Source organism: Homo sapiens, chromosome 2 (assembly GCF_000001405.40).
Source record: "Homo sapiens chromosome 2, GRCh38.p14 Primary Assembly".
Classification (NCBI taxonomy): Eukaryota; Metazoa; Chordata; class Mammalia; order Primates; family Hominidae; genus Homo; species Homo sapiens.
Window position 1 is genome coordinate 113,093,992 of NC_000002.12, and position 68,623 is coordinate 113,162,614.

General features: G+C 44.3%; 1 protein-coding gene across 10 annotated transcripts, besides 5 other annotated features; it reads left to right on the plus strand.

Annotated features, from left to right (window-relative positions):
- Positions 4,104-4,243: an enhancer, noted in NCBI's record as "active region_16410". NCBI's record gives its function as "activates an Ori minimal core promoter by ATAC-STARR-seq in GM12878 lymphoblastoid cells {active_cell/tissue: GM12878}" and the evidence as "EXISTENCE:reporter gene assay evidence [ECO:0000049][PMID:35858748]".
- Positions 4,324-4,373: an enhancer, noted in NCBI's record as "active region_16411". NCBI's record gives its function as "activates an Ori minimal core promoter by ATAC-STARR-seq in GM12878 lymphoblastoid cells {active_cell/tissue: GM12878}" and the evidence as "EXISTENCE:reporter gene assay evidence [ECO:0000049][PMID:35858748]".
- Positions 5,369-40,023, plus strand: IL1RN (interleukin 1 receptor antagonist). 10 transcript variants are annotated; one of them, XM_047444184.1, is made up of 10 exons: positions 5,369-5,598; positions 13,223-13,394; positions 17,125-17,208; positions 19,009-19,123; positions 26,075-26,137; positions 27,457-27,627; positions 33,698-33,749; positions 35,585-35,673; positions 37,054-37,166; positions 38,665-40,023. In XM_047444184.1, exons 7-10 carry the CDS (start codon positions 33,736-33,738, stop codon positions 38,878-38,880), a joined length of 432 nt encoding a protein of 143 aa, XP_047300140.1. In that variant the 5' UTR covers positions 5,369-5,598; positions 13,223-13,394; positions 17,125-17,208; positions 19,009-19,123; positions 26,075-26,137; positions 27,457-27,627; positions 33,698-33,735; the 3' UTR covers positions 38,881-40,023. The 10 variants fall into 10 exon arrangements, with proteins under 10 accessions (XP_047300140.1, XP_047300141.1, XP_011509423.1 ...); XM_047444185.1 differs by lacking the exon at positions 13,223-13,394 and adding an exon at positions 23,546-23,674; XM_011511121.2 differs by lacking the exon at positions 13,223-13,394.
- Positions 30,443-30,512: an enhancer, noted in NCBI's record as "active region_16412". NCBI's record gives its function as "activates an Ori minimal core promoter by ATAC-STARR-seq in GM12878 lymphoblastoid cells {active_cell/tissue: GM12878}" and the evidence as "EXISTENCE:reporter gene assay evidence [ECO:0000049][PMID:35858748]".
- Positions 41,476-41,625: a silencer, noted in NCBI's record as "silent region_11878". NCBI's record gives its function as "represses an Ori minimal core promoter by ATAC-STARR-seq in GM12878 lymphoblastoid cells {active_cell/tissue: GM12878}" and the evidence as "EXISTENCE:reporter gene assay evidence [ECO:0000049][PMID:35858748]".
- Positions 63,071-63,600: a silencer, noted in NCBI's record as "silent region_11879". NCBI's record gives its function as "represses an Ori minimal core promoter by ATAC-STARR-seq in GM12878 lymphoblastoid cells {active_cell/tissue: GM12878}" and the evidence as "EXISTENCE:reporter gene assay evidence [ECO:0000049][PMID:35858748]".

Here is a 68,623-nt window from a genome sequence, read left to right on the forward strand (position 1 = left end):
TTCCTCCTGGGCATGACACTGATATCCATGAAATCATAAGTTTAATGGACTGTGTATTTCTATTACATCTTGAAATAAACACATAATAATACTATTAAAACACAGAAATACATCCTGAGATCTGAAATTAATCCTGTGTACCACCAGTGATATACATCACATACTTTAGGAACCCAAATGCAAAGTGTTGACAACAATTAGTGTGGCAAATTAATCTTTATGGGTAGATCCATGTGCATCAGTCAGGTCTCTGTGGAACAAGCAGTGGAAATAGACTTCAGACTAATTTAAACAGAAATTTATTTATTTTTAGAAAAAAGTATTCAAAAAAAATCAGGTTAGTTCCCAGAATTAATAGGAAAGCTGGATAACTGGCTTAGAAAATGGACAGAGATCAAGGGAGATTTTTGTAGGGGGTGGGGAATGTGCCAATGAAAGATAGAGAGGGGCTATTCACAGAGGAAGGATCATTCTGCTGTAACATTCTCTTCTTCCTTTAAAACAAATATTTTTTGGGTGGTGCTGGGAATGAAAATCATTTTATTTTCAGCATTACTTCGTTTCTGCGTGTGATTACATTTTTTTCAATAGGTTGCTGGGAAACAGGCATGTTTGGTTACATGAATAAGTTCTTCAGTGGGGAGTTTTGAGATTTTAGTGCACCCATCACACAAGCAGTGTACACTGTACCCGCTGTGTAGTCTTTTATCCCTCATTCCTCCTCCCACCCTTTCCCCCTGAGTCCCCAAAGTCCATTGTATCATTCTTATGCCTTTGAGTCCTTACAGCTTAGCTCCCACTTATGAGTGATATATATATATATGTATATCACATTTTCTTTATCCCCTCATTGATTGATGGGCTTTTGGGCTGGCTTCATATTTTTGCAATTGTGAATTGTGCTGCTATAAACATGCGTGTGCAAGTATCTTTTTCATATAATGACTTCTTTTCCTCTGGATAGATACCCAAAAGTGGGATTGCTGGATCAAAGAGTAGATATATTTTTAGTTCTTTAAGAAATCTTCACACTGTTTTCCATAGTGGTTACACCAGTTTACGTTCCCACCAACAGTGTAAAAGTGTTCCCTTTTTACCACACCCATGCCAACATCTATTTTTTTTTATTATGGCCATTCTTGTGGGAATAACTTGTTATTGCATTGCGGTTTTGATTTGCGTTTCCCTGATAGTGATATTGAACATTTTTCCATAAGTTTGTTGGCCATTCCTATATCTTCTTTTGAGAATTGTCTATTCATGTCCTTAGCCCACTTTTTGATGGGTTTGTTTTTTTTTCTTGCTGATTTGTTTGAGTTTCTTGTAGATTCTGGATATTAGTCCTTTTTTGGATGTATAGATTGTGAAGATTTGCTCTCACTCTATGGGTTGTCGGTTTACTCTGTTGATTATTTCTTTTGTTGTGCAGAAGCTTTTTATTTTAATTAAGTGCCGTTTATTTGTCTTTATTTTTGTTGTGTTTGCTTTTGCGTTCTTGGTAATGAAGACTTTGCCTAAGCCAATGTCTAGAAGGGTTTCCCAATGTCTAGAAGGGTTTTCTAGAATTTTTATGGTTTTTGGTCTTAGATTTAAGTTCTTGATCCATCTTGAGTTGATTTTTGTATAAGATGAGAGATGAGGATCCAGTTTCATTTTTCTACATGTGGCTTCCCAATTATCTCAGCACCATTTGTTGAATAGGGTGTCCTTTTCCCACTTTACGTTTTTGTTTGCTTTGTCAAAGATCAGTTGACTGTAAGTATTTGGCTTTATTTCTGGGTCCTCTATTCTGTTCCATTGGTCTATATGCTGATTTTTATACCAGTACTATGCTGTTTTGGTGACTATGGCCTTTTTTTTTTTAATTAATTAATTAATTTATTTATTGATTGATCATTCTTGGGTGTTTCTCGCAGAGGGGGATTTGGCAGGGTCATAGGACAATAGTGGAGGGAAGGTCAGCAGATAAACAAGTGAACAAAGGTCTCTGGTTTTCCTAGGCAGAGGACCCTGCGGCCTTCCGCAGTGTTTGTGTCCCTGGGTACTTAAGATTAGGGAGTGGTGATGACTCTTAACGAGCTTGCTGCCTTCAAGCATCTGTTTAACAAAGCACATCTTGCACCGCCCTTAATCCATTTAACCCTGAGTGGACACAGCACATGTTTCAGAGAGCACAGGGTTGGGGGTAAGGTCACAGATCAACAGGATCCCAAGGCAGAATAATTTTTCTTAGTACAGAACAAAACGAAAAGTCTCCCATGTCTACCTCCCTCTACACAGACACGGCAACCATCCGACTTCTTAATCTTTTCTCCACCCTTCCCCGCTCTCTATTCCACAAAACCGCCATTGTCATCATGGCCCGTTCTCAATGAACTGTTGGGTACACCTCCCAGACGGGGTGGTGGCCGGGCAGAGGGGCTCCTCACTTCCCAGTAGGGGCGGCCGGGCAGAGGTGCCCCTCACCTCCCGGACGGGGTGGCTGGCTGGGTGGGGGGCTGACCCCCCCACCTCCCTCCCAGACGGGGCGGCTGGCCGGGCGGGGGGACTATGGCCTTATAGTATAGTTTGAAGTCGAGTAATGTAATGCTTCTAGATTTGCTCTTTTTGCTTAGTCACACTTTGACTATGTGGGCTCTTTTTTGGTTCCTTATGAATTTTAGGATTGTTTTTTCTAGCTCTGTGAAAATGATGGTGGCATTTTGTTGGGAATTGCATTGAATTTAGATTGCTTTTGGCAGCACGGTCATTTTCACAATACTGATTCTACCATCCATGAGCATGGGATGTGTTTCCATTTGTTTGTGTCATCTATGATTTCTTTCAGCAGTGTTTTGTAGTTTTCCTTGTAGAGGTCTTTCATCTCCTTGGGTTAAGTATATTCCTAAGTATTTATTTTTATTTTTATTTTTTTGCAGCTGTTGTAAAAGGGATTGAGTTCTTGATTTGATTCTCAGCTTGGTTGCTGTTGGTGTATAGCAGGGCTGTTGATTAGTGTACACTAATTTTGTATCCTGAAAGTTTGCCAAATTCATTTACCAGTTCTAGGAACTTTCTGGATGAGTCTTTAGGGTTTTCTAAGTATACAGTCATGTCATCAGCAAACAGCAACAGTTTGACTTCCTCTTTACTTGTTTGGATGTCCTTTATTGCTTTCTCTTGTCTGATTTTTCTGGCTAGGACTTCCAGTACTATGTTAAATAGAAGTGGTGAAAGTGGGCATTCTTGTCTTGTTCCAGTTCTCAAGGGGAATGCTTTCAACTTTTTCCTGTTCAGTATAATGTTGGCTGTGGGTTTGTGATAGATAACTTTTATTACCTTAAGGTATGTCCCTTCGATGCCAATTTTGCTGAGGGTTTTAGATCATAAAAGGATGCTGGATTTTGTCACATGCTTTTTCTGCATCTATTGAGATGATCATGTGATTTTTGTTTTTAATTCTTTTTATGTAATGTGTCACATTTATTGAGTTGTGAATGTTAAACTATCCCTGCATTCCTGGTATGAAACCCATTTGATCATGGTGGATTACCTTTTTGATATACTGCTGGATTCGATTAGCTAGTATTTTGGTGAGGATTTTTGTGTCATGTTCATCAGGGATATTGGTCTATAGTTTTCTTTTTTGTTATGTCCTTTCCTAGTTTGGCATTAGGGTGATACTGGCTTCATAGAATGATTTAGTGAGGATTCCCTCTTTCTCTATTTTTTGGAATAGTGTCAATAGTATTGATACCAATTCTTCTTTGAATGTCTGATAGAATTCAGCTGTGAATCCATCTGGCCCTGGACTTTTCTTGTTGTTACCATTTCCATTACAATTACTTCTAACTACCACTTCAATCTCACTGCTTGTTATTGGTCTGTTCAGAGTTTCTATTTCTTCCTGGTTTAATCTAGGAGGGCTGTATATTTCCAGGAAATTATCCATCTCCTATAGGTATTCTAGTTTATGCACATGAAGGTGTTCATAGTAGGCTTGAATGACCTTTTGTATTTCTGTAGTATTGGAATGTTTCCCATTTCATTTCTAATTGAGCTTATTTGGATCTTCTCTCTTTTTCTTGGTTAATCTCGCTAATGGTCTATCACTTTTGTTTATCTTTTCAAAGAACCAGTTTTTGTTTCATTTTTCTTTTGTATTTTTTTTGGTTTCAATTTCATTTAGTTCTGCTCTGATCTTGTCATATTACCAGAATAGCTTTACTGGTTCCTTCTCATTTGGGTAGACTACGTCAGAGTGAATATCTGGGACTCAAGGGCTGCTGTTCAGTTTCTTTTGTGCCTCGGGGTGCTCCCTTGATGTGCTGCTCTCCTTTCCCCTAAGGATGGGGCTTCCTTAGAGCTGAACTGCAGTGATTGTTATTTATCTTCTGGACCTGGCCACCCAGTGGAGCTACTGGGCTCTGGGCTAGTACTGGGGAGTATCTGCAGAATCCCGTGATATGATCCGTCTTCAGGTCTGTCAGCCATGGATTCCAGCACTTGCTTTGGTGGAGGCAGCAGGGGAGTGAAGTAGACTCTGTGAGGGTTCTTGTATTTTTGTTAACTGCACTGATTTTGTGTTGGTTGGCCTCCAGCTAGGAGTTGGTGCTCTCAAGAATGCATCAGTATACGGAGGATCAGGCAGTGGGTGAGACCTACTCCTGGCCTTAAAGCTCCCAAGAGATTATGTATTTTGTATTTGGCTGTCAGGGCGGGTAGAGAAAGATCATCAGGTAGGGGCAGGATTGGGTGTGTCTGAGCTCATACTCTCCTTGGGCCAGGCTTGCTAAGGCGGCTATGGGGTCTGGGGGTGTGGTTCCCAGGCCAATCGAGTTCTGTTCCCAGGTGGATTATGGCTGCCTCCGCTGTGTCACACAGGTTGCTGGGGTGTGGTTCCCAGGCCAATCAAGTTCTGTTCCCAGGTGGATTATGGCTGCCTCCGCTGTGTCACACAGGTTGCTGGGGTGTGGTTCCCAGGCCAATCGAGTTCTGTTCCCAGGTGGATTATGGCTGCCTCCGCTGTCACACAGGCTGCTGGGGTGTGGTTCCCAGGCCAATTGAGTTCTGTTCCCAGGTGGATTATGGCTGCCTCCTCTGTGTCACACAGGTTGCTGGGGTGTGGTTCCCAGGCCAATCGAGTTCTGTTCCCAGGTGGATTATGGCTGCCTCCGCTGTGTCACACAGGTTGCTGGGGGTGTGGTTCCCAGGCCAATCGAGTTCTGTTCCCAGGTGGATTATGGCTGCCTCCACTGTGTCACACAGGTTGCTGGGGTGTGGTTCCCAGGCCAATCGAGTTCTGTTCCCAGGTGGATTATGGCTGCCTCCGCTGTGTCACACAGGTTGCTGGGAAGTAGGAGAAAGCTGGCAGCCACAGGCCTCACCCAGCTCCCATGCAGCCCACAGCCCTAAAGGCCGGTTTCACTCCCACCATGCCCCACCAACAGCAATGAGTTTACTTCCAGGAAGCTGGTGAGCAGGGCTGAGAACTTGCTCCAGGCTACAAGCCTCCCAGCTGAGAAAACGAGCGAACTCACAGTTCCTCGACTGTCCCATGGAGCCTGCAGTGGCAATCCGCCTCCTTCAAAGGGTCTGTGGACTTTCTCGGCTTTCCTGGTATGTTCCTGTGGAAGTTCTTGGAGCAAAAGTTCACGATGTGGGTCTCCATACACTGCTCTGTTCATCTGAGTGGGAGCTGCAAATTAGTCCTGCCTCCTATCCGCCATTTTTCCTCAGCATCCTCTTCTTTCTTTTCTTTTTTTTTTTTTTTTTTTTTTTTGAGACGGAGTCTCGCTCTGTCGCCCAGGCTGGAGTGCAGTGGCGGGATCTCGGCTCACTGCAAGCTCCGCCTCCCGGGTTCACGCCCTTCTCCTGCCTCAGCCTCCCGAGTAGCTGGGACTACAGGCACCTGCCACCACGCCCGGCTAATTTTTTGTATTTTTAGTAGAGACGGGGTTTCACCGTGTTAGCCAGGATGGTCTCGATCTCCTGACCTCGTGATCCGCCCGCCTCGGCCTCCCAAAGTGCTGGGATTACAGGCGTGAGCCACCGCGACTGGCCCCTCTTCCTTCTTAAAAGCTGGACCACGCCTGTAATCCCAGCACTTTGGGAGGCCGAGGCGGGCAGATCACAAGGTCAGGAGATCAAGACCATCCTGGCTAACATGGTGAAACCCCGTCTCTACTAAAAAAGTACAAAAACAATTAGCCGGGCGTGGTGGCGGGCGCCTGTAGTGCCAGCTACTTGGGAGGCTGAGACAGGAGAATGGCATGAACCTGGGAGGTGGAGCTTGCAGTGAGCCGAGATCGCACCACTGCACTCCAGCCCGGGCGACAGAGCGAGACTCCGTCTCAAAAAAAAAAAAAAAAGGCTGGAAAACTGGAGATTATTTTGAGGCCAGGCGTATTCATGTTCAGGCCAACAGGTACTAGCTGAGCCTTGTGCTAGTCACAAGAGAAGCAGCAAATGACAAGGGGAGGACAGGAGTCTGTCAGGCCAAGCACTGGTCCCTTATGGAGACAAAGAAGAATGAGCCGGACCACAGCTATGAGGTTGACCTAATGGTTTCTCTTGCAGGCACAGTGCCATTGCATTTCCTACAGGGCCCCACTTAGGAGGCACTTCTATCACTCTATCGCACAGATGCAGAAACTGAGGCTCGGAGAGGTTAAGGAACTTATCCCAGTTAGTAAGTGGTGCCGACAAGAATCAAATTTAGACAGTTCTGACAGAAAGCCATGTTTGTAATCACCACATATTCATGCTCCTTCTTAGCACAGGGTGGCTAAAAAGCTCAAACAAGCCAAGATTTAAATACCACAAAGAAGATCCAAGTGACCTGTGAGGAGGAGACTGCCAGTGGATGGGCGATCAGGAAGACTTTGTAGGAGAGGAAAAATATTTTTTTCTCAGTTCTCATAAGTTCTTAGTTGGAATGGGCAGATGAATAAGAGAAAAACAAGCAGATGTTAATTAACATGTATATTTCTTATATACATGGGAGACACCCAGGGAATAAGTAGCTTTCAAAGAGGTGGCTTTGAATTCCAGCTTATATAGTGTCTTCAACAAAGAACAGTAAAGTTTTAGAGACATGACAAGGGAATTAAAAAGGACTTTGAGTCTCTAAGAGTAGTGACTTGTGGAAAGGCGAAATGTCAGATAAAGGCTAGTTTGTAAAGCTTGTTAATGTAGATTCCCCTGGTGCCATCTCCAGACTGATAAGAGTCTTAAAGTTGTCTTCGCTGGTTGACCTTTGTCCTCTCTGGTAGACGCAGTGGGGGTGAGGAGTAGGGGTTAGGGTAGCGAGGGGGTTTCCTTCCACCTGTGGGAAGAGGCATTCACATTTTAAGATTGGGAGCAGGAGGCCTGATGTGATTACAGCTGTGATGTAAAACCGACATTCAATGATATTTTAATATCTCATACCTGTAATCTTTTTAAAAACTTGGGAAAACAACTTATAATTTTTACAAGAACATTAATAAAAATAACAAGTTGCACCTACTATAGCCACTATTTCATAAAAGAAAGGCCATTTTTACATTTCCTCTCCACTCAGTGAGCATGATCTCAGAAGAAAGGACTGCCTTTCTCAAGAATGAAGAGTTAACAATAGCATCCCAACATATTTAAATATCAAGCCCTGGGCTCTCGATTTTCTAATTTAATTTAGCTCATCATTAAAACTGGCACTGGTCTAAGGACCAACATGTAGAAACCACCGCTCTGAAAGATCTGGCAGTAGCATAGAAGGCAGATTGGAGCTGGGGAAGAGAGACTTTTTTATTCTTTTTTTATTTTTATTTTTTGAGATGGAGTTTCTCTCTTGTTACCCAGGCTGGAGTGCAATGGCGTGATCTTGGCTCACTGCAACCTCCACCTCCCCAGTTCAAGTGATTCTCCTGCCTCAGCCTCCCAAGTAGCTGGGATTACAGGTGTGCGTTATCACACCCGGCTAATTTTGTATTTTTAGTAGAGACAGGGTTTCTCCATGTTGGTCAGGCTGGTCTCGAACTCCCGAACTCAGGTGATCTGCCCACCTCGGTCTCCCAAAGTGCTGGGATTACAGGTGTGAGCCACCGTGCCCCGCCCGAGACTTTTTTTCTTAAGGAGATTGTCTTAGTCACCTCAGACTGCCATAACAAAATACCACAGGCTGGGTGGCTTAACCAACAGGAAGAATGTATTTGCTCCCAGTTCTGGAGGCTGTGATCAAGTCTCAGATCATCCACTTGCTGGCTGGCAGACAGCTACCTTCTCACTGTGGCCTTTCCTTGGTGTCTGTGCAGGCACGGGGACAGTGAGAGCTCTCTGGTGTCTCTACCTCTTCTTATAAGGACACCAATTCTATTGTGTTAGGGCCCCACCCTTATTTAACCTCAATTACTTTCTTATAGGCTCTATCTTCAAATACAGCCACACTGGGAGTTAGGACTTTGATATGTGGATTGTGGAGGGATTCAGTTCACACAGAGCTATTGCAATGGTTTGGACAAGCAGCTCTAATTGGGGAAGGGGGAAGCCTGTAGGCATGGGAAGGAGAGGTCAGGCGTGTCACGTGCGTCTGTGTGAAAAGACCACCAAACAGGCTTTGTGTGAGCAACAAGGCTGTTTATTTCACCTGGGTGCAGGTGGGCTGAGTCTGAAAGAGAGTCAGCGAAGGGAGATGGGGTGGGGAGGTTTTATAGGATTTGGGTAGGTAGTGGAAAATTACAGTCAAAGGGGGTTTCTCTCTTTGGGCAGGCGTGGGGGTCACAAGGTGCTCAGTGGGGGAGGTTCTGAGCCAGGAAAAGGAATTTCACAAGGTTAATCGCTCAGTTAAGGTGGGGCAGGAATAAATCACAATGGTGGAATGTCATCAGTTAAGGCAGGAACTGGCCATTTTCACTTCTTTTGTGATTCTTCACTTGCTTCAGGCCATCTGGATGTATATGTGCAGGTCACAGGGCATACATTGGCTTAGCTTGGGCTCAGAGGCCTGACAAGGCACAGAAGGAGCTGGGATAGAGGTGCAAAGTACTCATGCTGACCTGACATCCCATGCCCACGGCAGACATGACTACTTGATCGGACAATACTTTCTTGGAATCAAAGACACAACTTCACAGTCCTCAGCATCATAGTTCAGGCAGCCTGTATCAGTAGATCAGAGTGGGCACATGGCCTGGTGCTATCACTCCATCCTGTGAGGGGAGATGGGATTGGAATGGAGGTGGAGGAGTCACAGGTGGTCCTGATATCACAGGCCTGGGAGTCTGAAAGAAGTGCAGTAGGTAGTATTATGGCCCTCAAAGACATCTGTGTCCTACTGTCTAGAGTCAATTAAAGTGTTACCTAACATAGAAAAAAGGATTTTGCAGGTGGGATTAAACTAAGGATCTCAAGATAGAAAGACTCTCCTGGAGTATCCAGTTGTGTCCAATGTAAGAACAAGCGTTCTCAAAATAGGGACACAGGAGATTGAATTGCAAAGGAGATGTGCTGATAAACGGAGAGGTTGGAGTGATGCCGCCATGAGGCAAGGAATGTGGGTGGCCTCTAGCAGCTAGCAATGATTCGGAAATGGATTCTCCCCCAGAGTCCAGAAAGATCACAGCAGTGCTGACACCTTGATTTGAGCCCAGTGTCACCTCTGTCAGACTTCTGCCCTATAGAACTGTAAGAGGATAAATTTGTGTTTTAAGGCACAAAGTTTATGGTAATTTGTTATAGCAGCAATGGGAAACTAATACAAGAAGGGTTGTGTTATCAACAGAAATACAGCAATCAGAAGAAAGATGGTTGGGGAGAGCAGAGGGTGGGGTGGGAAGGTGATGGATTCTGTTTGGGACATTCTGGGTGTCATATGAATATTATTGGGGAACTGTCCATCAAAAGCTCAGACTTCAAAGAAAGAAAGGAAGGAGCAACAATATTTTGAAAGGGAGAAAGTAGGTAATATTCAATATGTGTTGAGTACCTACAAGGTTTTTAGTTCTTTCACCAAGTTATTTTATTTAATTTTTATGGCATCAAGGGGTGTTTTTTTTTTTTCTTAAACCAAATTTTCTCAGTTAAGCATCCCATGTAAGTGGCCAGGGGTTAAGAGATGTGACTAAGACTAGACAGAGTGATTTTCATCATTACATGGTACTATGGTTCTACTGAAGCACTGAGGAAGGAAGTCAAGAGAGTTCCTGAGAAATGTCTGGAGTCTTAGTAACATGCAAAGTGAGGCAGAGGTATTGTCAGTGTTAGCTGGTCACTTTGAAAGGTTAGAGGTAAATAAAGTTCAGGGCAATGGTACTTGGAGAGGAGTGAATCTTTGGTAACCTGGAGGAGATGCTTCTCAGAGGAAAATTTCTTCACAGCATGAAGTCACCAGCTCTAAGACTAGTGGGTGTTCTGGGGGATGTTAGCAGTGACTCACTGACTGTTGGCCCAGTGAGGGGAGGGATGAAAGGCTGGGTAGTGGGTAGAGAATCTGACTCCTCCTGCCCCCACATGTCTATTCCTGGGCCTTCTCATGGTGGGGGCAAAAGGTATGCAAAGGGATTTCCGCAGTGTCTGAGTGCTCCCAGGAGACGGAAAAGTAACTGATGACTTGGAGTTGGAGTCTTGTTGGCTCAGGCAGCTGGGGCGTTTTGGGATTTCAACACCTCCCTTTAGTTTCTATGTATGGTGCTGAGCAAGTAGTCAAAGACTTTGGTCTTGCTTTACCCCAGTAGCCCACAAGCCTGAGTACATGGCTAACATTTATTGGGCACTTAGTGTGTGCCAAAGAGCTTTATGAGACAGGTTCTTTTTGAGTCCCATTATACTGATAATGGGACTGATAAGAAACAGAAGGTCAGAAAGGCCCAGTAACTTGGGCAAGGTCATGTAGCTAGTAAGTGGTCCAGCTGAAATTTAAAACCAGGTTTATCCAACTCCAAATCCCACATCTGATTTATTTTGCCATGAATTAAAACATAGTTCTGATTTTGAGAAACTCCCAGTCCCAGTGGGAAAACAGATGGAATCACAAATTACCATAACACAGTGTAGTGATGTAGATATAAAAACAAAGACATGGGAACCCTGAAAGGAAGTTGTAACACCAATAGAGGAATGCACGGAGGAGATCTTTCAGAGGAGGTAGCCTCGTAGCTGGGCTCAGGGGTGGATGAGTTTCTGGCTAGAAGCGCATTGTGGGTAGAGGGAGAACATATATAGAAAGGCATGAAGATGGTGGACATGTTTGGAAAGAGTGAGTACTAGACTGATGAACACGATGAGTCAGGAGCTTATGACGTCAGGGGCTACTGCTAGCCTAGCTAATGACTGAAGATTCTGTGAAAAGAAAACCCTAACATTTCCAGCTGAGTACTAGGGCCATGGTGATTATATATCATCTCTCATGACAACACAAATGTTTGGGCTTACTTATCATCCTGCTCAGTAATCATTATGTCACTCATTAAAGATGTATCAGGGTAAATTTTAGGTGAGAATTGATTAGAAATGTAAACTCTATATATGTAGTTACAGGCTTCACAGTTTGCCACTCAAACAATATGGTCATCCAATCATGAGGCACAACCTTCTGCTCAGAACTTTTTTATAATTGGGAGAAAGTGACATCCGAGTTCCATCTCTTCTGAGAACTGTGCAGCTCAGAAATCTTCTTCCCTTTTTTGATCCCCCAGTTGGGTGAGATGACATTAACAGTGTGTTATAAGCACTTTTCATGTTTACTACCCCATATTCAAAATTAAGCATTTCAAACAACTGTATAATTGTCTATAAATGTAGCATTATTAGTTAATTTTCCTTTTAACACATTGAGGTTACCTCTAATGTTTTGCTATTTTTAACTATGTTGAAATAATCATGTGGTTTTTATTCTTTGAATTATTTTATATTGTAATGTTCCCTGAAATGAAATTAGTTGATCAAAAGATGAGTAATCTTTTCATGACTTTTGATACATGTCACTCAATCACCTTCTGGAAGAGTTGGAACAAGAGCCTATTGCTGGCATCCCATTTCATAGCCATCTCACCAATGTTGGAAAATGGGCTTTTCCTATTTTCTGCTAATTCATTAGTTGTTAATGGCTTATTTTAACTATTAATCCCTTGTTATTGATGAAAGTTAAGCATTTTCTGTATTTTTATTTTCTGTCTAAATTCTACTTTTTGCACAATTTCCTTTGCTCACTTCTTCACTGGAATTTAGTATTTTTCTTTCCAATTTGTATGACTCCAAAATCAGTGATAAAATAAGCAAAGGGTCTTTCTTAGAGGCTAAACAAGGGAATGAATAAGGAACAAGAACAGCAAAGGGATAGTGAATAAAGATACAAAATAATAACTTATTTTTATTTTTGAAGCTTTCCCCAGGCAGTAATTCTTGACCTTTTTAAGATTATAAATTATTTTGAGATATGCATTCTTATCCTCAAAATGAATTAGTACATAAAATTTAAATGGGTTGATAGATCCCCTGAAGTGTATCCACAAAATGCTCTCAGGTTAAGCAACATTGTTCTATAATAACTGCTTTAACCAAAATGTTTAATTATTGCTTGTGTTTACCTGTCCTAGCAAAGAGCTAATTGTTAAATTTTGTGTTAGAGGGTCAATATTATAAATAACTTAATGTGGCCTCTCTTTCCTTTCCTTTTTTTGAGAGTTTTGAGGCTATCACTAAGTGGGCTTTAGAGTACCAGGTGGGAATCTGACCTCACTGCTCAAACTTTCAACTTCAGGCATGAAGTGGTCCCAGTGATGTGGGAACCTCAGAGTCTAAAACAAAAATAGTAGACTGAGGCCCTCAGAAACCAGACTTATCAGATTCAGAATTTAATATAACTATGTTTGAAAGATTTAAAGAAAATAAATCAAATTAAAAAGTGAGCAAGAAGCAAGAATAACAAATGAACTGGCATATTTGAGAAAGAATTTTGAGCTTTTAGAAATAATACATACAGTTATTGAAGTAAAAACTCAAGTCAATAGGTTTAAACAGCAAAATGAATATAGTTAAAGAAAACTATTGTGCTGAAAGATTTAAAAAACTATTACACAGAATGCAAAATGATGAAATAGGGTAATTTAATATATGGCAGATATGTTAAGACACTATGAGGATAGTATGAGAAGACCTGATAGACATCTAATCACAGCACCTTAAGGTGAAAATAGAGAGAGTGCACCAATATTGAGGAGTTAATGTCTGAGACTATTCCAGAACTGATAAATAGATGAATCTACAGATCTCAGAAACACAGCTTTTACAAAGGATAAATGAAGAGAAATTCACCAGAGATACATTGTAATGAATCTGTAAATCACCAAAGCTAAAGATATTATTTCACAAGTGGAATGACAGCTGACTTCTCAACAACAACGAAAGCAAGGAGACAGTTGAAAGACATCTTGAAAATGGTGAGAGAAAAACTAACTGTTAATATAAAATTGTGTACCTATCAAAAATATCTTTTGGCCAGGCGTGGTGGCTCACGCCTATAATCCTAGCACTTTGGGAAGCCAAGGAACGTGGATCACTTGAGGTCAGGAGTTTGAGACCGTCCTGGCCAACATGGTGAAACCCCATCTCTACTAAAAATACAAAAAAAAAAAAAAATAGCCATGTGTGGTGGTGTGCACCTGTAATCCCAGCTACTTGGGAGGCTGAGGCAGGAGAATCGCTTGAACCCAGGAGGTAGAGGTTGCAGTGAGCTGAGATCATGCTGCTGCACTCCAGTCTGGGTGACAGAGTGAGACTGCCTCAAAACCAAACCAAACCAAACCAAACCAATCTTTCAAGAAGTACACCATAAAGACATTTCTGGATAAACAGTGAATGAGATTACTTCCTAAACGAATATGTAAGGATGTTTCTTTTTAAAATTTTTTTTGGGTGTATTCATCACCTCAAGCATTTATTCTTTTGTGTTGTTACAACTGATAAGAATATCTAAGGATGTTTCAAAAGGAAGAAAAATGATCCCTAAAGTCTGGTATATTAGTTTCTTATTAGTTGCTCTAAGAAATTACTGCAAACTTAGTGGCTTTAAAAAACACGAAATTATCTTTCAGTTCTGTAGGTCAGAAATTTAACCTCCTGATTTCTGGTCAGAAGTCTTACTGGGCTAAAATCAGGGTATCAGCAGGGCTGCTGGAGGCTCTGGAGATGATGTTTCTCTAATTTCTAGAGGCATTTGCATTCCTTAGCTAGTGGCTTCTTCCCACATCTTCAAAGCTAACAGTGGCAGTCGAGTCCTTCTCTTATCTTTTTTTTTTGGGGGGGGTTATAAATTTTTTTTATTATTATTATACTTTAAGTTTTAGGGTACATGTGCACAACGTGCAGGTTTGTTACATATGTATACATGTGCCACATTGGTGTGCTGCACCCATTAACTCATCATTTAGCATTAGGTATATCTCCTAATGCTATCCGTCCCCCCTCCCCCACCCCACAACAGTCCCCAGTGTGCGATGTTCCCCTTCCCTTCTCTTATCTTATCACTCTGACCTCTTCTGCCTCCTTTCTCTACTTTTAAGGACCCTTGTGATTAGATTGGGTCCACCTAAATAATCCAGGATAATCTCTTTATTTTAAGGTTAGCTGATTAGCAACCTCAATTCCATCTGTAACCTTAATTTCTTTTTTGCCATGTAACCTAACATAGTCACAGGCCCAAGGGAATAATAGGATGTGGGAATTGCGGGTGGTGGAGTAGGGGCATTATTCTGCTTACCACAGGGGACCTTGGATGTCAGTAAAAAATGGTGAGGAAGAAAACAGGAAACGTAGAATAATCTAAACAAATCTTTGAAAAATAAGTCGAAATGTGGGGTTAGAAAAAGGGCAGAACTAAAATGTTAAGACAAATTAAAATGTTAAGCCTATAAGTTGAGAGGGAGATGATCAAGGTTAAAAATACTCATAAATCATATTTTTTTGGGTAGGGGGTTAGATATTTATTAATTTTAGACCCTGAGAAGTAAAATAGTCATGACAAAAATTTAATAGTAACCACTAAAACAAGAGAAACAGAGTATATAACTTCTAAATCAATATGGGAAGGGGAATGGAATAAGAAAACAATAGCAACCACCAACACCCCACCCAAAATAAATAATAAGGTGAGAGAGAAAAAGAAGCATTGAAAAGGGGCTAAAATAAAATAAAAAATTAAGTCATGCCCGTAATCCCAGCACTTTGAGAGGCCAAGATGGGTGGATCACCTGAGGTCAGGAGTTCGAGACCAGCCTGACCAACATGGGGAAACCCCATCTCTACTAAAAATTCAAAATTAGCTGGGTGTGGGGGTGCATGCCTGTAATCCCAGCTACTCTGGAGGCTGAGGCAGGAGAATCGCTTGAACCCAGGAGGCAGAGGTTGTGGTGAGCAGAGATTGTGCCATTGCATTCCAGCCTGGGCAGCAAGAGCGAAACGCCATCTAAAAAAAAAAAAAAAAAAATTAAGATAGTAAAACAAATCCAAATACATTAAAGATTACAAAAAATGAAAATGAACTAAACTTCCTAGTTGAAAGACATATTGTCAGATTGGATTTTAAAATCTGGCAATGATATTTCCAGGACACAGTCCTAAAATATTAAACACAGAAAAGTTGAAAGTAAAGGGATGGAAGAACACAGTCAAACTAACTAGAAGAGAGCTGGGTTCACCCTTTTATATCAGAGCAGAATTTCACTGAGAAAACACTAACAGGAAGGGGGAAAGGCACAACATAGTGATGAAGCACTTAATTCTCAACAAATGTATGACACTTCTAAACTATTATGACTGCAAAAAAAAAAAAAACCTCAGCATATATAAAATTTTGGAAGAGCCATGGCTATCAGCTGACATGCACTTACCATATTTGCATTGTCCTACTACAAACTTTACCCATATGACCAAGGTGCTGTCTTCATCCCCATTTTACAGATGGGGAAATTTCCCCATAGAGAAAAAGATTTGGGCCATGCCTTGGTTTCTTCTTGACTCTGCTTCCTGCTGATTGATCCTCACACCTCACCTGGAGACCTACTTCACATTATCCATCAGGATGAGAACTGGTGTGCCTTTACCAAAGGACCACAGTCACCTTCAAAACGTGTTTAGATAGATCTGGATGGAGACTTATGTGGTTGCAGATGAAAAAAAAGTCCCCATGGTATATCTGACTCCATGTCATTCACTGCATGAACACTCACACACATGCACACGTACACAGGCAAACACAATCCTGTTCTGGTCCGGCAGTAGTGCCAACACTCAAATCCCAGGTCCTACTCTGAAGCCTTTGAGGAAACCATTGTCATTCTGGGGTTTATGGGAATATTTCTTCTTGGTGCCCCTTGTTCCTCACAGAAGCTTTTTTTCTGTGCTGTGGGCTTGCTATCCTAGCTTTCCAAGCTATCCTAGTTTTGCAAATTTCTCTGATCAATCACATCAGGTTCTTGGATCATCCCAAAATTAAAGAGGTACGTTTTGCTGCAAGAGACAAAGACATTCACCTCTCACACAGTTTGAATTCCTGGGTAGAAACAGATTTCAATGCTGGCCAGCCTCTGTAGCTCCCAGTGCCCCCTCAATTATGACTCCCGAGGCATTGGAGCAGGATCCTCACCTTGCGCAAAGATAATTAGGTGTGCTGAAGAAAGCCAGACACTGCTCTTTCTTAGCTCTGCATCCTTAAAAAGTTACCACTACTCCTTCTCTTTGAACCTTTGACTTGTCAATGGTAAAGTGCCTATGATTCTTAAAGGGATAAAAACGCAACCTATATAAAGCACCTGGCATAGTGCCTGGCACAGGTGGGTGTTTAACAAATGTTAACTCCTTTCTATCCCACTGTGGGTGTCCATATCCTCTTGGGTAGGCTGCCTCTGGTTTCCATTGTGTCATCAGAGCCATACTAAATCGATGTGTTGGACATGGATCCCAAGAACTAATTTCTGGAATGAGTTATGCCTACCAACTTCCCTGATACTTACTTCTGTCTCTCCATTTATCAAATGGAAATGTTTGCATTTGGCCTCTGCCAGTTGGAGTAACCAAAAGGCTTAGAGGTTTTGGAGAGGTCCTACACTGCCATCTGTTTGACCACATACTGCCTTTCACGTGTAATAAGCATTGTTTCTTACATTTGTCTAGGAATTAGCAGTTCACAAAGCACATTCGCATATAAGGGCTTGTTTTGAATTGATCTTGGCAGCAATTCTATGAGACAAGTAAAAGGTAGGTCAAGCATTATAATCCTCATTTTAAATCTGGGAAAACTGAATCTCAAAAAGGTTGAAAGACTTGTCTAGGGGACAGTGTGTGGGTAAATGAGAAGTTAAGATTTGCTGAACTGGCATTTCCTGACTACATATCTAGTGTTTATTTATGGAGAAGGCACTACGGTGGCCAAGTGGCTCAGAGTCACACAGCTCTGTGCCTCAGTTTATTTGTCTGTAAAATGAAGATAATAATATATTCTGAATACTGTTGTGGAATTTCATTGAGATAGTTCACATAATGGCATGGATACTGTAGTACACCGCCTAGATTCACAACCCCACGACTATCCATGAGAATGGCCCATAGCTCAAGAGGTCACATTCTTTCCCCAGGTGAAGCCCGCATCCAATGACTGCTCAGTGTGGGTATATAAAGGCCTGGCTCCCTTGCCAGTGCCACCCTACCTCCTGGCGAATGGACTGAGGCTTGCATTATGACTGCATTGCAGCTCAACTGTTCTTTCCATTCAGTCTTTCCTTTACACTCACACAGGTGAGGACCCAGCCATTAAATGCCTCACATGATAACCTCTATTGCATGCTAGGCTTCGTGTGCACACACAAAAACCATCCTCTATCAGTCAGGTCCCTTACTTGCAGAGGCAAAGAGGCCAGTCTGGGTTAGATGTGCACCCTGTTTTTACAACAGAACGAGACAAACAGGTCCTCCTTAGGTGTAAGTTCATGGCCTTGGCCCCACCCCTGAAACTCAGCCATCTGAGACAGTTTTAGGCCTGAGGCAACCCCAGACTTTGGGTTGTTGTTTGCTGGGCACAGCCTCCTTTTGCCAATGTTGCAATCCTTTGTAAGAGACCACAGGTTGATCACCCGTTCCTGTTACTGAGCACAGAGAGGTTTGTAGGCCAGTCTCTCCAGGAATTCTGACGCACTGCAAAATCCCATGGTCTGAATGCTTCTACCTTCCCTGTGAAAGCCCCTGGCCTCAGAAAAGGAAGCTGGTTTAAGTGACCAACATTTGGGGCGGAGCTTCCGAGGGCCCAGCCACCGTGTTACATGCAACACTCAACAGAGATATTCTTTGGCTAGAGTTGTTTTTCTGGGTATAGGACCCTATAATTAAAATCAGCTCTCCAACTTCCCTTCCTCCAAAAAGTATACAATGTAAGGAGGAAAATGCAAATTGAAAAGTTGCTAGTCCTTCCCGCCAGAATGCCACCTCAAGCCTCCCCTGCAGGAAGTTCTGGAGTCCCCAACTCTGCCCCAAGCCTGAGGCCCTTGATAAGGTAAAGGGATGTGAGTGTGGAGGCCGGAGCCCCCCTCGCCCTGTAGGCTGCTCCCCTTGCTTTTCCCTTTGAATGTTACAGTTTAGTTCTGTGACTTACTTATAATTGCCTGAATTCCCCGCCCACGCTTTCTCTTACTTTGGGGCTTCTCACCGTTCCTCTTCCTCCATCTTCCTCCTCTGACCCCACTCCCAAGCCTGAATGGGGTGTTCCTCTTCCGTGCTCCCACAAAACCCTGTGCCTCTTTCATCGTTGCATATATTATGCTGTAATGTAGTTTTCTGGAGGTGTGAAGACTATGAATCCTATGAAGACAAATACACACCTACCTTGCTGACCGTTGTATCCTCAGAATCTAATACTGCACTTGGCACACAGTGGTTGGGAGTAAATATTCATGAGGCAAACACACAGGAAGGACTCTTTTGTTATGGTTGTTTGTTGTTGTTGCAAGTAACATAACCCCACCTTGATCTAGCTGACTGACGGCTCTACCACCTTGTCTTTTGCAGCACAAGAGGAATAGGAACTGCACCTCTTCCTTCAGTTTCAGCTTGAATAATATCAGGAAGATTCGTATCGGTCTGAGTTGGGTCACGTACCCGACGTGCTATAGCTGAGGATGGGGTAAGCTGATTGGAGTTTGCAACACTGTTCACATAGCCAAGATATGGAAAGAACCTAAATGTCAACTGGTGGATGAATGGATAAAGAAATTGTGGTATATACATACACTGGAATATTATTCAACCTTAAAAAGAAGGAAATCCTAACATTTGTGACAACATGGATGGACCTGGAGGGAATTATGCTGAGTGAAATAAGACAGACACAAAAAGACATTTCTTGCAGGAGCTCACTTATATGTGGAATCTAAAATAGTCAAGCTTAAAGAAGAGAGTAGACTACTGGTTGTCAGGAGCAGGAGAAAAGTGGAAATGAAGAGGTGATAGTTAAAGGGTACAAAGTTTCAGTTATACAAGATAAATAAGTTCTGGAGGTTTACTATTAATATATCACATAGTACCTATAAGTAACAATACTGTATTGTATACTTAAAATTGCTAAGAGGGTATATCTTATATGTTCTTACCAATAATAATAATAATGGTAATAATTAAGGGGCAGGAGGACACTTCAAAAGGTGATGGATATGTTTATGGCCTTGATGGTGGTGATGGTTTCATGAGAGTATACTTATCCCCAAACTAATTGAGATGTAAATATTAAATATGTACAGCTTTTTGTATGTCAATCGTACCTCAGTAAAGTAGTTTAAAAATGGTTGGACTGAGAAAAGGAGGAGCTGCTCAGCAACATGAGGCTGGGTGCTGGGCAGACAAAACCTCACACATGCATTACTGAACCCACGGACTCATGTCTGTGAGCTTTGTGGCTGTGGATGCACCATGCCAATGTAGTCAAGGATTCTTCAATGTGTACCTTACTGGATTAGTTCCCTCTGTTTATTTGTATTGACTCCTCAGTTCCCTTATGGGTTGCTTGTTGGCTCTTGTGGAATTATTTAAGTAAGGCTTTGGTTGCAGGAGTCAGACATGCTTAAGCTGGTTTTGGCTGTAATGGGGAATTTGTGAGATGTGACACAGTGACAGGAAGTGCAGCCAGACGTTGTGAGAGGCAGTAACTGGGAATAGGAAAGTTATGAGAAGTTAAGGCAGTAGTAATTGTTTCTCTATCGAAGGCCATAATGTTATCATTCCTGCCTCTATCTGTTTGCTTGTTCTTCTCTCTCAGCAGAATGGTCTTCTCTGCTTCTCTGTGCACCTGCAGAAGGTGACCACCCTAAGGCTTATGGATTCAGGAGTCCTCAGTTTGAGAGCAGTTACCAAATGCCTCGCCCCTGTGAACTCTAGTCCCAGTTTCTTATTCCTGGTACTGGCTTAGTTTGAGGCAGCTGCCCACCGTTAAGTCCAGTGAGCCATGGCCTGGGGACAAGGTCAGGTACATGTGTAATCAGCTGGGTCTGTGAGTTGTGGTGGTGGCGATGGAGGTAGCTCCCAGAAAAATGGATTACAGGTTAAGAAGAGTCTATATATCTTGACCACATTTGATGTGACTTGGAAGTTTCAATGTGTGACCACTTACAAAGTTATGATCAGGTGTCTCATTTATTTATGGTGATGTATGAGTCCGTGTGTGAGTGTGTGTGTGTCTGTGTTTGTGTGTGTGTGTGAGAGAGAGAGAGAGAATGAGAATATGAGTGGTGGTTTCCCATTTATTTTTCTATGGGCCAAATCCTGGGCTATGAGCTGGAGATATAAGAGTAAACAAAATAGACACGGTGCTTGCTGTGACCTGCCCTGGGAGACAGATATTACACGGAGGATCACATAAATGCAGAGTCTGAGCTGAGGTCTTAAGGGTGAGGATAAGTAACTAGTCAGTGGAGCAGGGGAGGGAAGGGTGTTCCATGCCTGTGTCAAGGTCCTGAGGTGAGAGAAAGAGGTGAATTTGAGGAACCAAAAGGAGTTCAGGGAACAAGAGGGGCTGTTTCACAAGCTGAGTCTGGAAGCTGAGCAGGCTGAGCAGATTCTTAGGAACTCTGCAAAAACTTAAGGGCTTGTCTATGACCGTAAACAACTACGGTCGTAGATAAACAAGTTGGCAAACAACTCAAGGATTTACAGTCATCAGAATTGTAAAACTGATCCCATGTATTTTCAAACCTCAAATCCCTTGCTCTGACCTTGTGTGTCTAAGCTAGAAGGAAGCAGGATGCACCTCTCCCCTGGCTGGAATGAAGGGATTCACCCAAGCTCTCAGTCTTCTCACGGCATCCAGGGCCCCCCTGCTTGTGTGTGGTCTAGATTTCCATTCCCATAGTAGGAATTCCTTTGGGAGCCTTGGGGTCTCTCCTGCTAGAGGGCTTCACCTGTGACTGTCTCAATTCAAGGGAGGGGTTCTAATAACATTAAACCTCAATATCTTGCTCCTCCATTCCTGATGCCTCCCTTTCCTTCTACCCTTCCCCTACCTCCTTCTTTCCTATGCCACAGGCTGGCAGGTTAGTGCCAGAGCAAGTGGCCAGTCACCATCATTGGGGTTGTGGATCCTCAGGGTTCTTCAGAAGCCCCTTCACCATGATCAAGAGTCTCCAGTCACTCAGAATTCCACGGTTCCCAAATGCCAGCTCTCCCACTACTCCCAGCGTTCTCCATCTCTGGGATGTTGGGCTCCAGGCTTCTCAGATGCACTGAGTACCCTAGGCTAAGCCACTGATCCATCAGAACTTCATAGCCTGAGAGGAGAGGGAGACAGGCTTGCAAAGGAGAGTTCTGACTAGACACTGGGGTGCTACAGATGCCCGTAAGTTGTCCCTTTACCCTCGATGTCCCCAGTGTTGGGACCACCTGGGAATGCCCAGCCTTGTGTGCTGATTGACTTGTAGTCCCCTGGCCCTGACTGGAAGCCTAGTTTTCTCTCTCATGACCAGCTAGGCCCCTAGCTCCCCAGGGAAGAAATCCAATCTATTTCCTCTGATAGTAATGGCTAATACTTAAATAATGCCAACCACATGCCAAGCACTTTACAGTTGTTAGCCCAGTCTTCACAAGCACCTTGTGAGGTGGGCAAGAGTCTTATCTTACTCTCATTTTATAGATGTGGCCCAGGATCCCACAGCTATAGTTCATGGTGCTGGGATTTGAACCTCTGGCCACCAGAGCCCACCTTAATGTGTCCTCCTCCTGTTGTCATAACAGAAAAGTACAACACCATGATGACACATCAGGCTATCCTGGCAGGTTCCCAGGCTGCCCCAATGCCCAACTTTCTAGGTTTACAAAGTTGACATTTACGAAGTTTCCAGGTTTACAAATCTAGTTTCTGATTCTTTAGTCAGCAGGAATTTCTCTACAAAAGCTGCTTCGAAAATTTCCAGCCAAACCTTACACACCTTGGCATTACATCTTGGTGAGCCAAGGCGGAAGAGAACAGGAAGTGAAGGCCCCATGGGAAGTCCCTGCGGTCGGGAGCACCCAGGCGGGGCGGGGGGTGGGGGGCTTTCCTGTGGCCGGCTCCCTGCCCCTCCCACCCCCATTCAGGCCCTGTGAGTTGAATGAAGAGACCCTGGGAATGAGTCCAGGTCTGCAGGGTTAGAGGAAATTGAAGGCCCTTACCAGATCCCTGTTGAGAAGTTTATGAATTATGAGCCCTTCTGCAAATGAGAGGGTTCTTCCCTGTCAGGAGGGACAGATTGTAGGTGGCAAGATTGGTGGCAGCCAGTAGGCTGGTCTGCTCCTTCCTCTCTATTTCATATGTGTATGAAGGCATTACCTGCAGCAAGGGCCTGTGTAAATGCATGTGATTTACAGAGCATTTTATGTACTGCGTGTCATTCATGCTTCCGGTGAGCCCTAAGTCTAAGATAGGGCAGATAGCATCAGGTCCATTTTGCAGCTGTCAAAATGAGGTCTGAAGGGCAGAAGTGGTGTGCCCACACACACACAACTGGTTGGCTGCAGACCTGGGGACTAGACCCGGGACTTCGTCCTGCCCAGGGGTCTCTTGCCACTGCTCCCCATCAACTTGGATGGCTTTAAGCATTTGTGAGTTGTCTGCTCCCTGATGGCAGAATGCAGAGACATGAAGCTACAAGCAGGTTCGCTCCCAACGGCAAAAAGGAGGAGGGGTGTTCAGAACATCAGGTGCTTCTAGAGAAAGCAGGGAGAGAGTATCTGGCCTTGTGGACAATGTCACGGCAGAGGCCAGGTATAGGGCATGGGGGTAACTGGAAGCGGGATGGACCCTGTTATTCCCTAAGACATGGCTTCCACGTAGTGCTCAAACAAGGCCTTTGCCCTTGCTGTTCCCTCCACCTGGAATATTCTTCCCCTTCCTTGACATTGCTCAGGTCTCCACTCTTATGTCACCCTCTCAGAGAGGGCTTCCCTGGCCACTTTCCCTAAAATAGCCACCCACTCCTAGGTCCCTCAAAAGCATATCCTGCTTTGGATTTTCCCTATAGCAATATGCCCTATGAAGTTATTTTATTTGCTAACTTGTTTCTTGTCTGTTTTCCTTTGTTAGAGCGTTGGGGACCTTGTCTGGCTTGTTCCCAATGCCTGGAAGAGTGCCTGGCACACAGGATTAAGCCAACACATATGTTTTGAATGAATGTGTGCACACATGCATGAGCTGGCGGCAGTCGGGGTTGGGGTAAGCACGAAGGCCCAGCTCAGTTCTCTGCATGTGACCTCCCATCTTACGCAGATAAGAACCAGTTTGGTTTCTGCTAGCCTGAGTCACCCTCCTGGAAACTGGGCCTGCTTGGCATCAAGTCAGCCATCAGCCGGCCCATCTCCTCATGCTGGCCAACCCTCTGTGAGTGTGTGGGAGGGGAGGCTGGGCTCCTCCTTGTACTCTCTGAGGTGCTCTGGAAGGAGGGGCAGCTCCACCCTGGGAGGGACTGTGGCCCAGGTACTGCCCGGGTGCTACTTTATGGGCAGCAGCTCAGTTGAGTTAGAGTCTGGAAGACCTCAGAAGACCTCCTGTCCTATGAGGCCCTCCCCATGGCTTTAGGTAAGCTCCTTCCACTCTCATTTTTTCACCTGAGAAATGAGAGAGGAAAATGTCTACAATTGGTGTTTATCAAATGCTTTCAGGCTCTGGTGAGCAAGCGTCCAGGAAAATGTCAAGCGCATGGAGCTCCAGGCCTGTCTGGGGGATCTGGGCACGGGGAGGCATCCATGGGAGACCATGCAGGCACTCTGAGGCAGGGGCTGCAAGCCTAGTGCCTGCTGGGGCAGCAGGTGAACAGAGAGGTGTAACTGCTGTGACAGAAGTCATGGAGTCCTTGGAGTGTGAGGGTCATTTTCCACTGTTGATAGAATAGGGAAATTGGTGAAATAGCCCTGTTAAATGAGAGAAAGAACAGTGTGAGCTCAATGAGAAATACTAATAGAATGTGGCACTGAGCCACAAGGTCTGAGGGTTGATTGATAAGGAAGGGTGGGGACTGTGGAGAATTAAGGGCTTGGCACAGTCAGTTCCACCAGTTGTCACAAGAGAATGCAGGCTCAGGTGGCCAGAACTTCTCGCTTTTCCAGAAGAGTCCGATATTCTGATTTCATTATATATAGTATTCTGATTAAACCAGACAATAAAGCAAGCAGATAAAATATTTAAATTATAAGCTGCCAGTTTGCAACCTCCGGTTAGGATTTGTGTGGGGCAAAGAAAAAAACTCTCAGGATCATTGGTATGTAGACTCTAATTTTAAGTTTCTAATTTAAAATTGGCCCCTGAGGCTGGGCGTGGTGGCTCACACCTGTAATCCCAGCATTTTGGGAGGCCAAGGTGGGTGGATCTCTTGAGGTCAAGAGTTCAAGGCCTGCCTGGCCAACATGGTGAAACCCTGTCTCTATTAAAAATACAAAAATTAGCTGGGCATGGTGGTGCATGTCTGCAATCTTAGCTACTTGGGTAGCTAAGGCAGGAGAATTGCTGGAACCCGGGAGGTAGAGGTTGCAGTGAATGGAGATCACACCACTGCACTCCAGTCTGGGCAATAGAGAGAGACGCTCTCTCTAAAAAAAAATATGTAAAGATAAATAAAATGAAATAAAATAGGCCTCTAATGAGCAGGCCATTCTCCTTTCTGGGTCTTACTTTCCTTGCACTCCTTTCTGGGTGTTAAGAGGAGGTCTAGAGGAAGCTGGACAACTCTTAGCTTGTAGTAAGCACAGTGGAAGTGTCAGCTCTTAATGGGTCATGGACACGTTACAAGCTAGGCGCCTTGCTGAGCACTTTACATGGTTTATCCCACTGAACCCTCTCAATAACCCTATGAGGAAGGGCTATTATTGCTCACATTTTCAGAAGAGGAAATGGATATAGAGAGATTAGATAATTTGCCCATGGCCAGACAGCTAGTATAAGAGGAGGAGGTGGATTGACTGCAGACATTCTGTCTTCAAACCACTACACTATGCTATGGGGGCACAGAGACTTAATGAAATCATGGAGAGGGGAATTGCTTTGTCAACCACAAGCAGTTATTCCGGGGGCAGCAGATCCTCCCCTGTCCCCCAGTGGGTACAATGGTCCCTGGTGGGTTGTGCTACAATGTTAGCCCATGGTCTTATGTGTTTTTCAAATGTGTAAAGTAGGATGCTGGAACCACTCTTAGAACCAGATACCAATACATTGTGAAGAAATAAATCTCTGTGCTTAAAACTGGTTCATCCCAAAATATTTTGAACTGACACACAATAGGTGCTAAATAAATGTGTGTTAACTTGAATTGGATTGAATTCGGGAAAAAAGTGCAATAAGCTTAGTGAAGACACCATGTTCCCTGGGTAGAGGAACCACATTCTCCATCTAAGGCCAGGAGTATGGGAGGTATCAATGTTTGCCCAGCACAGAACAGGGTGCCAAGAAGAGAAAAGTTGACGGGGTGCATACTCGGACTGGAAACTGGAAGGGTGAGAACAGAGGGTAAAGGATAGAGATGGAACCATGTGCATACACTTTGTGTTACCTTGGACAAGTCATTCATTTCTCTGGACCTCTGCTTTCTCTCTACACAATGGGGTCCCACCACTTCCCTTACAGCTGACTTGTATGAAGAAGGAGGTGGAGGAGGAGGAGAAGGTGAAGACAATGCTGACTCAAAGGGTAAATTATTTTTAGGATCCAAGTTTGAAAACAATTTTAGGCTACTAGATATGAACAACATCTTGATTATGTAGTTGAAGGAAATTAAAGATGAATGGTTTAATTAAAAATTAATCAGAATGAAAACGATTGATTACTAATATATCTGCAATGGTTTATTTTCCTGAGTGGCAGACTCACTAAGGTTTTTGAATACTCCTGTGTGATTGCTCTATGTATGTATGTATGTATGTATGTATGCATGTATCTATCTATCTGTTGTCTAATAAAATGGATCACATCTCTGCTAATAAAAACACTACACTGGCAGGGTACAATTATAATCATTAACTGTGCCTGGAATTTGCAGCAGCAGCCACCAGAGGTACCAGTGCCCTTTAAGGGTTCATAATTTAGAATAATCCAATTATCTGAGTTTTTCAGGGACTGAGGGGTTTGGCAAGGTGTAGAACTTTCAGTAATAAAGTCAAGAAAGTCCTGGACAAACCAAGGTAGTTGGTCACTCTAGTCCATAACCAGGTAAAGAGCTTTCCCTGTAACCTGTGTAAGGTTTTAGAATCATTTCTTTCCTTATTACCAAAAATCCTCCCCAAATTTTCAAGAAATTATGAACTAAATAGTTACTCTATGAGATAGGAGTTCAGCCCAAAAGAAACACCATAAGAACAAATATAATTCTTGCTTATGTTAACCATGCAATGAAGCAGAGAGAAAAAGTCAGTGGCCTCTTTAGGAGGACTGTAGTGTGGGAAGAAATAACTAAACTGGGTTTCAATCCTGGCCTGGCCAGGATCTGGAGCAAGTGAGTTAATCTTTCTAAGCCTTGAGTAGTTTCTTCTTCTTCTTCTTCTTCTTCCTCCCCCTTCTCCTCTTCTTCTTCCTCCTCCTTCTCCTCTTCTTCTTCTTCTTCTTCTTCCTCTTCTTCTTCTTCCTCCTCCTCCTCCTCCTCTTCTTCTTCTTCTTCTTCCTCTTCCTCTTCCTCTTCTTCCTCTTCCTCTTATTCTTCTTCATCGTCTTCGTCTTCGTCTTCTTTTTATTTTCAAAGTGAAAGCAAGTTTATTAAGAAAGTAAAGGAATAAAAGAATGGCCACTCCATAGACAGAGTAGCCTGAACCTTGAGTTCTTCTATAAAGTCACTATGAATTTATACTCATTTTGAAAGTGGGTGTCAATATGTCTGTCCACTTTGCACAGCTGTTATGTGGACAAAAGGAGATCTGTGTGAAAGTGTAACACAGAGCCTAAACTATAACAGGTAAGCAACACAGTTGTCCCCTTCCCCATGGTGTCTGTTCTTCTCCATTTCCTCCTGTCTGCAGGGGGATTATAAAACTAATCATCAAAGCCAAGAAGGCAAGAGCAAGCATGTACCGCTGAAAACACAAGATAACTGCATAAGTAATGACTTTCAGTGCAGATTCATAGCTAACCCATAAACTGCTGGGGCAAAAATCATCTTGGAAGGCTCTGAACCTCAGAAAGGATTCACAGTAAGTTAACCATGTAGATCTGAGAGGAGAGTAGCTTCTTGTAGATAACAGTTGGATTATATACCATGTCCTGATCCCCTTCATCATCCAGGAGAGCAGAGGTGGTCACCCTGATAGCAGCAAGCCTGGGGGCTGCAGCTTGGTGGGTAGAGGTACTCAGGGGTACAGATGTCTCCAAACCTGTCCTGCTGCCTTAGGGAGCTTCTAATAAGTTGATGGATTTGGTTAAAATTAACTTGGCTACTTGGCAGGACTGGGTCAGTGAGGACCAACAAAAAGAAGACATCAGATTATACCCTGGGGGTTTGTATTTCTTGTGTTTCTTTCTCTTCTTTGTACTAAAATATTTACCCATGACTGGGAAAGAGCAACTGGAGTCTTTGTAGCATTATCTTAGCAAAAATTTACAAAGTTTGGAAAACAATATTGCCCATATTGTGTGGTGTGTCCTGTGACACTCAGGATTCAAGTGTTGGCCGAAGCCACTAAATGTGAGATGAAGCCATTACAAGGCAGTGTGCACATCTGTCCACCCAAGCTGGATGCCAACATTTCACAAATAGTGCTTGCGTGACACAAATGCAGTTCCAGGAGGCCCAAATGAAAATGTTTGTACTGAAATTTGTTAAAGCTTCCCGACAAACTAGATTTATCAGTAAGGATTGTTTTCTGCAAGGGGGATGAAACTTGTGGGGTGAGCCATTTGGGCTGAGGAGGAGGGAGGTTGGAGCTGAGAAATGTGGAGACAATTTCCCTTTAGAAGGACTGAATCTCCCTGCCTCTCTGGGGTGCGGCAGCCAGCAGGATCCAATGGTGTATATGTCTCCCCAGCTCCCCATTCAGTGATATCATGTCAGTAGCTTGAAATTATCCGTGGTGGGAGTATTATGTCATGGAAATTGGCAAATGGAAACTTTTATTGGAGATTCAATTGTTAAACTTTTACCAGCACAACACTGCCCTGCCTTCAGAGTCAATGACCCTATCCAAGTTTAATCCATCTGTCCACTGTCTCCAACACGATCTTTATAAAACACACCTGACAACATTACCCTTTTATTCAGTTTTTTAAAAGATAAGTTTCCAGCTCATCGGGCTGGCTTTAAAGGCCATTTCTCCTCTGGACCTCACCCAACTTTTCAAATCACTTTTCCTACCCCTACCTCTAAATGCTACTCAAACTCCAGCCATCCTGAATAATAAGACTTTTGAAAAGTAGATTATGGGCTGGGCACAGTGGCTCACACCTGTAATCCCAGCACTTTGGGAGGCCAAGATGGGTGGATCACCTGAGGTCGGGAGTTCGAGACCAGCCTGACTAACATAGTGAAACCCTGTCTCTACTAAAAATACAAAATTAGTTGGGGGTGGTGGCACAAGCCTGTAATCCCAGCTACTCAGGAGGTTGAGGCAGGGGAATTGCTTGAACCTGGGAGGCGGAGGTTGCGGTGAGCCTAGATTGCTCCACTGCACTCCAGCCTGGGCAACAAGAGCGAAACTCCATCTCAAAAAAATAAATAAATAAATAAAGTAGATTACATCAGATACCTCTGGCCTAGGTTGTTTATGACCAACTCTCCTGCTGAGAATAACTAGAAAAGCTAGACAAAACATATTTCCAAAAGATCTCTTTGGAGGCATCAGAGAATGGCCAAGGCTGTAAGGAACTGCCTGAGCCCAGAGAGGTGGAGCCCAGCACTGGTGCCCTTTACTCCTGGGGACATGTGCTGGTTTCAAAAACTTCAGCTGAGTTTTTGAGCATTCATGGAACTTGGTGGGGGAGATGAAATTTGTACCTTAAATCCTGCCTACAGGGAGGGTCCCTGATAATCCCCACCCAATTTGGAAATCTGGGTCAGCCTTCACAGGTACTGAAGCCCTCCTCTGAATGATCTCAAGTCCTGCTAGGGTAGAGGTTACCTGCTTTTGAAAGGCTCCTGGCCTACCTGTGCAGCAGGAGCAAAAGTGAACCATCTCAGGGTACAGATAACAATCATCCAGAGCCTTGAATGACCTCTACTGTGCTTAATATATAGTATTCAGCAGTCAGTAAAAAGGATTTAGGCACATGCAAGATGACCTGTGTATCAGGGAGAAATAGGCAATAAATTGAGATCCAGCAGGGATTTGAATCATGGATTTGAATCAGGGGCAGCCTTCGAAAGAACTGTGGAGAATATACTCAGATTTAAAACATAAGATTGGAATTTTTGGCAGAGAACTAACAACTGTACAAAAAAGGAACCAAATGGAAATCCTAGAACTGAAAGATGCAATTAACCGATGTTGAGAAATAGCCAACATCTATTGAACACTTCCCATGTGGACAGCTGTGCTAAACACTTTACAGGCATCAACATAAGATGTGTCCCCTTACAGCAGTGCAGTGTCCCTCCTAAGACATGGACAGCCTGGTTTCCCTATCTCTCTGCTTCATCAAAACCCCTTTACGTGGGGCTTAGACACTCCTGTTGTCTCTAGTGTCTAGTAGCACAGGGCTCAGCACATGGAAGCCACTAGATACAATTTGATGACCAGGACCTCCGATGAAAGCCATGGGTGCTGATTGGGAAGGCATTGTCTTTTATGTGCTATGGTCTTAAAGCTTCATCCAGGAAGCAGAACTCGGGGGGTGCTGAGGACCCAGAACCGAGAATAAGATTAGTCAGAGATTTCCTGTGGGCAGAAATCATAAGGACGCCAACTGTTTGGGTGAGATAAGACGAAACCAAGAGTGGACTTGTGGCCAGAAGCGTGAGGAAGAGGGAGAGAGCTTCCCTTGTCCCCTTTCTTCCTCTCCCTAAGCCACAGTGATTGACAGCCCCCCCCCTTTGGAGTCAGAGCAGGCTTGAGACTGGACTGGGAAAGGAGGGTGGGTCAGGATACAGAGCAGGAAGGCTGGGAGTGCAGGGCAGGAGCAAGGGGCTGGGGCATTCATTGTGCCTGATCTCTCCCACTTTACCTGGGGTAAAGAAGCATATGCAAAAGCCACGGTGTGAGTATTTCCCAAGTGCCAGGGTCAGGGCATGATTCATCACGTGCAGCATTTCATTCAATCCTTATAGTAACCGATGATGTGGCTTCTATTATTAGCTCTATCAGATAATGAAACTGAGACCAAGACAGGCTCTGCACATTGTGTGGGGTAATGACACAGGGGGATTCAGACCTAGACTCCATAACTCCTGCCCCAGGGACCACCCCCACCCTCACCCTGTGCATGTCGACAAAGGACAGACTGGGCCACTTCTCAGGACACAGCGGGGAAATGACACAGAGCAGGGAGGTTCCAGGAGCCCCGAGCGTCTTTTCTCCAGGAGAATACTCTCTGAATTCAGACTGGGGTCAGAGAAACATTTACCCAGGAGCCGCAGTGTGGGTGGGGCTTTTTACTTGAAACGCTGTCTGAAGGCAGTGGCCAGGATGGAACTCTCCACCCTACCTTGGCAAGCCACTTCTCTTCTGCAATCTGTAAGGACATTGTTGAGAGAATTATGGTCTTCCAATTCCGGAGGGTTGAAGAAAGACAAATAGGAGAGAACCTATCATAGTCAGGTGCTAGCTGCCTTCTCTTTCAGAGAGTGTGAGAATAAAGTGATACACTTGATTATTAGCAAATACTTTGGAAATTTTAAACGCTAATATTCAACACACTCTGGAAGAGGCAAATAAGTAGACAGGTTCATATACATCATCTCCTTCAGCTAGTCCTCACAAAAACAAACAAATGAATAAACAAAATTCTTCTTTGGCCCTCATAGGAAGACACTGTTTCTTGAACGTGTTTCAAAAAGGATGGGTGACTCACTCAAGGTCACACTGTTTATGAGGACAGTACAGGAATACAGACATGCCATTTTGCCTGAAAAAATCCATCACCCAGGGAGGTGACACAATTTTGCAGAAATGTTCTATTTCCTCTGAAGGATACATTCTTTAAACCTTTGGGAAATTCATTCATAGTCTTCCTCCTTTGAAGGATTAACTCTCTGGACACAAAGTGTTTGATTCTGATTTGTTGGTTGGAAGATGTGTTGGTTGAGAGAAAGATTCTGATTTGTTGGTTGAAAATAGACTCATCAAGATCAACTGCTGTAGTAGTAAATATTTTGACATTTTGTCTGTATTCCTGTGCTGCCCTCACAAGCTGCATCACCTTGAGTGAGTCATTCATACTTTTTTGTTTGTTTTTGTTTTGGAGATGGAGTCTTACTCTGTTGCCTAGGCTGGAGTGCGGTGGCGTGATCTTGGCTCACTGCGACCTCCATCTCCTGGGTTCAAGTGATCCTCCTGCCTCAGCCTCCCGAGTAGCTGGGATTACAGGCACATGCCACCATCCCTGCTAATTTTTGCATTTTCAGTAGAGACGGAGTTTCACCATGTTGGTCAGGTTGGTCTTGAACTCCTGACCTCAGGTGATCCGCCCACCTCAGCCTCCCCAAGTGCTGGGATTACAGGTGTGAGCCACCGTGCCCAGCCCAGCCATCATTTTTGAAACACGTTTGAGAAATAGTGTCTTCCTTTGAGGGCCAAGGAGACATTTTTTTTGTTTATTTGTTTGTTTTTGTGAGGACTAGCTGAAGGGGGTGATGTATATTAACCTGCCTACTTATTTGCCTCTTCCCAGAGTGTGATGAATATTAGGGTTTAAAGTTTCTGAAGCATTTGTTAATAAAGCCCGGGGCTGGAGGTCAGAAGACCTGGATTTCTCTGCATACTTTTGCCATCAGCAAGCTGTGTGACCTTGGACAGATCCCTTTTTTGTCTAAATCTTTCTGAGTCTTCTTGAAAACAATGCCAGGTTGGGACAGGATGATTGCCAAGCTCCCGTCCAGCTCTAAAACACTGCAACGTATGCTTCTGCACCAGCACTGTCCATCCTGTAGATCATGCAGAAATTCTCTTCAACTTTTTCCTACCCATAAAATAGGAGCATGCTTACCTTTTTCCTAATGTTCCAGGCCCCGGGTCTAGAATATTGTAAGTAAGGAAGTTAATGTGTATCAGAGCCCATTATGGGCCAGAAGTTCTCCTCTTCCTTCCTACACCTGCTTCCTCCCTCCCTCCCTCCCTCTTTCCCTTCCTTCCTTCCATCCATTTGTGAAGAAGACATGATCACCCTCATTCTGAGAGTGAAGAGACAGAGGCTCAACTAATGAAATGATTTGTTCAAGGTCACACGGGTGGCACAAGGCAAGTGGCAGAGGTTGAATTTAGACCCATTCCTGTCCAAATGCTGAGTTTATGTCATCGTCCCGAGACCATAACTTTAAAGATGTAAGATAGTGGGAAAAGAGTTGATTTCAAAGCACCTCTCAGAAGGACTCACTTTACATCAGGGGTCAGCAGACTCAGGCCAAATCCGGTCCATTCCCCGCTTTTGCAAAGAAAGTTGTAGTGGAACACAGCTAGGCTTATTGATTTATGGATTGCCAACGTCCTTTTGTGAAACAGACAGCTGAGCTGAGTAATCGTGGCGCACAAAACCTAAAATATTTACTATCTCGTCCTTTACAGAATGTTTGCCAATCTATGGTCCGGAGTCCAAGGCTGTCCATTTTTCAAAGAACACAAAGTGACATGAGACTGTCCCATGTGCAGGGAGCCCTATCATTTTATTATGAAAAAACGGCCTTTCTGCTCAAATCTGTTTTTTAAAAAGTCAACAAACAGACTCTGGGTACCTGTCAGGAACAGTAGGGAGTTTGGTTTCCATTGTGCTCTTCTTCCCAGGAACTCAATGAAGGGGAAATAGAAATCTTAATTTTGGGGAAATTGCACAGGGGAAAAAGGGGAGGGAATCAGTTACAACACTCCATTGCGACACTTAGTGGGGTTGAAAGTGACAACAGCAAGGGTTTCTCTTTTTGGAAATGCGAGGAGGGTATTTCCGCTTCTCGCAGTGGGGCAGGGTGGCAGACGCCTAGCTTGGGTGAGTGACTATTTCTTTATAAACCACAACTCTGGGCCCGCAATGGCAGTCCACTGCCTTGCTGCAGTCACAGAATGGAAATCTGCAGAGGCCTCCGCAGTCACCTAATCACTCTCCTCCTCTTCCTGTTCCATTCAGAGACGATCTGCCGACCCTCTGGGAGAAAATCCAGCAAGATGCAAGCCTTCAGGTAAGGCTACCCCAAGGAGGAGAAGGTGAGGGTGGATCAGCTGGAGACTGGAAACATATCACAGCTGCCAGGGGCTGCCAGGCCCCAGAGGGCCTGAGAACTGGGTTTGGGCTGGAGAGGATGTCCATTATTCAAGAAAGAGGCTGTTACATGCATGGGCTTCAGGACTTGTGTTTCAAAATATCCCAGATGTGGATAGTGCGACCGGAGGGCTGTCTTACTTTCCCAGAGACTCAGGAACCCAGTGAGTAATAGATGCATGCCAAGGAGTGGGACTGCGATTCAGGCCTAGTTGAATGTGCTGACAGAGAAGCAGAGAGGGGCACCAGGGGCACAGCCCGAAGGCCCAGACTGATATGGGCAAGGCCTGTCTGTGCTGACATGTCGGAGGGTCCCACTCTCCAGGGACCTTGGTTTCCCCGTCTGTGACATCTGTGACATGAGAGTCACGATAACTCCTTGTGTGCCTTACAGGGTTGTTGTGAAAATTAAATGCACAGATAATAGCGTAACAGTATTCCGTGCATTGTAAAGAGCCTGAAAACCATTATGATTTGAAAATGGAATCGGCTTTGTGAGACCATCACTATTGTAAAGATGTGATGCTGATAGAAATGACAGGACTGCTTGTGCATGCCCTCTGCAGTGTGACATTCCAGCAGTGAAATCATGTTGGGGTGACTTCTCCCCCACTCTGACCTTTATGTTTGTCTGGGCCGAGGCTGCAAGTCGGGCTCTGTGGGTGTATGAGTGACAAGTCTCTCCCTTCCAGATATGGGGACTGTCTGCTTCCCTAGGTTGCCTCTCCCTGCTCTGATCAGCTAGAAGCTCCAGGAGATCCTCCTGGAGGCCCCAGCAGGTGATGTTTATCCCTCCAGACTGAGGCTAAATCTAGAAACTAGGATAATCACAAACAGGCCAATGCTGCCATATGCAAAGCACTTTGGTTTGCCTGGCCACCCCTCGTCGAGCATGTGGGCTCTTCAGAGCCACCTGATGAGGTGGGTACAGTTAGCCACACTTCACAGGTGAAGAGGTGAGGCACAGGTCCCAGGTCAGGCTGGCCAGAGCTCTGTTTATTACGTCTCACAGCTTTGAGTCCTGCTCTCAACCAGAGAGGCCCTTTACCAAGAAGAAAGGATTGGGACCCAGAATCAGGTCACTGGCTGAGGTAGAGAGGAAGCCGGGTTGTTCCCAAGGGTAGCTGCTCCTGCAGGACTCTGAGCAGGTCACCAGCTAATGGAGGAAAGGCTCTAGGGAAAGACCCTTCTGGTCTCAGACTCAGAGCGAGTTAGCTGCAAGGTGTTCCGTCTCTTGAAACTTCTACCTAGGTGCTATGGTAGCCACTAGTCTCAGGTGGCTATTTAAATTTATACTTAAATGAATGAAAATAGAAGAAAATTTAAAATCCAGACCCTTGGTCACACTATCCACATTTAAAGAGGTCAATAGCCACATGTGGTTAGTGGCCACCCTATTGGGCAGTGCAGCTACAGAACATTTTTGCATCCCAGAAAGTTCTTTTGGATGTTGCTGCTCTACAGCATGCTTTGCTGAAACAGAAGTGCCTTCCCTGGGAATCTCAGATGGGAAGCAAGTAAGGAGGGGAGTCAAATGTGGGCTCACTGCTCACCAGCTGTGAGGGTTGGGCCTGCCTCTTAACCATTGTCAGCCTCAGTCTTCTCATCCATGCATGCCGTGGGTATACTAAAATACTATACCCCTGGAAGAGCTGGATGCAAATTTGACAAGTTCTGGGGGACACAGGAAGGTGCCAAGCACAAGGCTGGGCACATGGTGGCTGTGCACTACAGCTGAGTCCTTTTCCTTTTCAGAATCTGGGATGTTAACCAGAAGACCTTCTATCTGAGGAACAACCAACTAGTTGCTGGATACTTGCAAGGACCAAATGTCAATTTAGAAGGTGAGTGGTTGCCAGGAAAGCCAATGTATGTGGGCATCACGTCACTTTGCCCGTCTGTCTGCAGCAGCATGGCCTGCCTGCACAAACCCTAGGTGCAATGTCCTAATCCTTGTTGGGTCTTTGTATTCAAGTTTGAAGCTGGGAGGGCCTGGCTACTGAAGGGCACATATGAGGGCAGCCTGAAGAGGGTGTGGAGAGGTAGAGTCTAGGTCAGAGGTCAGTGCCTATAGGCACAGTGGTCCCAGGGCCACAGCTGGGAAGGGCAAATACCAGAAGGCAAGGTTGACCATTCCCTTCCTCAAGTGCCTATTAAGGCTCCATGTTCCTATGTTGTTCAAACCCTAACTCAATCCCAAATTAATCCACCATGTATAAGGTTGAGCTATGTCTCTTATTCCTGGACACCATACTCAGCCATATTCTGGTCCACACATTAAACAAGCTGGATGACCTTGAAGAAGCTTCACCCACTCTGTTCCTCAGCTTTCCCTTCAGTGGGATGATATCAACTGGACAACAGGATGTGCGATTCTTTTAGTTCCAGCCTTCCAGGATGTTTTCACTCCCCTGTTTGTTGTTGTAGGATGGTATTACCTCCACCTTCCCACCTTCCCTATGCCCTGGTTCTGTCTCCTGTGCCTCGCTCTGAAAGTGGATGAGACCTACAATTCCTGTCCTGGTAGTTCTCCTAATGAACACACTGAAGCACGAGGAAGCTGAGATTTTTGTTGCTACATGAGAGCATGGAGGCCTCTTAGGGAGAGAGGAGGTTCAGAGACTCCTAGGCTCCTGTGGAGCCCCACTCATGGCCTTGTTCATTTTCCCTGCCCCTCAGCAACACTCCTATTGACCTGGAGCACAGGTATCCTGGGGAAAGTGAGGGAAATATGGACATCACATGGAACAACATCCAGGAGACTCAGGCCTCTAGGAGTAACTGGGTAGTGTGCATCCTGGGGAAAGTGAGGGAAATATGGACATCACATGGAACAACATCCAGGAGACTCAGGCCTCTAGGAGTAACTGGGTAGTGTGCATCCTGGGGAAAGTGAGGGAAATATGGACATCACATGGAACAACATCCAGGAGACTCAGGCCTCTAGGAGTAACTGGGTAGTGTGCATCCTGGGGAAAGTGAGGGAAATATGGACATCACATGGAACAACATCCAGGAGACTCAGGCCTCTAGGAGTAACTGGGTAGTGTGCTTGGTTTAATCTTCTATTTACCTGCAGACCAGGAAGATGAGACCTCTCTGCCCTTCTGACCTCGGGATTTTAGTTTTGTGGGGACCAGGGGAGATAGAAAAATACCCGGGGTCTCTTCATTATTGCTGCTTCCTCTTCTATTAACCTGACCCTCCCCTCTGTTCTTCCCCAGAAAAGATAGATGTGGTACCCATTGAGCCTCATGCTCTGTTCTTGGGAATCCATGGAGGGAAGATGTGCCTGTCCTGTGTCAAGTCTGGTGATGAGACCAGACTCCAGCTGGAGGTAAAAACATGCTTTGGATCTCAAATCACCCCAAAACCCAGTGGCTTGAAACAACCAAAATTTTTTCTTATGATTCTGTGGGTTGACCAGGATTAGCTGGGTAGTTCTGTTCCATGTGGTGGAACATGCTGGGGTCACTTTGGAAGCTGCATTCAGCAGAGTGCCTGGCTTGCGCTGGGCATCCAAGGTGGTCCCTCATCCTCCAGGCTCTCTTTCCATGTGATCTCTCAGTGTTTAAGAGTTAGTTGGAGCTTCCTTACAGCATGGCGGCTGACTTCCAAAAGGGATTATTCCAAAAAGAGCCTCAACATGCAGGCGCTTATTATGACTTCTGCTTGCATCATCCTATTGGCCAAAGCCAGTCACGTGGCTAAGTCTAGCCCCCTGTGAGAGGAGACTGCATAAGAGTGTGAACACCAGGAGACACGGTCACTGGGGGCCACCACTGTAACCATCTACCACAGGACCTGAATCTCTGTGTGCTACTCCCTTGCTCAAGGGCCCCCCTACCCACGCAGACCTGCTGTCTTCTAGCAAAGCCCATCCTCAGGACCTTTCTCTTCCAATCCTTATTGACTCAAATTGATTAGTTGGTGCTCCACCCAGAGCCCTGTGCTCCTTTATCTCATGTAATGTTAATGGGTTTCCCAGCCCTGGGAAAACATGGCTTTGTCTCAGGGGCTTGCTGGATGCAAGCTTAACCTCAATGTGAGTGGCCATACTGTGGCACTGTCCCATCCCTCACCAGGGACACTGTTCTGGAGGGTGACTGCCTGTTCTGTGAGGAGTGGGGATGGCTAGGACATTGCATGGAACACACCACCACCCCATCTTCTCAGAGCTCAAACCCTGACAGAACACCAGCTCCACAGGCCTTGGCTTCTGCTGATGGTGCCGTGTATTTACCAGACTTAGTGGTCCAAGGCCAGAGTGGCCAGATTTCCCAAAGTCAAGGTGTGACAGTGGGACAGCCTCTTTGTGTCTTTGCTGTCCTAAGAAACCTGGGCCAGGCCAGGCGCAGTGGCTCACGCCTGTAATCCCAGCACTTTGAGAAGCCAAGGTGGGCAGATCACGAGGTCAGGAGTTTGAGACCAGCCTGGCCAACATGGTGAAACCCTGTCTCTATTAAAAATAGAAAACATTAGACAGGTGTGGTGGTGCATGCCTGTAATCCCAGCTACTCAGGAGGCTGAGGCAGGAGAATCGCTTGAACCCAGGAGGTGGAGGTTGCAGTGAGCCGAGATTGTGCCACTGCACTCCAGCCTAGGCGACAGAGCAAGACTCCGTCTCGGGAAAATTAATTAATAAATAAATAAACCTAGGTCCCAGAGTCCCACAGAATGGCAGACAGGAGCACCTGGGGGCTTTTAGGGTATGGCATTTCCCCTGTACTAACTCTGGGCTGTCCAGAGGGCCATTTCATGGCGTGGAGTGGAGAGGGAGGCAGCACAGGACTTCCTAGGCCTCAGCTCTCACCTGCCCATCTTTTGATTTCCAGGCAGTTAACATCACTGACCTGAGCGAGAACAGAAAGCAGGACAAGCGCTTCGCCTTCATCCGCTCAGACAGTGGCCCCACCACCAGTTTTGAGTCTGCCGCCTGCCCCGGTTGGTTCCTCTGCACAGCGATGGAAGCTGACCAGCCCGTCAGCCTCACCAATATGCCTGACGAAGGCGTCATGGTCACCAAATTCTACTTCCAGGAGGACGAGTAGTACTGCCCAGGCCTGCCTGTTCCCATTCTTGCATGGCAAGGACTGCAGGGACTGCCAGTCCCCCTGCCCCAGGGCTCCCGGCTATGGGGGCACTGAGGACCAGCCATTGAGGGGTGGACCCTCAGAAGGCGTCACAACAACCTGGTCACAGGACTCTGCCTCCTCTTCAACTGACCAGCCTCCATGCTGCCTCCAGAATGGTCTTTCTAATGTGTGAATCAGAGCACAGCAGCCCCTGCACAAAGCCCTTCCATGTCGCCTCTGCATTCAGGATCAAACCCCGACCACCTGCCCAACCTGCTCTCCTCTTGCCACTGCCTCTTCCTCCCTCATTCCACCTTCCCATGCCCTGGATCCATCAGGCCACTTGATGACCCCCAACCAAGTGGCTCCCACACCCTGTTTTACAAAAAAGAAAAGACCAGTCCATGAGGGAGGTTTTTAAGGGTTTGTGGAAAATGAAAATTAGGATTTCATGATTTTTTTTTTTCAGTCCCCGTGAAGGAGAGCCCTTCATTTGGAGATTATGTTCTTTCGGGGAGAGGCTGAGGACTTAAAATATTCCTGCATTTGTGAAATGATGGTGAAAGTAAGTGGTAGCTTTTCCCTTCTTTTTCTTCTTTTTTTGTGATGTCCCAACTTGTAAAAATTAAAAGTTATGGTACTATGTTAGCCCCATAATTTTTTTTTTCCTTTTAAAACACTTCCATAATCTGGACTCCTCTGTCCAGGCACTGCTGCCCAGCCTCCAAGCTCCATCTCCACTCCAGATTTTTTACAGCTGCCTGCAGTACTTTACCTCCTATCAGAAGTTTCTCAGCTCCCAAGGCTCTGAGCAAATGTGGCTCCTGGGGGTTCTTTCTTCCTCTGCTGAAGGAATAAATTGCTCCTTGACATTGTAGAGCTTCTGGCACTTGGAGACTTGTATGAAAGATGGCTGTGCCTCTGCCTGTCTCCCCCACCGGGCTGGGAGCTCTGCAGAGCAGGAAACATGACTCGTATATGTCTCAGGTCCCTGCAGGGCCAAGCACCTAGCCTCGCTCTTGGCAGGTACTCAGCGAATGAATGCTGTATATGTTGGGTGCAAAGTTCCCTACTTCCTGTGACTTCAGCTCTGTTTTACAATAAAATCTTGAAAATGCCTATATTGTTGACTATGTCCTTGGCCTTGACAGGCTTTGGGTATAGAGTGCTGAGGAAACTGAAAGACCAATGTGTCTTTCTTACCCCAGAGGCTGGCGCCTGGCCTCTTCTCTGAGAGTTCTTTTCTTCCTTCAGCCTCACTCTCCCTGGATAACATGAGAGCAAATCTCTCTGCAAAAAAGATATGGGGCAGCACTGTCCACAACAGCCTCTGCTGGAAACAACCCAAGCACCCATCACAGAATGAATTAGTACATCATGTATCTGCACACAACACAGTGCTCCTTGGCAAAGAAAATGAATGAATTACAGCCAGCTGCACCTCACAAGACAGATAATCTTACAAACATCATGTGGGTACAAGAATCACAAAAGCATGCATAGAGTGTGATTCCATTTCTACAAAGTTCAAAACGGGCAACATGGGGCTGTTGTGTGGAGGGCTGTGGAAACAGGTGGTGCAGAGAGAAGCAAGGCCATGCTCTGTCTGAAGGCCCAGTGACACTTGGCCCCTGCGAGAGAGAGTGGCAGGCAGGAGCACCTGGGGGATTTTAGGGTCCAGACAACATTCTATTTCTTGGCATGGATGCAGTTAGGCGGTTTTCTGTATGTATATTTTATTTCACAATACCTAGAAAATAAAAAGACTTGCCCCCCAACAACCAGGGTGTAAAGAAAGGAGCATCTGGGAAATTATGAGATTAGTGAATGGAGTATTGAATTTGTCCCCATAGGTGGGAGTGCAAGACCATGAGTGACCACTTATCAAACACACCTCAGTAAACAGTCAGGAGAGTGAGGAGTGTGGTCCTTTCACCTGCCCAGGTTGTTTCTGTTAGATTCTGGGCTTGGTCTCTGGAGTCCAAGAGGCAGGCCCCAGTGAGGTCATGCACTTGCTGTCTGATTTTGGCCAAGTCACCTCCCTTTGTGGGGACTGTTCCTCATTTGTTTGAGGGGAATGTTGATTTGGATGGGGATTTTCCAAACAGAGCTCCTTGGACCCTTCCCTCTAAGGTCTCTGGAAATGGGAAACCCTGCAGAGGGGAGGATAAATGGGCCAGGATTCATCCCTTGAACCCTGTTCCCAACAGAGCCCTCTGTTTTTCTCTTCTTTACAACTTGGACCTCCCATGGGACTTTGTTTGAAAGGGAGACTTCATTGCTAAAAGCAAACTAAACTAAATAGGCTAAAAGGCAACAAACTGGAGAAAATGTTTAAGGTCTTCTCTAGATCTAAGATCCTATGACGTTGAGGAGGTCATCCAACATCTCTGAGTTTTCTCTTTCTTGTATATAAAATGGAAGTAGCTGGCAGGGCAGGGCATGTGTCGTTGATATATTTTTAATCCTGGTAAAAGGAGGAGGTTCAAGGCAGAAAACTCATCAAAGCTTAATGACAACAATAGCAGCTAACATTTGTGAGGCTCTAAGGTAAAACCCAAGGCTAAGACTCTTCATGCAAACTAGGTCAAGCAGCAAGCTACAGGTTAGAAACAGGCAAGGCAGCAAAACAGTCACATGGGTGAACTCTGGGACTCTGCAGTCACACTCTGACTCTCCTGCTTGCACTGGGTGCTCATAAGCAAGCTAGTTAACACCTCAGAGCCTTGGTTTTCCCACCACTAAATGCAAATAATAGGCAATGCTGAGTTATTGCAAAGTTACTTAATCTTTGCAATAGCCTTCTGTGGTGAGTGGCATATTCTTATTATTATTATTAGTCCTAGAAGAGTCAGTGCTCAAAGGAATCTGCTTTAGAGCCTTATTGCTCCAAGTGTGGTTCATGCATCAGCAACATCAGCATACTTCTGGAGTTAAAATGCAGATTCTCAGATCTCAGGCTTGACTTACTGACTTAGGGTCATCATCTTAACCAGATCTCCCATGCACATTAAATTTGAGAAGCACTGTTTTAAAATGCATTAGCCGGGTGCAGTAGTTCATGCTTGTAATCTCAGCACTTTGGGAGGCCGAGGCAGGTGGATCACATGAGGTCAGGAGTTCGAGATCAGCCTGACCAACATGGTGAAACCTCATCTCTATTAAAAATATAAAATTAGCTGGGCATGGTGGCGCATACCTGTAATCCTAGCTACTCAGGAGGCTGAGGCAGGAGAATCACTTGAACCTGGGAGGTGGAGGTTGCAGTGAGCCGAGATCACACCATTGCACTCCAACCTGGGCAACAAGAGCAAAACTCTGTCTCAAAATAAAGAAAGAAATAAGATAAAATAAAAAGCATAAATCGCACAATGCATAAGTTTTGGCATACGCACTAGCATAAAGGGATTCTCCTACTTATAAACCTAGCCCATCTCCTTACTCTCTATCACACTAGCCCATTGATGACACCAAAAACTCCCCTCTTAACACTTTAGCTGGGCATGGTGGTTCACGCCTGTAATCCCAGCACTTTGGGAGGCTGAGGTGGGCAGAGCACTTGAGGCCAGGAGTTCAAGACCAGCCTGACCAACATGGCAAAACCCTGTCTCTACTGAAAATGCCAAAAAATTAGCCAGGCATGGTGGTACATGCCTGTAATCCCAGCTACTTGGGAGGCTGAGGCATGAGAATCACTCAAACCTGGAAGGTGACAGTTGCGGTGAGCTGAGATCATGCCACTGCATCCCAGCCTGGGTGATAGTGAGACCCTGTCTCAAACAAACAAAAAAACAAAACACTTCCTTACTTTGGTTTAAAGTGTTCCATAAAATATTCCTAAGAGGAAAAACTTTAAATCATCATCGTGCTGCTAGAATGTCAGCTCAACCCATGCAGATATTTTTGTCTGTTTTGTTCTACAGTGTATCTCAAGTGCCAAGGCCATTGCTTGCGATATACTGGGTGCTAAGTGAATATCTGGCCAGTGAATAAATGAATTGGCCACTGATATATCAATATGGATTAATTTATTCGACAGGTCAGCAAATTTGAGAAGACTGGGGACTTGGATCAGGAATATTTTGAAGGAAGCTTAGAAGAGGGAAAAGGCCCAGAGTGAAGGATTTTTCAGATATTTGGAGGTTAAGAAAAAAGATATGACCACGAGGTGGCGGTAGCACACATAGGCTTTCGGGTTGATGCTTTAACAGGTTTACACTGGGGAAGGTCCTTTATAGCAGGAATTGGTCAAGGAGGCTATAGTGTGGAGATGGGGTCCTACTCAGAGGGGAAGGAGGGCAAGAGGACTCCTAGGAAAGAAGAGAATTGGAAAGGGGGCTTACATGGCCAGGTGAAGTCACCCAGCAGCACAGCAGGGAATCTCTGGGTCAGAGAGCTCCTATGGGCTGCAGTGGCTTGAGGCCTTTATGGCTTGGGGCTTATCCTTGGCCAGCAGATATTGGATACAGTTTCATGGAGTATACAGAGCAGGCAGGTTCTAAATGGATTACCATAGGCTTATTGGGGCTATGTTTAAAGCAAGTGGATGTGCAAACATTTGAGTTTGGCTTGGTGGGGTATTCCAGGTCTGGTCTCAGCCTGCGGTGAGGAAATTAATAATCAAGGGGCCAGCACTTTATATAGCACAAGGCAGGGGCCATGGATTAGGAAAGCCAGGCCTGGGGTTCATGCTTAAGTGAGGCTTTTGTTCAACTGGGAGGCGGTGCACAGGTGACTGGGAGGTGGAGGGGCTGAGATGGGAGAGAAAAGCACAGAGAGGGAAGACAAGCAAGCCTCAAGAGGATTGTGGCTTCTTCCGTCACTTCTGGGCCTGATCTACTACAACACTACAGAATCAAGGACAACTGTTTGAAAATTCAAGGCTGAATTCAGGTCTTTCATTGGTGAGTCAGAGTTTTCCTACAGACTCCCTGGGGGGCCCTTGGCCAAGCAACCTCTCCTCCCTAGGCCTCAGTTTTCATAAAAGGAGGGAATTGAACTAGATATGTGTCTTCATCAGGCTGACCTGCAGGAGCTTTTTACCAAAAGTGGCCTACCTCCTCCATCCAGAGGTTCTGATTCACTTGATCTGGGTGTGGGACAAGGACATCATGATGCCAGGGCTGAGGCCCTGTGGACCACATAGCTCCTAAGTCAGGGACCCTGAGGTCAAGTCCTCCCAGCTCTCCCACCTGGCCCTGGTAGTGTCTGTCAATACAATGGAGGGAGATGGTCTTTAACTTCAAAGAAAGGCCACTTACCGCATCAGCAGTACATTTTGACTACATGTTAATTTGGGTTGAAGGTAGAAGATTTTCTATTTTCTCAATCACAGGCTGGCTAAAACACATTTCAAGCTTCATTCTGGGGGGAACATAAATTGGCCTTCAACAGGGGGTGTCAAATTGGGGTAAAATTCTTGCAAATCTTGGGGAAACCAAATAAGTTTTTGTTTTCTCTTCACATAACTATGAAATCCCTAGCCACAACAGCAAATCTCAACATGCTTGATATTCAGCCCAGTTCTCTCCATAAAAGTTTCTGGAGACAATGAAACTCATCTATTGGGTTCTTAGCTTTAAACCTGAGAAAGCTTAAAAACAGGGAAGATTAGCTTTGACGTCTTGCCTCTGGGTCTCCTTCATGTGGAGCTAAAAGAGTAGTTCAGGAAATATCCACCAGGGGTCAGCATTTTGTACACACCTGACTGCTCTGGAAAGTGTTTTTGTTTTTTTTTTTTTAAATAGAAACGGGGTTTCACCATTTTGCCCAGGCTGGTGTCCAACTCCCAGACTCAAGCAATCCGCCCGCCTCAGCCTCCCAAAGTTCTAGCATTACCGTGTGAGCCACCACACCCGGCCTGGAAAGAATCTTGACAAGGCAAATAATCAGTTTGGTTCATGCTCTCAAATTAGTGAAGGTCTGGTTTTTCAAGACTCTCTAGGTGTTTCACTCTAAGGAAAAATTTATTTTCATTCACCTATCAATCAAGCTGAGGTGGGGCCTGACTCCTGACAAGTATCCAAATGTTGCCTATTGCCAATGTCTAGTCTCCAAGGGGTGACACCCGAGAAATTCTAAGTCTTCTGTGCCTGCTTTAAAGTCCACTTCCTGTCATCCTGTTATCTGTTGCAGACCTTTTACCTGTATGATTGACTGGTGTGTGGAATTAACACTTCCCTCCTCGGCCGGGGGAACACACCCACATGTTGGAACTCAGCACAGGAATCCCAACGGCGTGCCTACAAGGGAAATGCGTACTTTTGTGTGTTGGTGGGTAGTGGACAGAACTCGTAAAAGAGATAGATAAAATACCCAGGCACTCACTACAGTGGGGAATGGATCTGTTCAGGGGCCAGCTATGCCTGCATTCTTTCCCAGGGACAGTTGACACAGTCAGATGACTCAGGAAACTTGATTTGCTTGGAGTCAGAGCAGAGGAAAGATCTTAGTGACCAGGGACCTCAAGCTGCCCCACCTGAGCGCTCCACCTCCACTCCAAGGGGCTTCCTGCCAAGAGATCAGTATGTCTGTGTGTAGAGTCAAGACACATCTTCCTTAGGCCACAATGGAGTCACACTGACATCTTCGCCTTCCCTCCTTGGCAGTATTTATTATAAGTCACAGGAGTTTAGTTTTCTTTCAACTCAGGCCTGTGGTTGGAGCACAGGGAGCTAGGCTGGGGCTAGATCTTGCTAACCTAGTAGGCAATGGTAAGGATTCTAGTCTGTCCTAAAGCATAAATAGGCCTTGGACACTCTGAAATTTGTCCTTTCACCACCCCATGCTCTACTTCTAAGTGCTCTCTCTCCCCATCTGCACCCCCTAGTTCCTACAAAAATCTCCTCAAAGCGAGGCTCTTGGACAATTTGTTCCATGAAGACATCGAGCACGGTCCATACCAGCCCTCAATAACCCCCTCTTCTAGACTCCATGAGGACCTGTAGCCCAGACCCCTGATCTGCATGGCGCCTCTGGGGTCTTTCCAGAGGTGTATGTTTTAACCATCCCCTGAGCACCTTAAAGTAAAGATTCAGTGTTTTGCTGTTTGTGCTCCCTAGAGCACCTGGGCGCTTATCGGAAACTGATGAAAACTCACTGCCAACATATTCTGAAGTATATTCATTCATTTATTTAATTTATTTATTTTTTTATTTTTCCATAGGTTAATGGGGTACAGGAGGTGTTTGGTTACATGTAGTAAGCTCTTTAGTGGAGATTTGTGAGATCCTGGTGGACCCATCACCCAAGCCGTATACACTGTACCCTATTTGTAGTCTTTTATCTCTCACCCCCCACCCACCCTTCCCCCCAAGTCCCCAAAGACCATTGTATCATTCTTATGCCTTTGCATCCTCATAGCTTAGCTCCCACATATCAGTGAGAACATACAATGTTTGGTTTTCCATTCCTGAGTTACTTCACTTAGAATAATAGTCTCCAATCTCATCCAGGTCACTGCAAATGCTGTTAATTAATTCCTTTTTATGGCAGAGTAGTATTCCACCTTATAGCTATATCTATCAATATATATATATATATATCATATATCATATATAGATATCATATATATCACAGTTTCTTTATCCACTCATTGATTGATGAGCATTTGGGTTGGTTCCACGATTTTGTGATTGCAAATTGTGCTGCTATGAACATGCGTGTGCAAGTATCTTTTTCGTGTAATGACTTCTTTTCCCAGTAGTGGGATTGCTGAATCAAAGGGTAGTTCTACTTTTAGTTCTTTATGAAATATATTAGTTTAATATGCACTTCCCATTTTTTCTTCTCTCTTAGAATACTGTACCCCAGAGATACACCTGACTTATTTCTTCTTCCGCATTGAGGCCTCTGCACCCATGGCTCCTTATCAGAGAGGTCATTTTTGACCACCTTATCTAAAATAGCATTTGCCTCCTGAAAGCCACCTGTACCTCCTTTGCTTACTGTTTCTGTACTTTGCTTTATTTTTCTTCCTAAAAATGGTTGCTGGGTGGGCACGGTGGCTCACGCCTGTAGTCCCAGCACTTTGGGAGGCCAAGACGGGCAGATCGCCTGAGGTCGGGAGTTCGAGACCAGCCTGACCAACATGGAGAAACCCCATCTCTACTAAAAATACAAACTTAGCCGGGCGTGGTGTTACATGCCTGTAATCCGAGCTACTCGGGAGGCTGAGGCAGAATCGCTTGAACCTGGGAGGCAGAGGTTTTGGTGAGCCGAGATGGCGCTATTGCATCTGGCCTGGGCAAGAAGAGCGACACTCTGCCAAAAAAAAAAAAAAAAAGATTACCTTCTGCCATGCTATGTGTTTGTGTGCTTATTTAAGATTTTTTTCCTACTACATTTTAAGCTCCATTAAGATAAGGGCATTTCCACCCACACCAGTGCCTGCTTATTAATTCAACAGTCTTATTCATTGAGTACCTACTATCGTTCATCTCCAGGTGCAGGAGACCATCAGCAGAGCACTCCCTACAGTGCTTAGCCATGAATGGAAACCAGCTGTCAGTAGTAGTATTTTTACATAGCTAATTTATATTCCCAGTTTTGTCTTTTTTTTGTGTATTGTGGGGCAAATTAGGAAAATAATAATTCCACTCCTGAGGTAGAATAACAGGGCCCCAGGGTACAAATTGTGTGTCTCTGTGTTCACCCATGGTGTGTGAAGAAAGCCTGTAAGTCCCCACGCTCCTCCTTCTCTCTGTGAGAGCCACAAAACCGCATAGAGGCAGGTGTGGTGGAATTAACTGGGAAGAATGAACAATGTTCGAAATAGTGATTAAAGGATCATAGCAGAGCCACTGAATATGAGATGGCACTGTCAACACGCCCCAGCCTCACCACCCGACAGGGCAGGATCCCCAGGCCTGGCTTGCTGCTTATGATTGTTCTCTATCTGCCAGCCCGCAATGCCCACATTTCTGTTGCTATTTTCTGTGAAGGATCTCACTTCTCCTGACCTCCTGCCACTTCAAGTGCATCCAGGGCTCACCTTTGGCTCTCCAAACACTGACCAAAGTTCTCTGCTAAACACAGAGCCCATCCACTCCAGAAGGGCAGAGCTTTAAAATTACAGTTATCTTTAATATCAAACTCTTCGACAGAACTTGTACCCCTTTCAGACCAGGGCGAATCTCCTGACGAAAGTATGCCTCCCCCATGCCCCTTCTGAGAAACTCAATTCAGAAGATTGTGCTGCAGGGAGCAGAGGGGAAGGGGGCCAGCTCCAGACAGAGCTGATTTTCAGATAGGCCATTTGCAAGTGGAAAGGGACAAGAGTCTCTAGTTTGAAATCATAACTCTCAGGGATGAGGTCCAGCTACATCATTTAATAGCCAAGTGATTTTGAACCAGCTTCTGAAGCTTCCTGAAGCTCATTTCATTCATTTAGAAAATCAAGGCTGGGCACAGTATCTCATGCCTATAATCCCAGCACTTTGGGAGGCTGAGGTGGAAGGATCGCTTTAGGCCAGGAGTTCAAGACAAGCCTGGCCAACAGAGCAAGACCCCCCATCTCTACAAAAAAGTTAAAAAAATTAGCCAGCTGTGGAGGCTGAAGCAGGAGGATCACTTGAGCCCCGGAGGCCTGGCTGCAGTGAGCCATGATTGTGCCACTGCACTCCAGCCTGGGTGACAGAGCAAGACCTTATCTCTAAAATAAACAAAAAATAAAGAAAACCAAGATCATAATACTTCTCAGAGTTATTGTCATTATTAAATAACATGCAAAGTGCTCTGGGTAAAAGCTCACTATAAAACTGCTTGAATAAGGTTATAACCCAAGTATCACCAGATGTCTCCAGCCCGTGGGTCATCTGAATGTCCTGGTCCTGACTCAGCTCACCGTTAAGCCCCACACTACACCCTGACATGCCCCATGTACAGATTTTAAATGCTCAGTTGCATAAAGTTTGAGAAATATATACATTCATTTAACTACCACCCCAATGAAAATGTAAAACATTTCCATAACTCCTGAAAATTCATTTATGTCCTTCTCTAATCAATTCCTCCCACTCAAGAGGTATCCACTGTTCTAACTTTTATCCCATAGGTTGGTTGTGTCCTGTTTCAAACTTCACATAAATGGAATCATACAGTATGTACTATTTTACTTGGCTTCTTCCTCTCAACATAATGTTTTTGAGATTAATCCATGTTGTTGTGAGAAATCAACAGATTGTTCCTTTCTATTGTTGAGTAGTATTCCAACTTATGAATAAATCATAACAGATTATCCATGGACTTTTGAGATGTTTTCAGTTTTTGTCTATGATGCGTAGAGCAGCTATTCTTTTATACCATTCTTCTTGTGGATATTTGTTTTCAACTCTCTTGCTTTGAGTAAATGCCTAGCAGTGAAAGGACTAGGTCAAAAGGTAGGTCAATTTACAAGAAATTGGCGACTTGTTCTCCAAGTTGTTGCATGGTTTTACACTGCTGTGAGCAAAGTATAAGAGTACCAGTGGCGGCCAGGCGCAGTGGCTCGCGCCTGTAATCTCAGCACTTTGGGAGGCCAAGGTGGGTGGATGTCAGGAGTTCCAAATGTCCAGGAACTCCTGATGTCAGGAGTTCCAGACCAGCCTGGCCAACATGGTGAAACACTGTCTCCACTAAAAATACAAAAATTAGCTGGGCGTGGTGGCGGTGGTAGCTGTAGTCCCAGCTACTTGGGAGGCTGAGGCAGGAGAATTGCTGAAACCCAGGAGGAGGAGGTTGCAGTCAGCTGAGATCACTCCATTGCATTCCAGCCTGGGCGACAGAGTGAGACTTGGCCTCAAAAAAAAAAAAAAAAAAAAAAAAAAAAAGGAGTGCCAGTGGCTCCAGTTCCTTGTCAACTCGTCAATATTTGGTATTGTCAGTATTTTAAATTCTAGCCATTCTTATGAGGATGAAGTAGTATCTCTTTGAGGTTTGAATTTGTACTAAAAATATTGAGCATCTTTTCATGTGTTTATTGGTCATCTGTGATTTTTTTAAATTGTAAAATGTCTGTTTAACCCTTTCAGCCATTATTTTATTTGAGTAGTTTGTCATTTTCTTATTCATTTATAGTTTTTAAACAAATTATTTTTAATTTTTGTGAGTACATAGTAGGTGTATATATTTATGGGGTACATGAGATATTTTGATATGGGTATGCAATGCATAATAATCACATCAGGGTAAATAGGGTATCCATCCCCTCAAGCATTTATTCTTTGTGTTACAATAATCCAATTATACTCTTTTAGTTATTTAAAAATATACAATTAAATTATTATTGGCTATAGTCACCCTGTTGTGCTATCAAGTACTAGGCCTTTTTTATTCTTCTAGCTATTTTTTGCACCCATTAACCATCCCTACTTCTTCCTCACTCCCTCACTACCTTTTGCAGCCTCTGGTAACCATCATTCCACTATCTCCACGAGTTCAATTGTTTTCATTTTTAGCTCCCACAAGTAAATGAAAACATGCGAGGTTCGTCTTTCTATCCCTGACTTATTTCACTTAACATAATGACCTCCAGTTCCATCCATATTATTGCAAATGCCAGGATCTCATTCTTTTTTATGGCTGTATAGTACTCCACTGTGTATATGTACCTCATTTTCTTTATTCAGTCATCTGTTGATTGACAAGTTGGTTCCAATCTCGGTGATTGTGAAGAGTGCTATAATAAACATGGGAGTGCAGATATCTCTTCATTATACTGATTTCCTTTCTTTTGGGTATATACCCAGCAGTGGGATTGCTGGATCATATGGTAGCTCTATTTTTGGTTTCTTGAGGAGCCTCCAAATTGTTCTCCATAGTGGTTGTACTAATTTACATCCCCACCAAGAGTGTTTAAGGATTCCCTTTTCTCCACATTGTTGCCAGCATTTGTTATTGCCTGTCTTTTGGATAAAAGTCATTTTAACGGGGTGAGATAATAGCTCATTGTAGTTTTGATTTGCATTTCTCTGATGATGTTGAGCACATTTTCACATATCTGTTTTCCATTTGTATGTCTTCTTTTGAGCAAGGTCTGTTCAGATCTTTTGTCCATTTTTAATTGGATTATTAGATTTTTTTTTTCCTAGAGAGTTGTTTGAGTTCCTTATATATTCTGGTTATTAATTTCTTGTCAGATGGATAGAGTGTAAACATTTTCTTCCATTCTTTGGATTGCCTCTTCACTTTATTGATTGTTTCCTTTGCTGTGCAGAAGCTTTTTAACTTAATGTGGTCCCATTTGTCCATTTTCCTTTGGTTGCCTATGCTTGTGGGGTATTACTCAAGATATCTTTGCCTGGTCCAATGCCCTGAAGAGTTTCCCCAATGTTTTCTTGTAGTTTCATAGTTTGAGGTCTTAGGTTTAAGTCTTTAATCCATTTTGATTTGATTTTTGTGAACGGTAAGAGACAGGAGTGAAGTTTCATTCTTCTGCATACGGATATCCAGTTTTCCCAGTACCATTTTTGAAGAGACTGTCCTTTTCCCAATGTATGTTCTGGCACGTTCGTCAAAAATGAGTTCACTGTAGGTGTATGGATTTTTTTCTAAGTTTTCTACACTGTTCCATTGGTTTATGTGTCTGTTTTTATGCAAGTACCATGCTGCTTTGGTTACTGTAGCTCTGTAGTATAATTTGAAGTCAGGTAATGTGATTCCTCCAGTTTTGTTCTTTTTGCACAGAAGAGCTTTGTCTATTCTGGGTCTTTTGTGGTTCCACATAAATTTTAGGATTACTTTTTCTGTTTCTGTGAAGAATGTCATTGGTATTTTGATAGGGATTGTATTGAATCTGAAGGTGGCTTTGGGTAGTATGGACATTTTAACAATACTGATTCTTTCAGTGTATGAACATTTTAACAATATTGATTCTTCCAGTCCATGAACATAGAATATCTTTACATGTGCTTGTATAGTTTCCAAAGTTCTTCTTGTTATTGATTTCTAGTCTTATTCCATCGTGGTCAGAGAAAATACTTGATATTATTTTAATTTTTTAAAATGTTTTAAGACTTATTTTGTGGCCTAAAATGGTCTATCCTTGAGAATGATTCATGTGCTGAGAAGAATGTGTATTCTTCAGCTGTTGGATGAAATGTTCTGTAAATATCTATTAGGTCCATTGTGTCTATAGAGCAGATTAAGTCTTATGTTTCTTTGTTGATTTTCTGTCTGGATGATCTGTCCAATGCTGAAAGTGGGGTGTTGAAGTTTCCAGCTAGTACTGTGTTGGGGTCTATCTTCCTCTTTAGCTCTAATATTTGCTTTATATATCTGGGTGCTCCAGTGTTGGGGATGTATATATTTACTCTTGTCATATCCTTTTGTTAAAGTAGCCCTTTTATTCTTATATAATGACCTTTTTGTCTTTTCTTATAGTGTTTGTCTCGAAATCTATTTTGTCTCATGTAGGTAGAGCTACACCTGCTTCCTTTTTGTTTCCAGTGGCATGGAAACAAAAAACAATCATCTCTTTATTTTCAGTTTATGTTTGTCTTTTTAGGTGGAATGTGTTTCTTGTAGGGAACAGATCATTGGGTCTTATTTTTTTTTTTAATCCATTCAGCCACTCTATGTCTTTTGATTGAAGAGTTTAGTCTATTTACATTCAATGTTGTTATTGATAAGTAAGGACTTACCCCTACCATTTTGTTATTTGTTTTCTGGTTGTTTTGTGGTCTTCTCTTCCTTCTTTCTTTCCTTTCTGTCTTCATTTTAGTGAAGGTGATTTTCTCTGGTGGTATGTTTTAATTTCCTGCTTTCTTATTATTCATGTATCCTTTGTAGGTTTTTTGATTTGAGGTTACCACGAGGCTTGCAAATAATATTGTATAACTATATTTATTTATTTATTTACTGAGACAGAGTCTCGTGCTATCAGCCAGGCTGGAGTGCAGTGGCATGATCTTGGCTCACTGGAATAACTCATTATTTTAAACTGATGACAATTTTACACTGATTGCATGAACAAACAAGCAAAAAGAAAATTAATAAAATCTCTACACTATAACTTTATCCCTCACTTTTTAACTTTTTGGTGTTTCTGTTTATATCTTATTGTACTGTCTATGTCTTGAAAAGTTGTTACAGGCCAGGCGCTGTGGTTCATGCCTGTAATCCCAGCACTTTGGGAGGCCGAGGAATGCAGATCACTTGAACCCAGGAGTTTCTGACCAGCCTGGGCAACATGGCGAAACACCATCTCTACAGAAAATACAAAAATGAGCCAGGCATGGTGTTGTGCACCCATGGTCCCAGTTACTCAGGAGGCTGAGGTGGGAGGATCACCTAAGCCAGGGAGGCTGAGGCTGCAGTGAGCCATGATTGCACTACTGCACCCTAGCCTGGGTGACAGAGTGAGACCTTGTCTCAAAAAGAAAAAAGTTGGTATAGTTATTATTTTTGAACAGTTCTTTTCATCTTTCTACCTAAGTTATGAGTAGTTTACACATCCCAATTACAGTGTTATAATATTTATTTTTTGTGTACTTACTATTACCAGTAATTATCTGAATTTTGTACCTTCAGATGATTTCTTATTGCTCATTAATGTCCTTTTCTTTCAGATTGAAGAACACACTTTAGCATTTCTTGTAGGACAGTTCTTGTGTTGATGAAGTCTCTCATATTTTATTTGTCTGGGAAAGTATTTCTCCTTCATGTTTCAAAGATATTTTTGCTGGATATACTATTCTACGGTAAATATTTTTTTTCCTTCGGCACTTTAAATATGTCATGCCACTCTCTCCTGGCCTGTGAAGTTTCTACTGAACAGTCTGCTGCTAGATGTATTGGAGCTCCATTGTATGTTATTTGTTTTTCTTATTTACTGCTATTAGGATTCTTTCCTTAATCTTCGAGAGTTTGATTATTAAATGCCTTCAGGTAGTCTTCTTCGGGTTAACTCCACTTGGTGTTCTACAGTCCTCTTATACTTGAAAATTGATTTATCTCTCTAGATTTGGGAAGTTCTTGTTATGATCCCTTTGAATGAACTTTCTACCCCTATCTCTCTCTCCACCTCCTCTTTAAGGCCAATAACTCTTACATTTGCCCTTTTGAGGCTATTTTCTAGATCCCGTAGGCATTCTTCTTTTTTTATTCATTTGTGTCCTGTATCTGTGCATTTTCAAATAGCTTGTCTTCAACCTAATTCTTTCTTCTGCTTGATCAAATCTGCTATTAAAAGACTCTGAGGCTGAATGCAGTGGCTCATGCTTGTAATCGAGCACTTTGGGAGGCTGAGGCAGGAGGATCACATGAGGCCAGGAGTTCGACACCAGCCTGGCCAATATGGCAAAACCCCGTCTCTACTAAAAGTACTAAAATTAGTTGGGTGTGATGGTGCAAGTCTGTAATCCCAGCTACTCAGGAGACTGAGGCCTGAGACTCACTTAAGCCCAGGAGGCAGAGGTTGCAATGAGCTGAGATTGCACCACTGCACTCCAGCCTTGGTAACAGAGAGAGATTCTGTCTCTGAAAAAAAAAAAAAAGAGAGAGAGAGAGATAAAGAGAGACTCTGATGCATTCTTTAGTATGTCAACTGCATTTTTCAATTCCAGAATTCCTGCTTGATTATGTTTAATTATTTCAATCTCTTTGTTAAATTTATCTAATAGGATTCGGAATTTCTCCTTTGCGTTGTCATGGATTTCATTGAGTTTCCTCAAACAGCTATTTTGAATTCTCTGTCTGAAAGGTCACATATCTCTGTCTCTCAGGATTGGTCCCTGATTCCTTATTTTGTCCCTTATTCGGTAAGGTCATGTTTTCCTTTATGGTTGTAATGGCTTGTGAATGTTCATCAGTGCATGGGCACTGAAGAGTCAGGTACATATTGTAGTCTTCATAGTCTGGGCTTGTTTGTACCCATCCTTCTTGGGAAAATTTTCCAGGTATTTGAAAGGATTTGGGTGTTGCGGTCTAAGTTTTTGGTCACTGCAGTCATACATGCTTCAGGGGGCTTGTCAAGCTTAGTAACACTGTGGCTCTTGCAGACTCATAGAGGTATCACCTTTGTGGTCTTGAATAAGATCCAGAAGAATTCCCTAGATTGCCAGGCAGAGACTCTTATTCTTTTCCTTTACTTTCTCCCAAATAAACAAAATCTTTCTCTCTGTGCTGAGTGGCCTAAAGCTGGGGATAGTGGGACACAAGCACCTCTGTGGCCACCACAACTTGGAATGCACTGGGTCAGACCTGAAACCCAGCACGGCACTGGGTCAAGGCCCACTGTAACCACTACCTGTCTACCATCTCTGTTGGCTCAAGGCAGTAGGGCTCTACGATCAACAGGTGTTGCAGCCAGCCATGCTTGCATCCTTCCTTTCAGGGCGATGAGTTGTTGTCTGGAGGAAATGGTCTGATGTCGGAAACCTTAGAAATCTAACTTGTGCTCTAGTCTACTGCAGCTGAGCTGGCACACAGGCCACAAGACTTTTCCCTCCCCTTTCCATAAGCAAAGGAGTCTCTCCTTATGGCCACCATTGCCACAGGGCCTTGGGGCATACTGTCAGGCTACTGCCAATGTTTACTCAAGGCCAAAGTGCTCTTCAGTCAGCTTGTAGTGAATGTTGCCAGGCCTGGGACTCACTCGCCTTCAAGGCAGTGGGCTCCCATCTGGCCCAGGGCAGGTCCAGAAATGCCGTCCAAGTGCCAAGGCCTGGAATCAGGGACCTCAAGAGTCTGCCTGGTGCAAGCCTTAATGTCTCTGGGGTCCTAAATAAACTTGAAAGCTGCAAGACAAAGTCCCCTCCTTTATTCTTCCCTCTGCTTTTCTCAAGCTGAAGGAGTCCCTTTCCATAGCTACCCAGCTGGGAATGTGCTGGGTCATACTTGAAGCCAGCATGGCTCTGAGTCTCACTCAAGGCCCACAGTGTATACTACCTGCCTACAGCTGCTGATTATTCAGGGCTCAGGGGCTCATTACTCGGCAGGTTATGAATCCTGCCAGGACTAGGTCCTTCCCTTCAAGGCAGTGATTTCTCTTCTGGTCCAGGGTATATCTAGAAATGTCATCTGAGAGCTAGGGCTTGGAATGTGTGCCTCAGGACTCTGCATAGTGCCCTATCCTACTATGGCTGAGCTGGTATCCAGGTTGCAAAACAACATCCTCTTTATTATACCTTCATTTCTCCTCAAGCAGAAGGAAGGAGTATCTTTTGGAGCTGTGAGCTGCACTGCCTGGGATTGGAGGAGGGGTAATGCAGGCCCTCCCTTGGCCTTCCCATCTGGCCTATCACCAGGTCATGTGCTCTCCAAGTCCACTGACTCTGAGCCCAGAACAGCACTAGGACTTGCCTAGGAATTGCAGTCCTTGTGGCTTAGATTGCCTTTCAAGTTTACTTAGGACCCCAGAGACCTTTAGTTCATGACATTAAGGCTTGCCAAAACTTAAGTTCCTTCCTCTGGGATGGACGATTCCCCTCTGGCTAGGGCTGGTCTAGATGCTCCCTCTGTGTGCATCAGCTAAGTTCTGCTTGGTGTTGCTTTCCACTGTGTCAGGGCATCGCTGGGTTCCAATACAAAGTCCGGCAATCACTGCACTATCCCTCCTCCATGCTCATTGATTCATTGATTCTCTCCCTGTGCCACATGGCTGCTGCTGGGGGATGGGGGAGGGGTGACATAGGTAATTCAAAACCGTCTTTTCTACCCTATTCAATGCCGCTTTCAGTGATATGAAGTTAAAACCAGGTACTGTGATGCTCACCTGATTTTTGGTTCTTTTTTTTTTTTTTTGAGACGGAGTTTGGCTGTTGTCGCCCAGGCTGGAGTGCAATAGCATGATCTCGGCTCACTGCAACCTCCGCCTCCCGAGTTCAAGCGATTCTCCTGCCTCAGCCTCCCGAGTAGCTGGGATTACAGGCATGCGCCACCACGCCCAGCTAATTTTGTATTTTTAGTAGAGACGGGTTTTCTCCATGTTGGTCAGACTGGTCTCGCACTCCCGACCTCAGGTGATCCGCCCGCCTCGGCCTCCCAATGTGCTGGTGAGTCACTGCACCCGCCCTTGATGTTTGGTTCTTATGAAGGTATTTTTTTTTTTACATAGATCGTTGTTAAATTTGGTGTTCCTGTGGGGAGAATGATTGTTGAAGTCTTCTGTATAGCCATCCTCCTCTGCCTCCCAGGCCTAGGAGTGAAATTCTGGGTCATACGGAAACTCTACGTTTCATGTTTTGAAGAATTCCCAAACTGTTTTCCAAAGTGGCTGCACCATTTTACAAACCTACCAAAAGTATATGAGATTTCCAATTTTTTGCAACCTTGCCAATACTTGTTATTATAGGTACTTTTTATTATAGCCAATCCAGTACCTTATTGTGATTCTGACTTGTGTTTCCCTGATTGCTAATGAAGTTGAGCATCTTTTCATGTGTTTATTGGTAATTTGTCTACCTTAGAGAAATGTCTATTCAGGTCCTTTGCCTATTTTAAAATTGAATTCTTCTTTCAATGATTGGGCTATAAGTATTATTTATATATTAGATACAAGTCCCAGGGTTCATTTTTTTAATCATATATATTTCTAGTTGCTCCAGCACTGTTTGTTGAAAAGGCTTTTCTTTCTTCATGAATTATCTTGACACCTTTGTCAAAAGATATGTAGATATATATTAGGACACTTTAATTCTGTTACATTGATCTGTTTTTATATATTTATGCCATTCTAATTTGAAGGATTTCCTCACATTTCCTGTGATTTCTTGTTTGACCTATGAGTTATTTGGAAGTACATTGCTTTATTTCCAAACATTTGAATATTTTCTTACATAGGATATTATTATGGGTTGCTAATTTAGTTCCGCGGTAGTCAGGATCTTATGATTTCTTCCATTGAAATTTAGAGATTCTTCTATAGTTCATGAATCATAAGTCTTGGTGAATACTCCATGAGCCGCTGAAAAGAATATGTATTTTGCCATTGGTGGTGTAATATTATATGATGTCAATTTGGTCAAGTTGAACAATTATGTTGTTCAAATCTGTATCCTTAATAATTGTTTGTATATTTGTTTTATTAATTATTGAGAAATGGGTTTTATCACGTCCAACTAAGTGGGTTTTCTGCTTCCATTTTTGCTTGACATATTTGGAAATTCTGTTGTTACATTCCTATACATTTAGGATTGTTATGTTTCTTCTTCTTCCTCTTCCTCTTGTTCTTCTTCTAGTTCTTCTTTTCTTCTTCCTTCTCTCTTTTGAGACAGAGTCTCACTCTGTCACCCAAGCTGGAATGCAATGGCAGGATCTTGGCTCACTGTAACCTCCTCCTCCTGGGTTCAAGCAATTCTCCTGCCTCAGCCTCCTGAGTAGCTGTGATTACAGGCGTGTGCCACTGCACGCAGCTGATTTTTGTATTTTTAGTAGAGACAGGGTTTCACCATGTTGGTCAGGCTGGTCTTGAACTCCTGACCCCAGGTGATCCACTCGCTTTGGCCTCCCAAAATGCTGGAATTACAGGCATGAGCCACCGTGCCCGGCTTGTTATGTCTTCTTGATAAATTGATCCTTTTGTCATTTTAATATGACCTTTTTTATTTCTGGTAATTTGCTTGTATTAAAGCCTACTTTGTCTAAAATTCATATTATATAGTATATTTTCCCTATACTTTTACTTTCAACTAGTCTGGGTTTTTATATTTAACGTGTGTCTTGTAAACACAGTATAGTTGGGTCTTGTTTTCTTAGCCTATTTGACAGGTCTATCTTTTATTTAGGGTATTTAGTGTAATTATTGATACATTTTCTATCTTGCTATTTGTTTTATGTGTCCTCCCTCTTCTTAATTTTTTCTTACTTCCCTGACCTCTCTTGGGTAAGCTATTTTTCAGTGATAATTTTTATATCTTCTACTGGATTTTAGTCTGAATTAATATTATAAAATATCATACACAACATAAAAATCTTACAATGTACTTCCATTTTTCTTCCCCTTCTGTGCTTTGTGCTTTTCTTGTTATACATCTTGCTTCTATAAATGCCACAAATCTCCCAAAATCTTACTATTTTTGCTTTAGTCAATGAACTTTTAAATAACTTAATACAAACGTGAAAAAGTATTTTATATTTATCCATATATTTATCATTCCCACTGCTCTTCATTGCTTCACTGTAGATTATAATTTTTATTTAATATCATTCCCTTTATCTTGAATAATTTATTTACTTTTCATATAATACTGTCGGATTTTATTTATTTGAAGATGTCTTACTTCCTATTTACAAATTTTTTAGGGGATAAAGTCACTGTAAGTTGCTAGCTTTTTTCCTTTTAGCACTTTAAAGATGATATTCCATTCTGGCTCGGCCTGGTGGCTTACGCCTGTAATCCCAGCACTTTGGGAGGCCGAGGCCGGGGGATCACTTGAGGCCAGGAGTCCGAGAGCAGCCTAACAGCATGGCGAAACCCTGTCTCTATCAAAAATATGAAAATTAGCCAGGCATGGTGGCGTGCACCTGTAATCGTAGCTACTTGGGAGGCTGAGGCAAGGTAATCACTTGAACCTGGGAGGCAGAGGTTGTAGTGAGCCGAGCTTGCACCACTGCACTCCAGCCTGGGAGACAGAGCAAGACTCCATCTCAAACAAACAAACAAACAAAACAACATTTTGTCCTCTGGCCTACATGGTTTCTGATGAAAAATTATCCGTCATTCCTGTATGCAATGTACATTTTTTTATTTGGTTGCTTTTAAGAGTTTTATCTTTATCTCTGTTAAGTCAGTAACTGTGAAAGGGTCTGAGTTTTTATTCTGCTTGCAAGCTAACTAGATAACCCATCACAATTTCATAGATTCTAATAGAAGATGGTGGAAGACAATTTATTACTCACAGCAGCAGTAATACACAGACTCCTTGAGCCCCACTTTTTTTTTTCTTTTTTTTTTGAGACAGAGTCTCGCTGTGTCGCCCAGGCTGGAGTGCAAAGGCGCGATCTCGGCTCAATGCAAGCTCCACTTCCCGGGTTCAAACAATTCTCCTGCCTCAGCCTCCAGAGTAGCTGGGATTACAGGCGCCCGCCACCACGCCCGGCCTTGAGCCCCACTTTCTACAGGGACTTGTGATGAGCTCCATATGTTACCTGAACACATAGTGAAGCACATTACGAAAAGGGACCCTGGTCGGGCGCGGCGGCTCACGCCTGTCATCCCAGCACTTTGGGAGGCCGAGGCGGGCGGATCACGAGGTCAGGAGATTGAGACCATCCTGGCTAACACGGTGAAACCCCGTCTCTACTAAAAATACAAAAAATTAGCCAGGCATGGTGGCGTGCACCTGTAATCGTAGCTACTTGGGAGGCTGAGGCAAGGGAATCACTTGAACCTGGGAGGCAGAGGTTGCAGTGAGCCGAGATGGTGCCACTGCACTCCAGCCTGGGTGACAGAGCGAGACTCCGTCTTAAAAAAAAAAAAAAAAAAAAGGGACCCTAATATTAGGAGGCCCTGAACTTACACAGGGGCTGTTGGCAAACCTGCCCAGGCTTCCCCCTGGAGGGCAAAAGTTGGGATGTCTCTTCATTCTGGGGTAATAAAGATACAGATATCGCCTTCATTGATGTGGATTTATTTATATTCCTTTTGGCACTTTATTTAAAAAATGGTTATATTTCTGCTGAAATGCCTGGTTTCTTTACCCGTTATATCTATATTTTGCTGAAAGTGTTTTTTAACCATATTTATCATAGTTTTTCTTTTTAATTCCTTGTCTTTTGATCCCAATATCTTGGTCACCTGTGGGTCTATTTCGATTGATTTTTTTCTCTTGACTATGGCTCACATTTTCCTGCTTTTTTGAATGTCTAATAATTTTTTGTCATATGATGAACATTGTGAATGATACATTGTAGATGCTCTGCATTCTATTTTCCTTTGAAGAGTGTCAAGTTTTGTTCTAACAGTAAGTTAAATTATTGAAAACTCACCTTGGTTTTGTGGAGATTTGGTTTTGTGCTTTGTTTGGATGAATTTCTTTTGGTTTTGTCCCTAATTCTAGGGTATATCCCTTAATGCTGGGATGCAGTCTTTCCTGCTAAGGGGTGGTCATTCTAGGGTTTCAGTGGAAAGCACAATAGAACCAAGTCCCTCTCAGATGGTGGAACTTTCCCAGAGACGGTAACTAACTGCTCAGATCTCTGCTCACTATTGATCTCCTTCAGGTTATCTAGATTCTTCCTCCTTGCATTGTTCATTCAGGAATCTGCCAAGAGTTTAAAGGAGTTTGCATGTAGTTGTTGGGCTTCTGTTCTTTGTGGCTCCCTCCTTCAGGATTTCCCCCCTCAAAGACATCCCACTCAGCCTCCCAAGTTTACAATTTACAAGTGTACCTCACACTACTGCTTATATTCCCTGCTAGCTGCAAGCTCTTGGAGTTTTCAGTTCATTGTTTTAACCAGTGCTTGGCATATATACAGTAGGTGAATACTGAAGTGAATATTTGTAGAGTGAAGAAATGAACTAATAAGTTATAGGATTATTAAACCTAGCATCAGATCCCCATCTAAAAAGATTAAGCAGTAGTGTTGCACATTGATTTAGAGCAAGGGTCCCCAATCCCCTGTTCATGGCCTGTTAGGACCATGTTGGGGGTGGGGGATTGAGAGCAAAGCTTCATCTGCATTTACAGGCACTCCCCATTGCTTGTATTACCACCTGAGCTCCACCTCCTGTCAGATCAGCTGCGGCATTAGATTCTCATGGGAGTGCAAACACTATCGTGAACTGTGTGTGCGAAGGATCTATGTTGTGCATTCCTTATGAGAATCTAGTGCTTGATGATGTGTCGCCGTCTCCTATCACCCCTAGATGGGATTGTCTAGTTTCAGGAAAACAAGCTTAGTGCTCCCACTGATTCTACATTATGGTGAGTTATAAAATCATTTCATTATATATTACAATGTAATAATAACAGAAATAAAGTGCACACAATAAATGTAAGGTGCTTGAATCATCCTGAAACACCATCCACTCCCACCTCCCCTATCTGTGGAAGAATTGCCTTCCACAGAAACCAGTCCCTCCCTGGTGCCAAAAAGGTTGCAGACTGCTGATTTAGAGCATGGTCTTTGGGTCTTGCCTGATTGCCTGTCCGTGCGTCCTTGATCAGGTTACTCAGCCTCTCTGTGCCTCAGTTTCCTCATGAGGTGTAAAGCTTCCTAACTCATAGGGTTGCCGTGAGGATTAAATGTTTTAGGACAGCTTATTGCCTAGCACTCAATAAATATTAGGTGTTATCATGGTTGTTGCTGCTTGTAGAGAGCCTGGTCAGCTTCATTTTAGCAGCATCAAATCAAGAAATGGACCTCTCTAGGTTGCCAATTCCTAGGGGAGCTAAAATGTTCACTAGATATTGTGAATAAATGTGAACTTTCAAGAGCCAATTCTTCAAGATGGATCCTGAGTGGCTAACTCGGCCTAAATCTGTTTTATTTTATTTTATTTTTCCGTTTTTACATGTCAAATAACTGGACTGTATTGGTCTAAATTCAAAATAGAGCCAAGTGGTCACTTGCTGACTAAAGGTCACATATGCTGAGCTCTCTGGAAACCAGCACCTTCTTGTTTCTGGGATTTTCAGAGCTCACCTGAACCAACCAATCAGAGCTCACCTGCCTTGGCCAATCAGGGCTCAGCTGTATCACCCAGTCAGGACTCAGATGTATTGATCGATCAGAAGTTGGCCTTGTAAAGCAATCAGAACTAAGCAAATTTCAAACCTTCATTTGCACAGGAAACCTGTGTGGGACCATTTGCTATGAAACCCGAGCCTTCCCTTTGTTCTTTGGAAGGGCACCTTTGTTTTACAATAAAGGTTGTGCCTCTCCAGTTTACAAACTGCTTACTGGAAGATTCCTTCTGGAGAACTTTTATTCACAATATACAGGAAATATGGAATCATTTAACTCAAAATGTCATTATACGGTGCCTTACATAGTTACAGAAATAGAAACCAGATAGTGCCATCAAGGGTGATATTGAAAAATAATAGCGTCTCGCCAATGACAACCTGTTCTGAGCTTATGTTTGCTAAAATAGATTGAGTGTAAAATCACAGCTATTTGCTTCTGTGCCACCAATCCCCAAACCAACTAGTGAATGTTCACCGTAAGCCAACAGTTACAGACAGGTGAAATTTGGAAATCAAATAATGCAACTTTTTCTTGTGCCCAGTGAATGGTAAATGAACAAGGGGTTTGTAGGGACTCCAGACAGTCCCTGTCAAGGCTCACGCGTATCTGGGGCGGGCCTCAGTTTCCGGTTCAGGTACTGGAAAAATAACCGGAGGGCTTTGCAGAGCCTGCGGCCCGGTAGCGCACAGGCCAGACGACGGCGCCGTGCGGGGCGCGCAGGAGGTACCCGGCCTGCCCGGCGGCCCAGCCCGGCGCCACAGCGGTCAGACCAGTCCCACAGCTTCGCCCCCGCCACCCCCAACCCCGGCCCGGCCTCAGCCCGCCCCTCCCCGCCCTGCGCCGCCGCCCGCCCGCCTGCGCTCCCGGAAACCGAGTCCCTCCTGCGAGCGCGCAGAGCCGGACTGGCCCAGCCCCCCGCGCGCGCAGCCGAGGCCCCGCAGCTCTCGCCGCCCCCAGCCGGCGCCTGGGCGCGGGGCCGTGGGGCGCGCGGGCCCGCGGGAGGCCGGAGCAGGAGCCCGGCGGGAAATGGGTAAGGGACCACGGGGAGGCCTGGGCCGGGCGGGGGCACCCCCGGCCGTCGCCGCCCTCGACGGTGACCGTGTGCCGTGCAGCGCTCTCGCCACGCCGGCGAGCACCTGCGGAGCGGCTGTCGCTGAGGGTTAGGGTCCCTGGAGCCGGAGAGAGGGTTGAGAGCGAGCAGGGGACCCTGAGGATCCAGCCTAACCGAGCGGCGGAGACTGGGACGGCAAGGGGACGCTGTCTCCACTGAAGGAGTCAGCCTGGGCTCTCTCGCCGCGGGCGACTCCAGCCGCGCTGTTGGATCCTGGCTCCAAGCCCCGCTGGCTGGCGAGCAGGAGGAGCCCTTAAAGCCATCCAGGTGTCAGAATCAGGCGACACTGAGGGCTTTGCTCCTAATCTGTCATGGCCCTGTGCCTCAGTGGTTTCTGGTGCTCATGACCAGGCCAGGCTGTGGCCCCGGCTTGGTGGGAGCTGCCCCCCCGGGACTGCACTGGGCTAGAGGACCAGGCAGCTCTTCTCTACCCCCTTGGGTGCTGGCCCTCCTCCTAGGTGTGTCTAGCAAGAAAGTATGAGAGATTTCTGGGAAGGTAAAAAGTGTCTGCACAGCTGACAAACTCATATCCCTCTAGGATTTCTTTTTGGCTCTAGAATTGTCTAGCTCATCTTTTCTGTAGGATGATGGAGCTAAGAATGTGAGTGAGTTCTTTGCTGGATTTTTCCACGCTGCAGGATGGACTTGCTGCTCTGGTCAATGCACTCGCCAGACCTCTGTGTCCATGGTCCGCATGTCTAGGTCAGGGGACCAGTATCAAAGTGAAGACTGGGCAAGTAAGCCCCACCTGCCCTTGAACCTCAGGCTTGGCCCCTCCCGAGGCCCAGAGCTGATTGAATGTTAATTAGCAACTAATTGGATGTCCATGAGACTCTCTACATAAAGAACACACCAAGGTCAGGTTTAGACAGTGTGTAGTGCCAAGTGATTCATTCTTTTCTTCCAGACGTGATATTTCCTGTATGTGAAGCATATAAAGAAGAGTCATTCATTCACTCATCTAGCAGATATTTACTGAGTGTCAACTACGAATCAGGCATGCAGGCACTGCGAATACTACTGCTCTTATTTGCATATGGGTTGGAAAGAGAAAATAAGCAAGTAAGCTGTTGAATGACATTATTTCAGAGAGCAATAAATGCTGAAAACACAAAACTGAAAAATTCCCAAAAAGAGGGATATGGGGCATGACAGTGAAACGTATAAGAGAAATTGGGCCTTAACTAGAAAGTGTAGCAAACAGACTTTCTAAATTAGGTGGGAAAATGGTCTCATGTTCAGGTCCTCAAAATCTAGGGGCACAGAATGAGGTGCCCTCTGTTCCTATCAGCAGGGAGTTATAAGCTGCTTATAAAGGATCAGTGAGAAATGAACTAGTGGTGAGTAGCCCCTCTCTAAGAGTATGTTTCTTATTGGGAAGCTTAAATCTAAGACAGAGATTAAGATTCCCAGAAAACATGGTCTATTGACTCACTCACTCATTTGTATATTTATTCAACAAATATTTATTGAAGGCCTGTATGTCCCAGGCACTATTCCAGGTTTTAAGGATACATCAGTGAACAAGACAATCCTGCATCTCACAGAGCTTATTTCTTGTGGGAGAAACAGACAATAAACAACATAGCAATTTTAATGTCGTGTCAGATGAAGGATCTGAAGAAAAGCAAGGCAGCTTAAGGGGTTAAAGTTGATAGGGGCTGCTGTGTTCAACAGAGTAGTCAGGACAGGCTGTGCTTAGATGAAATTTGAGCAGAGACGTGAATGTATGTGGGACATAGCCATGTGACTGCCTGGGGGAAGAACATTCCAGGCAGAGGGAACAGCAAGTGCAAAGGCCCTGAAGCCAGAGCGAGGCATGAAAATGCTGGGCATGCTGGACGAACAGGGAGGAGGTCAGTGTGGCTCTGGGGTGGGGAGCAGGCATCTCAGAGACTTGTCTTAAAGGAGGCTGGGGTAGGGCTCAGCCTTGACCAAAGGCACCCAGGAAAGCAGATGGTGTCCCTCACTGCTGTGGCAGGAAGATTTACAATCTCCAACTTATGGACAGGCCTGGTAGTTTATGCCAAGTAGGGCAAGAAGTGATCAACAGAGATGGAGAGCATGTCTTTTGCTAGGAGAGGTATCATTTGCTTTTCTTACTCACACTCTGCATCCTTCAAAACATTATGGGCAGCCTAACTAACATGGTGAAATCCCGTCTCAGCTAAAAATACAAAAATTAGCCAGGAGTGTTGGCGCTTTCCTGTAATCCCAGCTACTCGGGAGGCTAAGGCATGAGAATCGCTTGAACCCAGGAGGCAGAAGTTGCAGGAGCGGAGACTGTGCCACTGCACTCCAGCCTGGGCGACAGAGTGAGACCTTGCCTCGAAAATAAAATAAAATATAATAATCATCATAATAATAACATTATGGGGCCACACAATGAGAATTAAGTGGGCAGCAGACCCTGAGGTTTTCAAATTTAGTATTAGGTTGGTGCAAAAGCAATTGTGACGTTTGTCATTACTTTTAATGGCAAAAACCACAATTGCTTTTGCACCAACCTAATAAATGCCCAGGGAATGAAAGATGAGAAAAAACCTGCCTTCCGGGAAAATTCCAATAATCTATTTTTATTTTCATCCTTAAAACTATTAGATGATCTCATTAACAGGTTTTTCTTAAAAAAAAAAAAAAAAAACCAGCCCAAGAGCATATAAATCATTAGCATTTATTGAACACATACTATATGCCAGGCCCTACTTTGGGTAACTTGTGTGCAGTAACACAAATAATTCCCGCAGCAAGTCTATGCAGTTTATACTATTATGATCCCACTTCACAGATGGGAAAACTGAGGCCCAGAGCAAGTAAGAAAGTTGGCCAAGGTTACATGGGTAGTAAGTGAAGAATCAGAATTTGCCATCAGCTGGTGCCATTTTTGAGCCAAGTGCTCTCATACTATGCTGTAACAATGTCAGAGAGCCAACCTTGGGCCCAAATTTTGAAGATATTCTGTCCACCAAAATGGACTTCTGACTGCCCTAACTTTTGGAGAAGCTCCTAGTTGGCAAATGAAATTGGTCCCTTTATAAAATAGTCGTGGCTGGCCGGGCGTGGTAGCCTGTAATCCCAGCACTTAGGGAGACTGAGGCTGGCAGATCACTCAAGGTCAGGAGTTCGAGACCAGCCTGGCCAACATGGTGAAACCCCATCTCTACTTAAAAAGAAAGAAAGAAAGAAAGAAAGAAAGAAAAATACAAAACTTAGCCAGGCATGGTGGCTCACGCCTGTATTCCCAGCTACTTGGGAGGCTGAGGCATGAGAATCACTTGAACCACGAAGGTGGAGGTTGCAGTGAGACAAGATTTTGCCACTGCATCCCAGCCTGGGTGACAGAGCAAGACTCTTGTCTCAAAAAGAAATAAATAAATAAAATAAAATAGTTGTGGCCATGTGGCATATTCCACAAATACTGGTCTCAGACCATGGTGAGGATGCGGGTGCAGGGTGAGGACTACATAGGGTGCGGTAGGTCAGTGGATCAGATCCAGTTAGCCGGGGCTCAGCCTTGTGCCCAGGAGGCTAAAGCAGGAGGATTACATGAGACCAGGAGGGCAGGTTTTGTCCATAGTGCATGACAACAGATGGTTAGAGAGAAGACAGCTGCTGGGTTTGAGCACATTCTACTTCTCTCCTTCTTTAAAAAAGATGTTTTTAAGATAGTACTGGCCGGGCACAGCGGCTCATGCCTGTAATCCCAGCACTTTGGGAGGCCAAGGCAGGCAGATCACCTGAGGTTAAGAGTTCAAGACCAGCCTGACCAACATGGAGAAACCCTGTCTCTACCAAAAATACAAAATTAGCCAGGCGTGGTGGCACATGCCTGTAATCCCAGCTACTCGGAAGGCTGAGGCAGAAGAATCGCTTGAACCCAGGAGGTGGAGGTTGCGGTGAGCCGAGATTGCACCATTGCACTCCAGCCTGAGCAACAAGAGTGAAACTCCATCTCAAAAAAAAAAAAAAAAAAAAAGATAGAACTTACATAGGTTAACACTCTTTAAAAATATTTTTAAAGGCAATATTTACATGTATTCAAAAATCTTTTTAAAATATTAATGCAAACAGCCCTTAAGGTACACAGTGAAAAATCTCTTTCCCTCTCCTGTCCTGTCATCTCCAATTCTCCTCGGAGGCAATTTCTTGAGAATACTTTCAGAGCGACATATTCTATTTGTAAACAAGCATATATGTATGTATACCTTCCTTGTCTTCTTCTTTTTTTAAAACATAAATAGTAGGAAATAATACTTAGGTATGCACTTTTTAAACTTAATATACTTAATCATTCTGCTTCAAGACATATAGACAGGTTTCATCTTTCTTTCTTTTTTTTTTGAGACGGAGTCTTGCTCTGTTGCCAGGCTGGAGTGCAGTGGCATGATCTCGGCTCACTGTTACCTCCGCCTCCTGGGTCAAGTGATTCTGCTGCTTCAGTCTCCTGAGTAGCTGGGACTACAGGCATGCACCACCACAACCAGCTAATTTTTGTATTTTTGGTACAGACGGGGTTTCACCATGTTGGCCACGATGGTCTCGATCTCTTGACCTCGTGATCCACCCGTCTCGGCCTCCCAAAGTGCTAGGATTACAGGCATGAGCCACCATGCCCGGCTTTGCTTTTTTTTTTTTTGGAAACAAGGTCTCACTCTGTCACCCAGGCCGGAGTACAGTGGTACAGTCATGGCTCACTGCAGCCCGACCTCCTGGGTTCAAGTGATCCTCCAGCCTCAGTGCCCTGCCCTGCCCACCCTCTGCCCAGTAGCTGGGACCACAAGCAGGCGCCACCACGCCAGGCTGAATTTTGTAATTTTTGTAGAGATGGGAGTGTCACTGTGTTGCCCAGGCTGGTCTCAAACTGCTAGCCTCAAGCAATCCTCCCACCTCAGCCAGCCTCCCAAAGTGCTGGGATTATAGTCGTCAGCCACCACACCCGCCTTCATCGTTTTTAAGTACGTATATGCTGCTGTATCTCATTGAATGAGCTACCATATT

What these genes read in the sequence shown, in the direction of transcription:
- IL1RN (NM_173841.3), top strand. An exon ending in AGACAATGCTGACTCAAAGG is followed by an intron (nt 26,138 to 33,697) that starts GTAAATTATTTT and finishes TGTTCCATTCAG; the next exon opens with AGACGATCTGCCGACCCTCT. An exon ending in ACCAAATGTCAATTTAGAAG is followed by an intron (nt 35,674 to 37,053) that starts GTGAGTGGTTGC and finishes GTTCTTCCCCAG; the next exon opens with AAAAGATAGATGTGGTACCC.